Source organism: Leptodactylus fuscus, chromosome 3 (genome assembly GCF_031893055.1).
Source record: "Leptodactylus fuscus isolate aLepFus1 chromosome 3, aLepFus1.hap2, whole genome shotgun sequence".
Taxonomy (NCBI): domain Eukaryota; kingdom Metazoa; phylum Chordata; class Amphibia; order Anura; family Leptodactylidae; genus Leptodactylus; species Leptodactylus fuscus.
Window position 1 is genome coordinate 11,516,909 of NC_134267.1, and position 72,089 is coordinate 11,588,997.

The following is a 72,089-nucleotide window of genomic DNA, read 5'->3' on the forward strand; positions in this document are numbered from 1 at the left end:
AAGGCCAAACGTCTTGAAAAACCTGTGTATGCCCCTGACAGATTGGGTAGTGGTAGCCTATACTTAGTTTGGTGGGGTCTCATACTTGGCATACCCACTCATCTCTTGATATGCGCCCAGTGTCTGGAGCTGGATGGAGATGTTGGCTGTAGTGGTCGTGCTGCTTGGGTGTAATGGTCGTGATGTCCTAATGCAGCTCAGCTCCCATTGATATCCCAGGTAGTTGAGCGTCAGCATTCCAACATTTGGTTCTGGCTCTGTACACTGTACTCCAAATAGCCAATTAATGGGGTTCTCAGGTGTCAGACCCCACAAATCTCATAATGATGACCCATCCCAAGCATAGGTTATCAATATCCAGTCTTCAAGAACCTCTTTAAAAACAAAAAGTTGCAAAGGATCCAAAACCCATACCTCCATTTTCCCAAAACAGCGCCACACCTGTCCACGATTTGCTTTGCGGTATTGCAATTGAGCTCCGTTCACTGGGACACAAAACAAAGGCATTTTTTTTTCCAATCCTGCACAACTGAGGGCATGAAATGCACCGGAGAGGTTAAACCAGCCTGCAGGAAAGTCACCATATGATATGTGTTGACAATAGCGATCCCATGCCAATGAGCTCATATGAGGTGACGCTATCTGTTTGCTTTTAATGTTTGCAAAGTATGGTATGTGATCATAGTCAACATCAGCATGTTCTAAGTAACCTACACGTTACCGGGACTTGAGTCATTCTTGGACCAAGATTGAGTGCAAGGGAATAAACTTTTTGTTTGCAAAACTGTCACGTGGGATGCTCAGATATTATCACAGAGTCAACATATATTATTAAAAATACTGGGAAGTGATGCCACGTCTCCTTATTTTACGAGCGCTGAAGACATTTTTGGAAAAAGACCAGGGCTTAGAGGCTGTTATATAAGAGTCGTGGAATGGCTAAGAGTTAGAACATGGCAGAAAAAGTGGTTATAGGTTCATGCATAGGGGGTCGTGTTATAGGTCTGTGTGCTATGGCACCCATGAATTTCCAAGGGACCAAGCCATACACGTAGAGGTACAGATTCCAAAATAATCCATGTGTTTACATTTTTGCAGCATGTTAATATGTAATATTACAGAGGTAACCTTCTCCTATAAGCATTATTTCTAGGGTAGCGTAGGGTGCCTTATAGACCCATAGGCACCGTATGGTAGCCAATAGAGTGCCAACGGGTCAATAAGGGTAAGTGTATACTGGGGTGAATTTACTCTTACCCACTAGCCACTTTATAAGACACCATATCTGCTTGCTTTTCCAATGACAACAATGTAGCTAGGCCTGTAACCTTCACAAAGGGCATCTTCTATGTCTGGAGGCAAAAAGGTTTTGCCATAGTCATAGGCCGGGCGTCATTACAGTAAGATCGGTGAAACAGTAGAAATGAAAGCTACAGTATGTGGCAATGGCTCATGGCTTCTTCAAGTCCAACAGGGAACTGGATAACTTTTTGAAAGTAAAAATATCACAGGTTACCAGTTTTTGGAATAGGATGCTGATCCAGAGATTTTTCCGAATGTCATACACTGTCTACCAATAAGTATTTGAACACCCAGTAAAGTTCTGCAGAGGTGGAGTTATGGTCTGGGGGTGTTTCTTCTGATATGAATTGGGACCCTTGGTCCCAGTGCATGGTAAACTCAACGCAGACGCCTATTGCACCTATTGTGCTTCCTACATTATGGCGGTTCTATGGGTCGGACCAATGTTGCTTCCAAGATGACAACGCCAGCTGTCATGAGCGAGGTCTACCATGGCTTGGTATAGTGACAATCAGGTTAACCAACTTGTACTGGCCCAGAGCCCAGACTTGAACCCTATCGAGCACCTCTGGGCCGAGTTGGATCACCGAACTAAGGGGTGCAGCAGCCGACCAAAATCGGTAAAAGAACTTACTAATCTTGGAATAAAATACCACTAGACGTCATGCAAGGACTTGTACAAAGCCCTGGAGGGTTGAGGTTGTCATTGCCACTCGTGCCGCTTGGACCACAGGTGTCCAAAAACTTATTGGTAGACAGTGTATTTGGAATTGGGAAGACATTTTGGCAACAAATATGGGGCAACTGGGTTCCGAATCATGTTTTTTTGGCTTTCTCTGGATCAACACGGTCTATAGGCTGAACTTGGTGGACTTGTTTCTTTATGCAATCTTATAAACTATATGACTGTTATTATGTTGCTTCTATGAGTATGAATTATGGTCATAACATTAATATTTTTGCTTTTTTCAAGCAATTCCTCAGCCAAGCACAATTCCTCCCCCCGGAGGACACCAGGGTGATTTTGCAGGCAAGGCACATACAGTACTCAAGTAGAGCAATTCACAAAAAAATACATGTATATTCCTTCTCAAGTCGGAGAAACAATCGAGAGAAATCCTGAGAATAAAGTTCTGAATTGTGCGGCGTTCAATCGGGACTCTGTAGGTGTAAGAAAAGTCTTTCTAATCAGGAAAATTCCGAAAGAAATGTAAAAGGATTCCTGCACACTGCACTTCTCAAAGACATTCAGGAGGGGGTTTTGTGCGGTAGAAAATAGGCTTACAGAATAGGCTTCTTACCGAGGCCAACTTTGACCAATTGTGCTGGATGAGAACTTGTTTGGAAATGTATGTGTGTTCCGAATGAGAAAGCTCAAACAATTCTTTGATCTCCAACTTGCACCACCTGATAGATAGGACGCACTTGGCAATGCATTTCACTTGAACACAATACCCTTTTATCAAACGGAATAAACCAAGAAACAAAGACGTTTTTTATTTTATTATTGTTTTTTTCTTTTTGGCCCAGATTGTTTTACACTCTTGTAAAAATCCTGACGTCTTGGTCGCTCCAGTGAAAAGTTGGAGAACAAAAGCAAAATGTGTTATTTCATGGACACGCATGGTGGTCCGTTACTCTATAGACCTTGGATTTATTTCCCTAGTGAAATTTTTTTTTCCCCCTCTGTTCACCGCCCAAGCTCGTTTCTGCTTCATTCTTCCATATTTAGAGGAGCCATGATGGAGGACGGGGCTCCCACATGATCTTTTTAGCTCTCCTAATGGGCAATGAAGGCGACCATTATGTGGTCTGTACCAAACATACCCACCTATCAATAGACTGGCCGGGCACATCAATGACGCGTGAGTTGCTTTATGTTTCGTGATCTGAGGTTTATTGCAATACTTTATCCTAATTTCATACATAGAGGAGAGAGTCCTATCCATAGTATAACTTAATACTGCGCAGAAGTTCTTACAATAGAATGAAAGTTAGGGTAGAAGGACTTTGAGTTTGGGTTTTCTGTAAGGCTATGTTCACTTCTGTGTTTGAGTCTCTGCTGCAGATTCAGATTCCGAAACCTGGTAAACCCCATTATAGTCTATCGTAACCACTTTTAAGTGGACTCCATCTTTTGGGTCCCCATGTTGACCCAAACGATGGAGACCTGAACCTTAGAGTGAACCTAGCATTAGTTATAGGAGCCACCACCTTCCAAAAATGGCCTCAAGTGGGCAACTGGTTTAGCTCTAAGGTGGGCCTTAGGTGGGAAACTGGTTCCATCCCGGTGCAGGAACGACAGACAGATTTTTGAGGAGGCTGTCCCTACTCCATTCTAATCAGGTGATTTATTAAGGCTGGCATACGATACGCCAGTCTTAATACATATGCCCCATTGCATCTACCTCCTTCTGGTACTTTCTGGAAAGGGGGCAGTGTGATGATTCTCCAAATGGGTGAAACCTAGTTGCGACCATTGGCTGCGTCCATTTGCTACTAATCAATGTATAGTGTTTGCATTCGGTGGAACATCTCTCGTATAAAAGAGAAGGTTTCTGCCTCCCTTGGATCTTACACCTGGACCTCCTTCGCTACCTATCCCATGTTCCATCTGTCTGGTGCAATCCTGGAGCCAAACCTTTTGTTTCTAAAGGGTTGTATTGCTGAATCTGTGGTGTGCTTGAGAACTTGTTACCCTGAGTGTTGGGCACAAACCCCATTGAGAACTGGGCCACGAGAGCCATGTGACACTTGTGGTTGTCTTGCCATGTGGACGGTTGATGTTGATCCTGGCTGTTTCTTACTACTGACGGTAACCTGTGTTGTGCCAGACATCTTCTACTTCAGTAAACGTTGATGACAATGTGTTGGTTGGAGCCACGTGTATTTCTTGGCCAAGTACACCCAAGAAGAGGGAATTCGGCTGCACTGTCCTTGGGTAAGTCAGAGTTGATGGAGGCTTGCCTGGCCCAGATTGACATGTAGTTGTCATAGTGGGCCCCTGACCCCTACACTATATATGGCAGATAATTTTGATCCTATATAGTTCAGAGCTTACCTTCACTAAATCATAGGACGTACTGTAGATCCCAAGTCATGACCCATTGTGCCAGAACCTCCAAGTGCAATGGTCGGTGTCCAAGGAGCATTCTGGGTGCTACTCAATCTGCATATTATTGCTTATATATGGCAAAAGCGTGACATCGGGGAGGGGACTCACCAACAAAGGGCTGATATAAACAAATTGCTTGTAAAGGACAACTAGCCAAAGAATAAACAACAAAAGGCAGAAGATCAAAGCCCTGGTAATGAGGCATGTCTGCTGACCACTGACCGTGAGTGGGGTCAATGGCTCCTACCTGTCACATTAGTCAGGAGGTGTTATATGATGGAAAATCATTTATATAAAGATGTCTGACCCTATAAATTATATTACTTGTGAGTTTTGGGTATTTGACCTATGACCCTCAGTAACTCCATTAGTGGCCAGTCGTTCCCAGTGAATAGTTAATAGAATGCTATATATTATAGCAGCGACCCTTGACTTTTTAGTTTGGGAGTTTAAAGGGAGTCTACCGCCCCCATAAACTCCTGTAAACCACTCATTTGCCGTATGACTTTACGATGTCAAAGTGCAATATTGCTGGAGAGAAAATCGGCTTTTAATCCCCTAATGGTCTCTGAAAATGTGAAGGTGGAACGTCAAGTACCAAGACTGAAGGATCCATCAACTAAAGATATTGCAATGGTGGGAAGTGAGACAACCATCTCTCACCAGAACCCAACATACCACCGCAGCTCTGCAGACAGACAGGCGATGGTTAACTGAATCATACAGTGATTATCCCTTAGGGCCCCTTCACACGGAGTAAACGCGCGTGTATTTTACACGTGTAAAAAAACACATCAAAATACATGTCAAAATACATGTGTAAAATGTCATTGAAGTCAATGGGAGTCTTATTTTTACACGTGTATTTTGCCAAAATACACTCGCATTCACTCCGTGTGAAGAGGCCCTTATTAGAATCGCTGACTCCATTGCAGAGACATCACTTTGTCAATATGCAAATGAGCTTTTTCCTGCTTATCTCTTTGGGGCAATGACAATGCCCTTGTTGCTTTAAAGAGCTCATTTGCATATTGTTGACTAGAATGTCTATAACGAATGGAGACAGTGATTCACACCATGATAACACTATGTGATTCAGGTGACACTAACCTATCTACCTGCTGGGGTTGGGGTAAGATGATTATAATGGTGACAGTAACCTATCTATCTGCAGGGCTGGGGTGACATGCTGGGTCTGGTGACAGTAACCTATCTATCTGCAGGGCTGGGGTGATATGCTGGTTCTGGTGACACTAACCTATCTATCTGCAGGGCTGGGGTGACATGCTGGGTCTGGTGACAGTAACCTATCTATCTGCAGGGCTGGGGTGATATGATGGGTCTGGTGACACTAACCTATCTATCTGCAGGGCTGGGGTGATATGATGGGTCTGGTGACACTAACCTATCTATCTGCAGGGCTGGGGTGATATGCTGGGTCTGGTGACAGTAGCCTATCTATCTGCAGGGCTGGGGTGATATGATGGGTCTGGTGACAGTAGCCTATCTATCTGCAGGGCTGGGGTGATATGCTGGTTCTGGTGACAGTAATCTATCTATCTGCAGGGCTGGGGTGATATGCTGGTTCTGGTGACAGTAATCTATCTATCTGCAGGGCTGGGATGACATGCTGGGTCTGGTGACAGTAACCTATCTATCTGCAGGGCTGGGGTGATATGCTGGTTCTGGTGACAGTAACCTATCTATCTGCAGGGCTGGGGTGATATGCTGGTTCTGGTGACAGTAACCTATCTATCTGCAGTGTGGAGTGATATGCTGGTTCTGGTGACAGTAACCTATCTATCTGCAGGGCTGGGATGACATGCTGGGTCTGGTGACAGTAACCTATCTATCTGCAGGGCTGGGGTGATATGCTGGTTCTGGTGACACTAACCTATCTATCTGCAGGGCTGGGGTGATATGCTGGTTCTGGTGACAGTAACCTATCTATCTGCAGGGCTGGGGTGATATGCTGGTTCTGGTGACAGTAACCTATCTATCTGCAGGGCTGGGGTGATATGCTGGTTCTGGTGACAGTAACCTATCTATCTGCAGTGTGGAGTGATATGCTGGTTCTGGTGACAGTAACCTATCTATCTGCAGGGCTGGGGTGATATGCTGGGTCTGGTGACAGAAACCTATCTATCTGCAGGACTGGGGTGATATGATGGGTCTGGTGTAGAGATGAGCGAACAGTGTTCTATCGAACACATGTTCGATCGGATATCAGGGTGTTCGCCATGTTCGAATCGAATTGAACACCACGTGGTAAAGTGCGCCAAAATTCGATTCCCCTCCCACCTTCCCTGGCGCCTTTTTTGCACCAATAACAGCGCAGGGGAGGTGGGACAGGAACTACGACACTGGGGGCATTGAAAAAAATTGGAAAAAGTCATTGGCTGCCGAAATCAGGTGACCTCCATTTTAGACGAATAGTGGATTTCAAATCCGGGTCATATGAGAATGTGAACTTTGTGACTATGAGACAGGGATAGCTGTACAGGCAGGGATAGCTAGGGATAACCTTTATTTAGGGGGGAATGTTATTAAAAATAACTTTTTGGGGCTCTATCGGGTGTGTAATTGTGATTTTTGTGAGATAAACTTTTTCCCATAGGGATGCATTGGCCAGCGCTGATTGGCCGAATTCCGTACTCTGGCCAATCAGTGCTGGCCAATGCATTCTATTAGCTTGATGAAGCAGAGTGTGCACAAGGGTTCAAGCGCACCCTCGGCTCTGATGTAGCAGAGCCGAGGCTGCACAAGGGTTCAAGCGCACCCTCGGCTCTGATGTAGGAGAGCCGAGGGTGCACTTGAACCCTTGTGCACCCTCAGCTCTGCTACATCAGAGCCGAGGGTGCGCTTGAACCCTTGTGCACACTCTGCTTCATCAAGCTAATAGAATGCATTGGCCAGCGCTGATTGGCCCATGTATTCTATTAGCCTGATGAAGTAGAGCTGAATGTGTGTGCTAAGCACACACATTCAGCTCTACTTCATCGGGCTAATAGAATGCATTGGCCAGCGCTGATTGGCCAGAGTATGGAACTCGACCAATCAGCGCTGGCTCTGCTGGAGGAGGCGGAGTCTAAGATCGCTCCACACCAGTCTCCATTCAGGTCCGACCTTAGACTCCGCCTCCTCCGGCAGAGCCAGCGCTGATTGGCCGAAGGCTGGCCAATGCATTCCTATGAGAATGCAGAGACTTAGCAGTGCTGAGTCAGTTTTGCTCAACTACACATCTGATGCACACTCGGCACTGCTACATCAGATGTAGCAATCTGATGTAGCAGAGCCGAGGGTGCACTAGAACCCCTGTGCAAACTCAGTTCACGCTAATAGAATGCATTGGCCAGCGCTAATTGGCCAATGCATTCTATTAGCCCGATGAAGTAGAGCTGAATGTGTGTGCTAAGCACACACATTCAGCACTGCTTCATCACGCCAATACAATGCATTAGCCAGTGCTGATTGGCCAGAGTACGGAATTCGGCCAATCAGCGCTGGCTCTGCTGGAGGAGGCGGAGTCTAAGATCGCTCCACACCAGTCTCCATTCAGGTCCGACCTTAGACTCCGCCTCCTCCAGCAGAGCCAGCGCTGATTGGCCGAATTCCGTACTCTGGCCAATCAGCGCTGGCTAATGCATTGTATTGGCTTGATGAAGCAGTGCTGAATGTGTGTGCTTAGCACACACATTCAGCTCTACTTCATCGGGCTAATAGAATACATTGGCCAGCGCTGATTGGCCGAATTCCGTACTCTGGCCAATCAGCACTGGCTAATGCATTGTATTGGCTTGATGAAGCAGTGCTGAATGTGTGTGCTTAGCACACACATTCAGCTCTACTTCATCGGGCTAATAGAATGCATTGGCCAATCAGCGCTGGCCAATGCATTCTATTAGCGTGAACTGAGTTTGCACAGGGGTTCTAGTGCACCCTCGGCTCTGCTACATCAGATTGCTACATCTGATGTAGCAGTGCCGAGTGTGCATCAGATGTGTAGTTGAGCAAAACTGACTCAGCACTGCTAAGTCTGCATTCGCATAGGAATGCATTGGCCAGCCTTCGGCCAATCAGCGCTGGCTCTGCCGGAGGAGGCGGAGTCTAAGGTCGGACCTGAATGGAGACTGGTGTGGAGCTATCTTAGACTCCGCCTCCTCCAGCAGAGCCAGCGCTGATTGGTCGAGTTCCGTACTCTGGCCAATCAGCACTGGCCAATGCATTTCTATGGGGAAAAGTTAGCTTGCGAAAATCGCAAACTGACAGGGATTTCCATGAAATAAAGTGACTTTTATGCCCCCAGACATGCTTCCCCTGCTGTCCCAGTGTCATTCCAGGGTGTTGGTATCATTTCCTGGGGTGTCATAGTGGACTTGGTGACCCTCCAGACACGAATTTGGGTTTCCCCCTTAACGAGTTTATGTTCCCCATAGACTATAATGGGGTTCGAAACCCATTCGAACACTCGAACAGTGAGCGGCTGTTCGAATCGAATTTCGAACCTCGAACATTTTAGTGTTCGCTCATCTCTAGTCTGGTGACAGTAACCTATCTATCTGCAGGGCTGGGGTGATATGCTGGTTCTGGTGACAGTAACCTATCTATCTGCAGGGCTGGGGTGATATGCTGCGTCTGGTGACAGTAACCTATCTATCTGCAGGGCTGGGGTGATATGCTGGGTCTGGTGACAGACTCTCTTTAGAGGAATGTTGGCTGAACCTGCTGATTTCTGGAGCAGCCATCATTTCTACATGTAATTTTATTACTCTATATTTTTTACTACCTGTATTCTGGATTTTGTCTATTTTAGAAAGAGCAACAAATAGGATATAGTAAATGTTCTAGCTGAACATGGATTCTAGTTTATCAATGACTTAGAAGGTCCAGTCTCTATTCGCACATGCTCAGTGATACACCATTGCAACATCTAACCATTGTCCCTAGTTAATAGTTAATGTCTCCTCAATCATTAACTTTATTACATAAGGTCAAGTTCATCTCTAGGAAGGATAACTTACTCACTAAAATGACAAATCCAATAAATATACACAGAGACAAACTGGATGCATGCTTATCTCTGCTACAGTCTCTTAACCTGAAACCAAGCACAGCGCCATAAACTGTACAGTGGCTGCGCTTGGTATTGCAGCACAGCCCCATTCCTTAATGTGACCAATGAATGTGACATCACTGACTTGTGAGTACTGCTGCCACTTCAAATAGCTGATTTGCAGAGGTCCTGGGTATCGCACCCCCATTGATTTTAATTTTAATTTAAAAACCAAAGAAAAATTCCTTTAACTCTGACAATAATCACCGAACATTTTTAACCAGTGGCAAAGTAGAAGAAAAGGTAAGATTGATGGAGTTGTCTGCAATACCAGATATAGCCCATGAACAAGAGTGGCACTGTTTCTCAAACAAAGGATTACCAAATAGTACAGTAGTAATATAGAGCTATCTATCTCCTATCTATCTATCTATCTATCTATCTATCTATCTATCTATCTATCTCTCTCTCTCTCTCTCTCTCTCTCTCTATCGATCTATCTATCTATCTATCTATCTATCTCATATTCTATCTATCATCTATCTATCTATCTATCTATCTATCTATCTCCTATCTATCTATCTATCTATCATCTATCTATCTATCTATCTATCTATCTATCATCTATCTATCTATCTATCTATCTATCTCCTATCTATCTATCTATCTATCTATCTATCTATCTATCTATCTATCTCCTATCTATCTATCTATCTATCTATCTATCTATCTCCTATCTATCTATCTATCTATCTATCTATCTATCTATCAATCTATCGTCTATTCAGCTATCTATCTATATTCTATCTATCTATCTATCTATCTATCTCATATTCTATCTATCTATCTATCTATCTATCTATCATCTATCTATCTATCTATCTATCTATCTATCTATCTATCTATCGATCTATCATCTATCTATCTCCTATCTATCTATCTATCTATCTATCTATCTATCTATCTATTATCTATCTATCTATCTATCTATCTATCTATCGATCTATCATCTATCTATCTCCTATCTATCTATCTATCTATCTATCTATCTATCTATCTATCTCCTATCTATCTATCTATCTATCTATCTATCTATCTATCTATCATCTATCTATCATCTATCTATCTATCTATCTATCTCCTATCTATCTATCTATCTATCTATCTATCTATCTATCTATCTCCTATCTATCTATCTATCTATCTATCTATCATCTATCTATCTATCTATCTATCTATCTATCTATCATCTATCTATCTATCTATCTATCTATCTATCTATCATCTATCTATCTATCTATCTATCTATCTATCTATCATCTATCTATCTATCTATCTATCTATCTATCTATCGGTAATATGACAACATTCTCATAGATAAAAGAAGCTTAGTCAGACCTCTTCCCTCCACTCTTGATGTCCATTCCTCTTGACAAGTCCATTATGTACTTTCCCTTCTAACCAGCCATTCCTAATAACGAACATCTTTCTTTCATTTCTACTCAATTATTCCCAACAACAAGCCCGTTTTCCCCCGTCCAGCTGTTTTCCCATCAGTGTTAATGACTTTCACGTCCTGAATCCAGATTTTCCTTGATCTCTTTGAATTTAAGGTTAATGTGATCTATGGATTTTGTCATTCATGTGGTCGCTCGTGACTTGGGGTATCAGTTCCCTTTTGGTTTTTGGAAGTCTTTGGTTCTGAAAGCTTCCATTTACTCGGTGGCTATAGACTTTCTTAGAAGGACTTTGTCTATTTTCTTTCCTCCTTTTAAATTTATTTTGAAGGAAATATCTAATTAGTCCCAAATTCATCCAAGACTTTCAATGTTGGCAGAGGTCTCGAATGTTCCTATCAAGTCTTAGAACGCAGGCTTTGAAACATGAGATTTTTTTCTCTTCTTTAGTTTAGAACCGAGAAGTCAAATTCTAACTAATGTTTGTCACCTGCAAAGTTTCCTGACCTAAAATAAACTGGAGGCCAAAACAGAATAATGTCCTCCAGCTTCATAGCGCTCCCGTGAATCCCTTCGATTGTGCCAAAGTTGTAAGATGGGTCTGGTTAAAGAGTAATGGTTTATTTTTCAGCTGTCAGACGAGCGTTACTTTCCTCTAATATGTCTAAATCTTCTAAATGTTATTCTTTAGTCAATTCCAAATATCAATATACACCAGAACATGGAAAATTTTCTCCATTGGCTTCATACTCTAACTTGACATTTTTGGCCATAAAGTTGAGTTGACTATGGACCTCCTGTCTGGTCAACTATATGTAGGTACGGTCTATGGTGGGTCATGATGGGTGTAGACATGTTGAATAATGCAAAAACTTAGCTGATGGGTGAATTTTGCGTGTGCAAATTTTGTTGTGTCCTTTTGATGGTGGAAGTTCCAACACAAAATTTGAATTAAGTAAATGGACCAAAGATTCCAGCCAATTGTCACAGCTCTGCTCCTCATTGTGGATATTTGTCTCCAGGTCGTCGGCAATCCAATGAAAATTTCCTACACATGACCTGGAGATTATTATATTAACATAGTGTATACTGTTGAATGAAGACTAGGGTTGAGCGATCGGGATCAGGAAGGATCGGATCCCGATCGGCGATCGAGCAAATTTCACTACCGCAATCGGGATCAGCTGGAAGATGATCGGAAATTGGATTTTAAAATCGATCCTCGAATGTCAAGATCAGTTCAACCCTAATGAAGACCCAGGTCCATCAAGTCCAACCAATAACCCTACAGTGTTGGTCCAGAAGATAGTGATAAAAAACCCTCATGATGCTGATGGCAAAAGAAAAAATTCCATCTCTATAAATCCCTGGATCAACTTGTCTTTACCAAAAATTTAAAACCTGTGATATTTTTCTATTCTATGCGCTTTTGGAACTTGAATCCACCATCATTACCTCCGGTGTCAGAGAGTTTCATATCTGAGCTGCTCTTATGGTAAAGAATCCAGGTCTAGGATGTCGGTGAAATGTTCTCTCCCCCAGACATAAGGAACGTCCCCTGGTCACTGACACCATCTTAGGAATAAAAAGATCATTAGAAAGTTCTATGTGCTGCCCCTTCTTGCATTGTACATTGTTATTAGGTCTCTGATGTCTTTGACAGCCGACCCCCAGACCTTATTTAGGACTCATTCACACATTGTGCTCATGACGAGCCTTTTCTTGGATTTTTTTTTTGAGTTGCAGCAAAACCACAATGTTTTTGGAAAGTTGTGGCAAAAACCACAACATGACAGTGACATGTGAATAACCATTGTAGGTATAAACATACACACTTAGATCTGCTATATAAGAAGACACCAGTATTATAAGTGACCCATGATAGCTGGAGGCCATGGCCCATATTTTGCATTGGTACCCAGGAGGCTTAACTTACACCTTGACCATAAATAGGAGTCACCTAGTCCTTTGAGAGCTATGAAGCGTATTTTCATCCTTGATGTCCTATAGAGAGACATCCTTGAAGATGCTATATCTTACGGCCCTGACAAAAGGTTCTGGTGACAGTAACCTATCTATCTGCAGGGCTGGGGTGATATGCTGGGTCTGGTGACAGTAACCTATCTATCTGCAGGGCTGGGGTGATATGCTGGTTCTGGTGACAGTAACCTATCTATCTGCAGGGCTGGGGTGATATGCTGATTCTGGTGACAGTAACCTATCTATCTGCAGGGCTGGGGTAATATGCTGGTTCTGGTGACAGTAACCTATCTATCTGCAGAGCTGGGGTGATATGCTGGTTCTGGTGACAGTAACCTATCTATCTGCAGGGGTGGGGTGATATGCTGGGTCTGGTGACACTAACCTATCTACCTGCAGGGCTGGGGTGATATGATGGTTCTGGTGACACTAACCTATCTATCTGCAGGGCTGGGGTGATATGCTGGTTCTGGTGACACTAACCTATCTATCTGCAGGACTGGGGGTGATATGCTGGGGTCTGGTGACAGTAACCTATCTATCTGCAGGGCTGGGGTGATATGCTGGTTCTGGTGACAGTAACCTATCTATCTGCAGGGCTGGGGTGATATGCTGGTTCTGGTGACAGTAACCTATCTATCTGCAGGGCTGGGGTGATATGCTGGTTCTGGTGACAGTAACCTATCTATCTGCAGGGCTGGGGTGATATGCTGGTTCTGGTGACACTAACCTATCTATCTGAAGGACTGGGGTGATATGCTGGTTCTGGTGACAGTAACCTATCTATCTGCAGGGCTGGGGTGATATGCTGGTTCTGGTGACACTAACCTATCTATCTGAAGGACTGGGGTGATATGCTGGGTCTGGTGACAGTAAGCTATCTATCTGCAGGACTGGGGTGATATGCTGGTTCTGGTGACACTAACCTATCTATCTGCAGGGCTGGGGTGATATGCTGGGTCTGGTGACAGTAACCTATCTATCTGCAGGGCTGGGGTGATATGCTGGTTCTGGTGACAGTAACCTATCTATCTGCAGGGCTGGGGTGATATGCTGGTTCTGGTGACAGTAACCTATCTATCTGCAGGACTGGGGTGATATACTGGTTCTGGTGACAGTAACCTATCTATCTGCAGGGCTGGGGTGATAGGCTGGTTCTGGTGACAGTAACCTATCTATCTGCAGGGCTGGGGTAATATGCTGGGTCTGGTGACAGTAACCTATCTATCTGCAGGGCTGGGGTGATATGCTGGTTCTGGTGACAGTAACCTATCTATCTGCAGGACTGGGGTGATATACTGGTTCTGGTGACAGTAACCTATCTATCTGCAGGGCTGGGGTGATATGCTGGTTCTGGTGACAGTAACCTATCTATCTGCAGGACTGGGGTGATATACTGGTTCTGGTGACAGTAACCTATCTATCTGCAGGGCTGGGGTGATAGGCTGGTTCTGGTGACAGTAACCTATCTATCTGCAGGGCTGGGGTGATATGCTGGTTCTGGTGACACTAACCTATCTATCTGCAGGGCTGGGGTAATATGCTGGGTCTGGTGACAGTAACCTATCTATCTGCAGGGCTGGGGTGATATGCTGGTTCTGGTGACACTAACCTATCTATCTGCAGGACTGGGGTGATATGCTGGTTCTGGTGACAGTAACCTATCTATCTGCAGGGCTGGGGTGATATGCTGGGTCTGGTGACAGTAACCTATCTATCTGCAGGGCTGGGGTGATATGCTGGTTCTGGTGACAGTAACCTATTTATCTGCAGGGCTGGAGTGATATGCTGGTTCTGGTGACAGTAACCTATCTATCTGCAGGACTGGGGTGATATGCTGGTTCTGGTGACACTAACCTATCTATCTGCAGGGCTGGGGTGATATGCTGGGTCTGGTGACAGTAACCTATCTATCTGCAGGGCTGGGGTGATATGCTGGTTCTGGTGACAGTAACCTATCTATCTGTAGGGTTGGGTTGTGGTGTTAGACCTGCTTTAAGGTCACTTTTGGCCATCCAGGACTAAATAACCCTAAATGCTGCAATAATTCTCAGTGAATGGCACCAGGGAACAGTAAAGCTCTCCATGGTCTGACTCATATGGATGTGTACGTATTGCAGGCTTAATTCCCATACACTCCAAGCCAGGAACTTCAAAACAAGCAAATATATCATGGTCCGCTTTGTTTTTGAGGTTTTTTTTTTGAGGTTTTTTTTATTCAACCATGGATGTACATTACAGACTGTAAAAATTTAAGCTGCGGCTTTATATGTTTTTGGTAAAGAGGAAATATTTCAGTAGAACTTCAGTAGATGATTCCGAGCTCCAATAGGAAGACTTGAGCCTTGGCGCTTTGTTCCCCTTTAATCATACGTTCGCTTCTTACCTATGTCGTGGACGGCATCTGTTATTGCACAGAACATAATAAAACCACATTTCTAGGACGCTTTTGATCAGAGTTCCGAACTATATTAAGACATCATTACGTCCTGATCCCGGGCTAATCTAATGTGATTCAGTATACTGACCCCGGGTCATGCTAATCCTCGGCGGTCATGTGGTTGGTTGTGAAAGTCTCCTTGAACAAAACTTTGCTGTAAGCAACCGGGAGAGATGAATTGAAGCTTTTCCAACGACTGAGGATTCTTGGTCAATCGCAACATGTGCCCGAGATTTCTGGTGTTTATTTACTTGTATCAGCCTTCGGTTAGAAGAACCTCTGGTTTTCTAAAATCTCCTTCAAAAGTTCTGTTTTTGCAGTCGTCACTTCTTCCCGGTCTCGGCGCTATTTATAGTCAGAGGTCATAATGAAGTTCTTTGACTGTTTTTCAAAAGGATTTTTACTTTTGTAATGGAAATAAATGGCAAAAAAAAAATCCCCTAAACAAAGATCCCGTGAATCTGCTTTGACTTGGCTCTGCTTAATCTTAATTGGGGGAAATTTGCTTCTGAACGGGGCCGACAATAAGATTTACACGATTTCAGATGGCTGAATACATTGATGCCGGAGGCATATAGCATAAAAGCGGGCAAAGATAGGTAATAGACGTGTATATAGGGGACGACTGATTATACTTGGAGAGTGACTTAGAATTGGGGTCACCAGGGCTATATACCTCCCTATGTGTATTACGGCTGCTGAGAAGTAAATCCACCCCATTTTTATGGAAATGTACTCGCCACCCGGGATTTCAACAGAAGGGAATCATCTTTATGCAATGTTTAGAATTATACATTGTTATTTGGGGAAACAGCGCCACTCCTTTACAGAGGACGTGTCTGGTACTGCAATTCTTTATAATGCCTTGGTACATGGCAATTTATCCATAATCCAGTGGAGGACGGGGTGTATATACGCCTGATACGCATCTATAAGTCACTGCTTTGGCAATTAGATACAAAACTATAGCGGTGCCTATCTACGCATCTGCTGTAGATACATTCCTATAAACAATATTGAGTCATTCGTAACAATAGGGCGGAATTGAAAAATTTGATATTTGCTTCTTACTGATTTTTTGGTAGCGCAAATGTTATAGTCAAGGTGGGATCAAGACGTTTTTGGGCGAGCTTCCTCCACAGTGTACAGTGTCATGTAATATTGGCTAACCTCAGCTAGACAGGATCGTCACCTAATTGTTAACAGACCACGACTATGTCAACAGGACCCAAAAACAATCTAATTCACTGTCTGCCGTTGGGGAAAAACAAGACTTGCCAGGATGAAGTTTACCATACAAGGTCCTCTGTTCAACATGGAGACAAGTTAAGACTGTTTTCCTGTTTACTCTCAATTCTGCTTGATCCAACCCTACCAATGGATAACCATGGCCTAGACATGTTCTATATGGTGTTCCGATCCACCACTTATAGTAGAACCTCTTTGAGATGGCCACCTAGATGACCTTTAGTTAGACCTCTTTGAGTTGACTACAAATTTATCTGAGTGCTGTAGGGTGGGACACAGTCCTCTCTTCAACATCAACAAGTGAAGCCAATGGTTTCTCGAAACTGCTTAGCTTTCTTTCCCTATGGCACCGATATGCATTGCTTACTCGACCTAGCGGTGCACCTAAACTTCTCCAAAAAGACCACTTTTTTAGAAGACCACCCCTATCCAGACCAGATGTCCTGAGACATCAGCTTCACCATATGTCATACCTGTTGGCTGTTTCGTATGAGAAGACCACTCTCTTAGGAGATCACTTTCTAATGTCATTTTGGGTGGTTGTCTCGAAGAGTTTTTCCCATAGATGGTGTATTGAAATGCCATACAAAGTTTGGTGGGGTCGAGAGGGACAGTTGTTCAAGCTGTAGAAGGTATTAGGACAATGACACTGCTAATAGGACCCTAGAGATTGAAAAATACACAGTCCAGTCCTATTAATGTGATCAGCGCCTACTTTCGACGTCAACATTAAATAACCAATGGCAGTAGGCACGTGTCATCAGCCATATGGGTGCACTCATCATGGTGGAAGGCACGATGGATCAGCACCAGTATGCATCTATCCTTGCGGACCATGTTCACCCCTACATGTGAATTGTTTTTCCTCCGGATGATGTCGTCTACCAGCAGGACAATGCGATGTGTCATAAAGCTCACCGTGTACGTGCGTGGTTCGAGGAGCACCAGGATGAGTTTACCACACTCCCTTGGCCAGCAAATTCCCCGGACTTGAACCCAATCGAGAATCTGTGTTAACACCTTGATCGGGTTGTTCACACTATGGATGCTCAACCGCGTAACCTAGCACAGCACTGGAGTCGGCATGGCTCAACATCCCATTGACATCATCACAACATCCCCTCTCTTCCTGCACGTCTCGCACCGGTCCGCCCTGGATTTTGACTGTGCCGATGTACTGCGGATGTAAAGAAGAATATATATTTTATATTTAGTAAAAATTTTTGTCTTATCTCATTGACTACAGGGTCGTGCGTCTAACCCAACCACATGCCTTGATTTTTTGGGGCAATGCAAACTGTCATTTCAACGCTGACACAATTTTTGTCGTGGCGAGGATCTGTGGCTTTCGTAACCGACACAATGTAAATTTTTTCAGATGATGTGACCTTATAAGCTGACAGACGGGAACTGGTGATTGAATAGTTCAATGATTTACAAATATTTATCCCAGCAGTAAAAGATGTTTTAAGTCTTAGGGGTTGAGTAGTCCATGCCGCGTCGTGGTATTTGTTTCCCGCAATGCCATGGTGACGACCCTACTAATAATAGTGTTCTGGATTCGGGCCAGGATGAATCTGCACAAGGATTTTTTTTTTTTATTAGTTTACTGTAATGTAAATGTTTGGCGGATGAGTTCATCCGAAATTGTGAAAGAAAAAGGCCGGTCGGGCTGAAGCTGCCAAATAATTATCCTACGGCTTTCTGCGGATATCGTCTAGGTGTAAATTATTTTATGCGACGTCTGTGCCGAAAGTAGGGACAGCGATGGGTAAGTGCTCTGTTCTAGGACTGGATTTTTGATGTTATTCTACCCCCTGGAAGTTGACGCGAAACATACCGTAACCGTATTCTACGGAGACAATGATTAAACACCCGGCGCCTACTGTCAGCGTTTGCCAGTTCACATTTGCAGTCTGACTCTCATCAACCTATGTTGCTTTTGACATTGTTGATCAGCACGTTTCCAAAGCTCTTCTTTGAGCGCCGCTGCTCTGGACGAGTTTTTTTTTTGCTCTTGTTTTTTTTATTATTGGTACAGTACAATGTCAGAATAATGATCTTACACATACCAGGCATTGCTATTGCTTCTTGTATTGCAATTCTGCAGAAAATGTAAATTGGTATGGATAACGTATGGGAAGGTATAAGCGTGCACTGCGCTAGGTTTAGAGGTTTCCTCATATCGTAGGACCATTGCAAAAAATTACAAAAAGTTGAAGTCTCCAAGTAGCACCCAGTAGGGGGTTTTCTTGAGAATGATTGATGCCCGGCACAGAAGCCCCCTCATATATTATGATTAGTGTTGGTTGAACTTTGCAACATTCCTCTTGTGAATATTTGTAAGCAGTGGTGTAATTAGGAATGGCGGGGCCCCGTGGAGAATCTTTGACATGCCCCCCCCCCCCGACCGATGCTGAAGACCCCAACCAACCCCTCTCCCCCCCGCATTCCTGCGTGCACTATTATGCCCCATAGTTGCCCCTGCACACGGCATTATACCCCATAGTGGCCCCTTCACTCAGTATTATGCCCCATAGTGGCCCCTGCACACAGTATTACCCCCCATAGTGGTCCCTGCACACAGTATTATGCCCCATAGTGGCCCCTGCACACAGTATTACCCCCCATAGTGGTCCCTGCACACAGTATTATGCCCCATAGTGGCCCCTGCACACAGTATTATTCCCCATAGTGGCCCCTGTACACAGTATTATGCCCCATAGTGGCCCCTTCACTCAGTATTATGCCCCATAGTGGCTCCATCACCCAGTATTATCCCCCATAGTGGTCCCTGCACACAGTATTATAGCCCATAGTGGCCCCTGCACACAGTATTATACCCTATAGTGGCCCCTGCACACAATATTATGTCCCATAGTGGCTCCCTCACCCAGTATTATGCCCCATAGTGGCCCCTGCACACAGTATTATACCCCATAGTGGCTCCCTCACCCAGTATTATGTCCCATAGTGGCCCCTGCACACAGTATTATACCCCATAGTGGCCCCTGCACACAGTATTATACCCCATAGTGGCCCCTTCACTCAGTATTATGCCCCATAGTGACCCCATCACCCAGTATTATACCCCATAGTTGCCCCTGCACACAGTATTATACCCCATAGTTGCCCCTGCACACAGTATTATGCCCCATAGTGGCCCCATCGCCCAGTATTATGCCCCATAGTGGCCCCATCACCCAGTATTATGCTCCATTGTGGACACCCATTAACAATTATTATACTCTGGGGTCTTTTCAGACCCCAGAGTATAATAATCGGAGACTGAGAGGGGATACAAACATAAACACTGTTACTTACCTATCCCTGCACTCCCTGTTGTTGGCTATCAGGGGCGTCATGTGACCGGGGGCCTGCGTCGCGACGCATAAGGACGCAGGCCCCGGTCATTTGACGTCTGAGACATCACACAAGTAGGCCCCGAAGCCTTTGCAGAGCGTGGAGAGGTAAGTAACACTGTTTGTTATGTTCGCTTACCTCTCCCGGGCCTCTGATCATTATACTCGGGAGGTCTGAAAAGACCCCTGAGTATAATAATGACTTACCAGGATCGGTAAGTAAGTAGGGCCCGTTACCGGCTGGAGTAACTCCAGCCAGTACCGGCCTATTACATAAAAAAAAAAGTTGCAGCGGTAGCGGCTGTCGCCGGGCCCCCTAATGTCCCGGGCCCTGTGGCAGCCGCCTCTGCTGCATTTTTAGACCCAAGTGGAGTCAAAAACTGAAAACAATCTGCTCACCTCAAACCAGGAGCAAAATGCAGATAAGTCCTTGCAAAAGTCCTCACAAGGAAACAATACTGTGGGTCCAGGGGAGGTTTATAAGCATAACAAACAGTCATACTCACCTCTCCTGGCTTCCATGGCACCGTCTGGTGTGGGTTTCCATCCTATTGTCCACTTCCACTTATGTCTTGCCACTTAGACACAAGTGTTACGATGTCGGTGTGCCCCACATTACATCTGTGGTCCAATCACAGGCCTCATTGGTCCCCAGGTCCATTGACATCATTCAATAGGTTAGAAAAGCCCAAAGAGCATGGGGAAGGGATGCCACAATGGAGCCCAGGAGAGGTGGGTATGATTGTTTACGCATCTTCCCTGGGCTTTGGCTTACTATAGAGTTTGATGAGACCCCAAAGTATAATAGTGCGTGTCAAGCCCCCGAAATGTTTGGAAAATTTGTAAATAACCCTGCTCATTAAGAAATGGTTCGCTCCTTCTTAATTATGTCAGCCCAATACAAATGCACCCTCAGCTCAGTCAAGCATGTATGTTTTCTCAATGGCAAGAAGGGAACAGACTGCAGCTGGTGAATTTGTTTGTTGCTCCCCTGTGGTGAGACCCATTGACCTTAGGCATTGCCCAGGTTACCCAGGGCTGTAATGGATCTTCATGTAAGGATCTGTCCATACCTCTTGGAATGCAGCTTAAGAGGAGGACTGACTTGGTAAAATCCCACATCATTGCAGCAAAGGCCTCTGGGAAGGTTGGGCATGACGTTAAAGGGAGCGCCCGTTAGTGGGTAGCATGACTGAGGCACTGTCTTCCTATTTACATCATGGAAGACAGATTTGCATATTCTTCACTGGAAGCTAGGAAGCTTGTAGGACAGTTAGAGGAGTGGGGCCACCTCATAACCAAAGGGATGCCAGTTGGTTCCCAGAACCATCACATCTTAGAGGGACTTGTGAATAGGAGAGTAGGTAATCCAGAGCATCTTAGAGGCACTCATGAGTAGGAGAGGGGTTCTCCAGAACGGTGTAACCCCCATGATAGCGGAAGTGCGTTGTCCTATGCTGCGGCCTGTTATCTTGCTGTGTTTTCAACAACTACCTCTGTGTGCCCACTGGTGGGCAACTTCTGGTGTCTTTGGGGTTGGTTTCTGTGCAACAACTTAGGAAAGAACAAGCCAGGTCTAGCTAAATTGCCACTGGCCCAGTGCTGGTGACTGCCCACCAGGGCCTGTGCAAGCAAAATATTAGGCATATGAAATCCAACATGCCTGATTCTCCTTTTCCCCAAATCTGCCATTGGGTGAGACCTTCCTGCAAAATTACACTTGTTTGCAAACAATTAAAGCCAAGTAAATCCACAAAAAGTGAATGTTCAATCTAAAAAAGTGATGTTCAATTTAACCCATTAATATTAATTAAAGGGGTTTTCCCATCTGATTGTGTCGGCACTGGAGCAGATCAGATAATATGCAAATGCTTGTACACAATGAACTCTGTTATCTGTGTTTTTACATAGAGAGATAACACGCCTGGCTTTACCAGCACACTCGAATTAGCTGTTTGTCCTGCAGGCAAGAGTAGTCTAATATACGGTAGTCATGTCATTTACCGGGATAAAAAGTAGCCAATGTGTTAATCGAGGTTACAAACTATCTATGTGCCAGATTTCATCCAAACTTTCACATTTATAATATTAGTAGGATAAGGTTTTTATAAGTACTTGGTTACAGAACGGGACAACACTTTACAAATTCTGATATTTTCAACTTTTATTATTTTTTACTAATATAATGGCATTTAGAATAGGATTTATATTTTTGCCCGCTATTGTCTGACGTCTATTGTTATATTTAATTTAATGAAATTTCATCAGGGCTAGACTTTAAGACGCGTTGTCAGGATATAATTAGGGTTTCTTCAACAGTTTATTAGTTTAGTATTACATTATTATTATTATTATTATTATTATTATTATATTATTATTATTATTATTTATTTTATTATTAACCATTTCGCATCTGACCGGAGCCGTCATAACAATCCCAGTACAACAGTCCCGACGACAAGGCTCTGCGGGGTCCTGATCATCACATGACTGATGGGATCGATGTCAGACTCGGACCTACCAGAGAATCCTAGGGTGGGCCAAGGCTCTAATACAATAATTGTCCATACAAATTTGAGGTTACTCTCGTCTATTCCCTAGGGGTTTTTGGAGGGTTTGCCCCCAAAATTGTTTTATCTGATGGGTCCAAAAAAACCACAGTCCAACATAGGACCAATAAATGCATAGGCGATACCTTGTTGAGAGATGTGTGTACGGAAACGGAACCATTAATAATAAGGACAACCATGTACGTGAACTGGGGCAGCATGGTCTCCTGGAGAAGGACCATGGGCCATAGACACAAAGGACTGGAGCAGACCCTATTGATTTTTCTACGCTAATTTTTTTTAGGTATGTGATGTGATCTGTGCACAAATGGCAGTAAATGAAATGCAACATCACCAGTAGGGACTGGTGGATTCTGTCTTAGCTACATGTACATGATAGATCAGTGTGCTGTAAGTGAGGTGACTGCTGCAAAGAAATCTCCTACAGAAAAGAGGAGGTCTCGGCATATTATTTGGCTTTGTGGTCAGGGTCATAACTGCAGGATTTTGAAGAATTTTTTAAAATATAGATACTAACATATCTTTTTTTTCTCCCTAACATGTAGGAATAGCCTTAAGAAAGTCTATTCTTCTCCTACCTTTAAATGTCTTCTCCGCGCTGCCATTCAATAGCAATGCCGGTTTTCTTCAGTATGCAAATGAGTTCTCTTGCAGCCCCAGGGGCAGTCCTCAGCGCTCAAACAGCACTGGAGGCATCCTCAATGCTGCAAGAGAACTCTCCAGCGACGCCTTTATCTTCATCTGGAACGGCCTCTCCCTGAATCTTTTTCCGTCCTGGGTTTCAATCTTCTAGGTCTCGGGCAGAGCCGACTGCGCATGCCCGGGCCACAAGAAAATGACCGATTACACCAGCTTACTGTGTAAGCGGCCACAAGGAAATGGCCGCTCACATCAGCTTACTGTGTAAGTGGTCATTTTCTTGTAGCACGGGCATGAGCAGTTGGCACTGCCCAAGGCCTCGAAGATTGAAACCCAGGACGGAAGAAGACACAAGGAGAGCCCGTTCCTGAAGAAGATGGAGGCGTCACTGGAGAGTTCTCTTGCAGCATTGGGGACGCCCCCAGTGCTGTTTGAGTGCTGAGGACCGCCCCCGGTGCTGCGAGAGAACTCATTTGCATACTGAAGAAAACTGGGATTTCGACTGAACGGCGGCCCAGAGAAGACATCCAAAGGTAGGAGAAGAATAGACTTTCTTAAGGCTATTCCTACGTGTATTGAGTATTTACTAACAGGAAATTGGGAAACTGGTTTCTAAGCCAGACAACCTCCGTAACTCACGGTTATTATTAGATAATCTTGCATACATTTTTGTTGCTCATGTAGTTGGAAGCTTTAAAAAGTTAAAAAATGTTACAGGGAAATTCACAAGCTGAAGAATTTTCTCTCTGCTTCAGTATTTGGGATGGAGACCAAATGTAAGTCCATTGGAGCAGTGCTTGATGTCTTCTGTCAAACATGGTGGAGGTCATGTAATGATTTGGGGCTGGAGCGGGGCTGGTAATGTGGGATGTTTACACAGAATGTGAGGAGTAATGAACCAGAAAGGTCACCACGCTACCTTACTATGTCTCACAATCCCATGTGGTCAGGGCTCTGTGGCTGCTGATTTCCATATGCAGTAGAAAAATAATAACTGGAGAATTTTTCTATTTGATAGTTTTTGAACTTTTTTGTATTTCTGTATAAATGTAACCAAAAACTGCATCAGATTTTGAAATACCGATAAGTTCTAAATACAGATAATGAGAACAAACAAGTGTAAAAAATTAGAATTGACCATTTGTTTATAGAAGAAAATGATCCATTTTTACATATCTTTATGTGAACTTTTTGAATGACAAGCTCATTGGAAGTGGGCGGCCTGTTTTATTTAAGGATCAGGAAGGAACCTATCAAAATCTGATCGTCACAAGACATGTTTATAGCAGTGTATCATGGTAGGAACAAAGGAGATTTCTGAGGACCTCAAAAGAAGAGTTGTTGATTCTGATCCACTAAACCACAAATTGTGTACTAATGGGGGGATATCAAGACCATTATTACCCTCCCCTGGAGTGGCCTACCAACAAATATCATGCCAAGAGCCTGGGCAGGTGAATGAAATAGAGACTAGGTGACTAGGGTTGAGCGATCGGGATCGGGAAAGATCGGATCCCGATCGGTGATTGAGCAAATTTCACGATCATGATCGGAATCGGCTGGAAAATGATCGGAAATCTGATTTTGAAATCTCAAGAACAGCTCAACTCTAAAAGTAACTTGTCCCATAGAGAAGGATTGACTAGGGTTGAGAGATTGGGATCAGGAAAGATTGAGCAAATTTCACGATCATGTTTGGGATCGGCTGGAAAATGATCGGATTTTAAAATCAATCCTGAAATCTCAAGATCGGCTCAACCCTATAGGTGACCTAAAAAAGTTGCCCATGGGAGTCATAATGGCTGACCATAATCGTCAGTGACAGTAGGGCTATGGAACACAAAGCAGACTAAAGAGAGGAGAAGACATTCACACTCGAGTATATGTCATAGAATGAACAAACTCTTGCAGAACTTAAACATAAACACAATGTTAGCTCAGCTATGCGCTCGACTGGTATGTACTGGCAAAAAGACCAGCCTGAGAAAAGTTTTAGATTTACTGATACGACCCACCACCATTGCGATGCTATGCAAAAATTCCAAGGTCTTTGTAAGTGTACGATCCTGTTTCTGTTATCTTTGTGGTTATACTATATTTATACCATAAAAAAATCTCTATAATCTGCAAGTGTGTACATGACCGTGCAAGCAGGCACTTTCTATTGACCCATTTTGTGTCTTCCTTTTAAAAACCACTGAGGCCTGGTTCACATCTGCGTTGGGTGACACTGCACGGAAAACACACAGACCCCATTATAGTCTATGGGGTCCGTGGCGCTAAAGAAGAAAACATAGTGATGAGTATGACATAAATAGGCTGTAACGTATGATATGATACCGTGTCTACACAGCAGCTATATTACTATTGGGCACCGCAGGCAAGTCTTGACCTTTAAAAAAGTTGCCACGTCCAAGAAATACTTGACAGAGATCTCGCCTTAAGTTAGGGAGAAGGCCAAATAACAATAGTTTTATTGAAAAGAGATGATGTCATTGTTTGTAACTCGTGTTGTTGGCTTAGCGAACCCTTGAGGTATCTCAGCACTTTGATATGTGTCTAAAGTAATTCATCACCAAGTGTATCACTGAGGTGTAACAAAGTATAGAACCTCGCAGAAACATTCCGAAGGGGTCAAATGTTGATGGCCTATGTCTAGAGTTGATTGGGGGGTCCAACTCCAAAGACCTCCATCACTCGGTGAAGTATAAGGGTCAGGTACTTCTTGGAGATCTTTGCTAGGTCATTCTACAGAGCCGGACCCTGCTAAACCATCACTGATGGACTCTTCTAAGGAAAGACCATCAATGTTTGTCTCCAGGAAAGACCATTGAAGCCTTTCCTAAATTTGATGTAGATGTATATCACATATCAGGGGGAAATGTATGGAATGGGCTCAGGATATGAATTCGCCTTTGATGTCCGGGATTGCAAGTCCAATCAATTGTAAATATATCAAGTCTTGGAATTTAGGGGCAGTGGGCACGCCATGTTGGTGTTACTATATGGTATATATACTGTATATTAGGTGTATTGATGACAAAGGGGTTCAACTCTTGCTTCGGTGGACCCAATGGGGACGACTTATTAAGAGTGGCTTTTGGTGCACCAGTCATGTCAGTGGGGCTCAGCTCTTGCTTCGGTGGACCCAATGGGGGCAGTTTATTAAGAGTGGCTTTTGGTATATCAGTCATGTCAGTGGGGCTCAGCTCTTGCTTCGGTGGACCCAATGGGGGCAGTTTATTAAGAGTGGCTTTTGGTATATCAGTCATGTCAGTGGGGCTCAGCTCTTGCTTCGGTGGACCCAATGGGGGCAGTTTATTAAGAGTGGCTTTTGGTACACCAGTCATGTCAGTGGGGCTCAGCTCTTGCGTTGGTGGACCCAATGGGGGCAGTTTATTAAGAGTGGCTTTTAGTAGACCAGTCATGTCAGTGGGGCTCAGCTCTTGCATTGGTGGACCCAATGGGGGCAGTTTATTAAGAGTGGCTTTTGGTATATCAGTCATGTCAGTGGGGCTCAGCTCTTGCTTCGGTGGACCCAATGGGGGCGAGTTAGAGTACCTTTTGGTACATCAGTCTTAATGACGTCTCGAATGAGTGTAAGATGGCCTGAAATATTAAGGGGCTCCGACCTCTTCATAATTCAGGCTCACTTCTGTGTACCAGAATTGAAATCTATATCTGTCAAGGACAAGTATGACTTATGCCTGGTGTGAGTTAGAGTAAATATGTCAGGTCAAGGTGCCCTGGCCCCACCCTGAACCTTGATCTCTGCACTTTTCCACCCATGAGCAGGGTGTAAAAGCAACAACATTGCTCCAAGGGGGAAGGGGGGGTGTACATCAAAGATATGCCACCTTTACCCCCAATATGCCAAAAAACTAGATGGGTTAATAAATTCCCCCTAAGTATGCCCATCCTAGACTTTATTCTTAAATCTAAGGGTTGATTTGTTAACATTAACCCCTAATTTGCAGGAATCTTCACTGTAACGGACATGCAAATTTTCTCCCATTACAGAAAATTGGAAAAACGAATTTCTTTGACCTAAGGTTCCAATGGTAGATATCATGGCCAAAAAGTTCCAGTTATTTCACATGTTAGTAAAAGGAAATTAAGTTACCTTTCGGGCATTGCATGAAAGGCGTAACGCCTCTCGGGCCTCCCGAACAGGCTCGGCTGGTTTCAGCTCCTGTGAAACTGGACACCAAAGACATTTCAAGACAGTTTGGACCTCAAATATATCTGTAGCAAATTCTTTGCAAAGGTGTAACAAGGAACGGAGCAAAAAATAATTGCCTTATGTTGAAAACATGTGATCGCCGCGATGATATCTCTTCTCACAAACATGCGGGTAGATGAAATTTTTGCAGTTGTCTGACATTTTTTTTCGTTGAGATATAAACTACAAAAGTATGAACCTGACAGATTCTGCTTTTCATAAAATTTCGGATATACATTGACAAACTTTTTGCTTAACTTTGTAACAACTTTTTACTATTTGTAAGAGAAACAGGAGTTTATGTGAAATATTGGGGCAGGTTTTATTAAGATTGGTCTATTGTACGCCAGTCTTTAGAAAGGACTCGCATGCCCAAGTATCATAATGGAGATCTACACTAGATACAAACTGGTATAGATTGCCATTATAGCGGGCCCCAGCCAAAAAGTGCTGCGGGAAAAATGGTGGCAGCATTTACACCCCATGGGGCCCCAGGCTAAGGGCCCATTCCCACGATGTAACACGGCGCTCATTCTGACACGTAAACATGTGTCAGAGTTAGCGCTTCAAAACAGAATCCCATTGACTTCAATGGGTTCCATCTTACGTGCGCTACACATTGAAGTCAATGGGAGGCTCTGAATGAGCGCCGCGTAACATCGTGGGAACGGACCCTAACTCACTCCAGAGATCTGCCATGAATTATAATGATTATGTTAGGCTGAGACGTCCCCACCATGGCCAGACTAATGTGGCAAGCAAGGTGGAAGGGGCGGTTTGTGCAAGAAAGGGCCTAATGTGCCAAATGTGCGCCACAATTCCTTTTTGTTGGCCATATGGACTTCATAGAGGAGGGTCTCCAGCTTTAGGCCCCCCCACCAATTTAGAGAGTCACTAGGAACAACAACTCAGCTCTGGCACGTCTAGGAACATATCTCATTCTTATTATATAAGTGGCCTCTCCCTCTGGCAATATCATCAGATCACCTTGGGTTGGTGCCAGAGCTGCCTCGATCAGATGATTCCTGGGGCGGCTCCTTCGTACAACTGGGACTTCCTGTTGGTTTGGCATCCAAACTGACAGTGTGCTCGGGTTGTGGGGACACGGTGGGGACAATTTTTTAAATGAGGATTTTTGAAGCCTTTCTAACTTTTTTTTTTTCTATTGTGGCTTTTTGAGAAAAATTGAGCAAAATTTTGAATGCAGTTTCATTTACAAGTGCACACTTGCATAAAAAATTTGCAAAAAAAGTTGCATACTGTGTATTAGGCACGTGCATCTGTGGAAAAAGGCACATTAGGTGCAAAACATAAAAAAAAAAAAAAAAAAAAAAAATCGAGCAAGATTAAAAGAATATCCAGACCAAAGATAGGACATTAATATCAGATTGGTGGTTCAGTGGTCAGCATTGCAGCGCTGGAGTCCTGGGTTCGAGTCCAGCCAGGAACAACATCTGCAATGAGTTTGTATGTTCTCCCTGGGTTTGCATGGATTTCCTCCCATACACCAAAGACATACTGATAGGGAAAAATGTACATTGCGAGCCCTATATGGGGCTCACAATCTACATTAACACACAAAAAAAATTCATAGCACCTCCACTGATCAGCCATTCTCATCAGCTAATATACAGAGAATGGGGGAGGAAGCAGACAGCGCTGTTCTCTGTGTAGTGGCTGAACTGAGTCATTGCAGCTTAGGTTCCATTCCAATGAATAGGAGCTGCAGTACCTGGTCTGTCCACTACATTGAGAACAGCGCTGTCTACTTCATGCTCCATTCTCTGTGTAGGACAATTACTTGATGGGGGTCCCGGGTTTCAGACCTTTTATTGAAAAGCAGCAAAAACTCTCTGCATTTTTTCCCCGCAGCAATACCAAGTATAGCCACTACTCAATGTACGGCGCTGTGCTTAGTCAGTAGTGAAGAGCCCACAGTAATCATTATCACACTCCCACAAAAACCATTTAGGGCTCTCTATCCTGTGTCCCCAGTTTGTTGCAGAATTACAACCCCCAGCATGCTCCGATACCTGCAGACTTGCATCATAGTCTTGCACAAGTTGGGGAAACAATGTTAGTACTAATGTTGTCTCAAATTGATACAAGTAAAGTTAAGCGAATTCTTAAAAATTCCACTCCGCAAAACGAGATTCAGTGCGATTGTGAGATCCTGTCATCTGCCATCACTAATACGGACGGTTATTATAGAAAGAAAACATAGAATTATCCGCAATGATAGTCTTGTCACTTGTGTGGATGCAGAGATTACTCATCATAACTTGACTGATTCTTGGCATTGTGTTCTCGGGGTGGGAATGACTTATCTGTCTTGGAATTTATTTTTCAACATTATGAAGAGAATTGTAAATGAGAACAAGCGGCAACATCTTAAAGGCATCGGATGACAGTAAACAACAGGGCCATTCTTACCTGGCTTGCTCGAGGCTGGAACATAATGCAAGGTAGAACAATTGTAAGCCCGCAGGCTGCTGATCGTGCGGGCCAAGCTTTTCAGAAAAAAAGAGTGAAAAACATACCAGTGCAAATTACACTAATTTTCAGTAATAACTGGCTGGGATAATAATACACATATTACATGGCGGCTCGGTACGGGCGCTCCGAAGCCTTTTATTGCTATAAGGCAAAATGGTCACAAATTACTGGGCGCCGGTTTTGCCTTCGTCCACTAAATAGAATTTTGACCTAAATAGATCAGATTTGGCAGATAATTCTTGAGTTATAAAATTTTTCACCAGTATTTCAGGCTTAAGCGATGAAGATCAGGTCCACGTCTGATTCTTTAGATGGGATTTTTCTCTTTAGGGCCTTTCTAGTGATGGGCAAAGCTTACGAGATTTGTCTAGAGAATGTTTGCGAGATTTGGCAGGAAAATTGGGTTCGGACCAAACTTGTTTGGTTCACGTTGAAAGTGCAGGGTAAAGTTCACTATTATGCATTGTGGTATCTTCAGGCCTCAGGGTACAATAAGTAGAGATCGGGGAACCTTATAGGAGTCATTTTGGGTTTGGGTGGCTCCTAGGAAATTCTACCTAGCTCTCTGGTAGGGTTGAGACGATCGATTTTAAAATCCAAATTCCGATCATTTTCTAGCTGATCTCGATCGTGAAATTTGCTCGATCACCAATTGGGATCCAATCTTTACCGATCCCAATCGCTCAACCCCAATTGTACATTATATAAACAGTAGGGTTGAGCTAATCTTGAGATTTCAGGATCGATTTTAAAATCTGATTTCCGATAATTTTCTAGCCAATCGCGATTGTGAAATTTGCTCAATCCCCGATCGGCATCCGATCTTTTCCGATCCCGATCGCTCAACACTACTCTCGAGCCAAAGTTATCTCACAGTGAAAGTGACTCTTATACTCTGGGGTCCCTGCAAACCCCATAGTATAATTGGAGGAGACCCAAGAAAGGTGGAAAGGTGTTACCACTTTTGGGCCTCCTTGCATCATCCAGCATTCTCTCTTCACCTCTTTGGTGACATCAGGTGCTCAGGGTCACCCTTGAGGAGTGTGATTTGGCCATCAGGGGTCTTGACGCTGTGCATGCCCATGTGACCACTGGTAGCCCAATCACAGGCAGTGACCTATGACATCACCAGGAGACGCTTGGTGTGCCTATGTGACCGTTGATGGTCCAATCAAAGACCTCAGCCATGACCCTGGATGCATGACATCACCAGAAGACCAGGGATGCCACAATGAGGCCCAAAAGAGAAAACAGAATGTGAGTATGAATTTTTTTTAAAATTTTTGTCACCTCCCTGTGCCTCGACCTATTATACTCTGGGGTCTGAAGAGAGTCTGGTGGCGGCCATTTTAGTTTGACTAAGACCAATCTCCATTTATTTGGTTTTGTAAAACACTGGACAATTTGGAACATTTGGGTTGAACCTGGTTCGGTACAAGTTTGCCCATCTCTAATAAGACCAAAGGCGTGCAAAAATAAAAAAAAGTTTACTCACCTTTCCTGGGCTCTGCTGCCCGCTCCTCTGGAGTTCTGCTCCTCTTCCAGAGCCATTCGCCATCTATGACTATGAATTGTTTTTTGATAAAACCCGCAGTGCGTTGAAAAAATTTAGCAAAAATATAAAACTTTCTATGATATTTTTCTGTGTTTAGACTCTACTTATGGTTTTGCCTTAAACTATGTAAGAGTCTAATGAAATGAAATCAGCAATGTGTGACTAGAGCTCAAGAATAAAACCAAAACCAAAAACAAAACCCTTCCTAAAATAAACAGAAAGAAACAGAAAGCAATGAGTTAGAATTGCAAGGAAGTTGCAGAGTGTGATCTGAGTCATTGCCACTGCCAGAGGAGACTCTGGTGTTTACTCCAGGCCTTAAGCCCCTTGTAGCCGGCCATGTGCTAGGTCAGGGTGCTGTCTGGGTATTTCACCGATAGCACACTGACCCACTCACTTCTATGGGCCTGAATGACATGGTCCTGTGTAAAGAAACCCCAGAGTATAAAGTAGAAGACATTTTATGTTTGTCCGAGATTAATGTTGTGGTCAGTGGCGTAAATAAGAATGGTGGGGCCCCGTGGCGAACTTTTGATATGAGGCCCCCCTGACCGACCAACTCACAACGAAGACCCCGACCGACCTACCCCCCTCCTGCATTCCAGCATGCACTATTATGCCCCATAGTGGCCCCTGCCAATGGGATAATGCCCCATAGTGGTCCATACACACATTATTATGCCCCACAGTGGTCCATACACACATTATTATGCCCCATAGTGGCCCCTGCACTCAGTATTTTGCCCCATAGTGCCTCCTGCCAATGGTATGATGCCCCATAGTGGCTCCTGCACTCATTATTATGCCCCATAGTGGCCCCTGCACACAGTATTATGCCCCATTGTGGACACCCATGAACAATTATTATACTCTATGGTCTTTTCAGATCCCAGAGTATAATAATTGGAGACAAAGGGGAGGATACAACATAAACACTGTTACTTACCTCTCCCTGGCTCTGGTGCAGTCCCTTCATCTTCAATGACATACAGGATATCAAGTGAGCCTGCATAAGGACACAAACCCCAGCCTTGTGACGTCAGGGACATCACACAAGTAGGCCTGAAGCCTGCCTGGAGCCAGGAGAGGTAAGTAACACTGTTTTTTTTATGTTTCCTCACCTCCCCTGGGCCTCAGGGGTCTGAAAAGACCCTCCCGAGTATAATAATATCATTTGTGGGGCCCATGGCCTCACTTACCGATCCCTGCTCCTGCTTCTGCCTCTGCAGAAGGGGAAGCGACAGTGGTTGTGAGCAGGAGACAGGATCGGTAAGTAAATAGGGCCTGTTACTACAGCAGGTAATGGCCTATTGAAAAAAACAAAAAACAAATGCAGCGGTAGTGGCTGTCGCCGGGCCCCCTAATGTCCTGGTCCCTGTGGTAGCTGCTACCCCGGTAGTTACACCCCTAGTTATGGTTTATATATTTGGTTCTATAGCTATGACACAACAAGAAGCCTTTGGGCCTAAGACAAGATTCAAAACAGGGCCCTCCGACTATTACAAGTACATGAGGGAACTTTGGGCCTACTCAGGCTCCAGGGCCTAGAACTCAACTGCAACCCCCGTAGGCCCCAACAGTTCCGCCCTGTATATAGCATGGCGTAATGTGATGTCTGCGGCTGTTTCTACCAACATTACTACAGAGAACTAAATACCAATTATAAAATAATACCGTCGCTTCATTTCGCATTTGTACATGGCAGTGTTAAGTAATAATACCACAGTGATTGTCTCGACAAGACGGCTCCAAGAGTTACATAAGTTACGTTATTGTCTATTGTAAGGACATGTGAGAAGGAACTTTTGTTTTTACTATTTTGTTATTACAGAGAACAATACGAGGAGAATGTGACACCGAAGGTCTGAAGAAAAAACTGGATCCGAGTGCATGGCAAGGTCCCTGTCTCCAGTCACGTGTCACCTCCGGAGGATTGTAGAAAGGTCGCTTTATCTTGTATTGCCTGCGGCATCACTACTGTTATTGCAGGGAGGGGATGTTGTGTACAGTGAAATCTCTGTGTACATCACAGGCCCGTACTGTAAGGTGTATAGCATGACAATGGCGCCTTGGAATACACAATGAGATTCATATGAATGTCCTGCACCGAGGGATAGACCTGCTACAATGGGGTGACCCCAGAGTGTAATAGGTGGGGGCACAAGGGAGGTGTAAAAATAAAAAAAACCCATTCATACTCACCTTCCTTTACTACTTTTGGGCCTCCGTGCTCCCTTTTGGCCTCCTCGATGACTTCATGCACCCGGGGAGCCTCAGCGATGACATGGGCACCCCAAGTGACAATGCTATAGGGGAAGAGTTATGAAATTGGCTTTGACGCCCATAGCAAACAGTTACAGGGGTTCTCCAATTTTTTCTGTTTTTGGAGAATATGTGATCGGGGGGGGGGGGGGGGCAACTACTGGCCCCACAAGGTTCAGCAGTTAGCTCCGTTCAATGGTCAGGGCAATGCAGCTTAGCTCCCACTGAAAATACTTAAAGAAGCTACTGTTGGTCCCCAAGGATAGACCGCAAATAAAAAAATAAAAAATCATGGACAACCCCTTATTGTTATACCTGAGGACCGTTACAAGTTAGTGGCTTGAAGTGGCAGCAGTGCTTCACTCTGCAGACCAGTGATGTCACGTTCATTGATTCATTATGTGGCTTGCCTGCAGCTCAGTCCCATTTGGTTGAATGGGGCTGAGCTGCGATACCAAGCACATATAATGAATGGCGCTATACAAGCTCTAAATAATGAATGGCGCTGTGCTTGGTAGTCAGTGAAGAGGCTGCAGCACTAACCTGAATGCTGAAGCCTCCTCAAGCAGTGGATCCGTGCGGGACCCGATATTGATGATGAAATATCCTAAGAAAACCTCTTTAAGGCTTAGGCCCCACAGGCCGTATCCGCCGCGCTTTTAAGAGAAAGTTCACAGTTTTCCTCTGCGGACTTTCTCTTAACATTATATCTACGGGAAAGCCGCCGGCGTTTCTGTAGATATAATTGACATGCTGCGATTTGCAAAGCCGCAACGGCTTTGCAAATTGCAGCGTGTCCGCACTGTGATCTTTTCCGCAAAGTGGGGATGGGATTCGCATGAATCCCACACACTTTGCCTGCACTGTACAATGCCGCGATTTTTCCTGCAGAGTCTCCGCTGCGGGCAAATCACGGCGTTTCTGGTCCGTGGGCCCCACGTTTTGGAAATGCAGTTTTTTTTGTTGCAGATTTTACTGCGGTTTTTTTTTTTGTGTCAAAGCCAAGAATGGCTACAAAAGGAATGGGAAATATACAGTCCTATGAAAAAGTTTGGGCACCCCTATTAATCTTAATCATTTTTTGTTCTAAATATTTTGGTGTTTGCAACAGCAATTTCAGTTTGATATATCTAATAACTGATGGACACAGTAATATTTCAGGATTGAAATGAGGTTTATTGTACTAACAGAAAATGTGCAATATGCATTAAACCAAAATTTGACCGGTGCAAAAGTATGGGCACCCTTATCATTTTATTGATTTGAGTTCCCCTAACTACTTTTTACTGACTTACTGAAGCACAAAATTGGTTTTGTAACCTCAGTGAGCTTTGAACTTCATAGCCAGATGTATCCAATCATAAGAAAAGGTATTTAAGGTGGCCAATTGCAAGTTGATCTCCTATTTGAATCTCCTCTGAAGAGTGGCATCATGGGCTACTCAAAACAACTCTCAAATGATCTGAAAACAAAGATTGTTCAACATAGTTGTTCAGGGGAAGGATACAAAAAGTTGTCTCAGAGATTTAACCTGTCAGTTTCCACTGTGAGGAACATAGTAAGGAAATGGAAGACCACAGGGACAGTTCTTGTTAAGCCCAGAAGTGGCAGGCCAAGAAAAATATCAGAAAGGCAGAGAAGAAGAATGGTGAGAACAGTCAAGGACAATCCACAGATCACCTCCAAAGAGCTGCAGCATCATCTTGCTGCAGATGGTGTCACTGTGCATCGGTCAACTATACAGCGCACTTTGCACAAATAGAAGCTGTATGGGAGAGTGATGAGAAAGAAGCCGTTTCTGCACGTACGCCACAAATAGAGTTGCCTGAGGTATGAAAAAGCACATTTGGACAAGCCAGCTTCATTTTGGAAACAAAAATTGAGTTGTTTGGTTATAAAAAAAGGCGTTATGCATGGCGTCCAAAAAGAAACAGCATTCCAAGAAAAACACTTGCTACCCACTGTAAAATTTGGTGGAGGTTCCATCATGCTTTGGGGCTGTGTGGCCAATGCCGGCATCGGGAATCTTGTTAAAGTTGAGAGTTGCATGGATTCCACTCAGTATCAGCAGATTCTTGAGAATAATGTTCAAGAATCAGTGACGAAGTTGAAGTTACGCCGGGGATGGATATTTCAGCAAGACAATGATCCAAAACACCGCTCCAAATCCTCAGGCATTCATGCAGAGGAACAATTACAATGTTCTGGAATGGCCATCCCAGTCCCCAGACCTGAATATCATTGAACATCTGTGGGATGATTTGAAGCGAGCTGTCCATGCTTGGCGACCATCTAACTTAACTGAACTTGAATTGTTTGTCCAAAATACCTTTATCCAGGATCCAGGAACTGATTAAAAGCTACAGGAAGCGACTAGAGGCTGTTATCTTTGCAAAAGGAGGATCTACTAAATATTAATGTCACTTTTCTGTTGAGGTGCCCATACTTTTGCACCGGTCAAATTTTGGTTTAATGCATATTGCACATTTTCTGTTAGTACAATAAACCTCATTTCAATCCTGAAATATTACTGTGTTCATCAGTTATTAGATATATCAAACTGAAATGGCTGTTATAAACACCAAAATATTTAGAACTAAAAATGATTAAGATTAATAGGGGTGCCCAAACTTTTTCATAGGACTGTATAGAAAGTTCTTATACTTCTCCCTTCTGCTCAATCTACTCCTGGCTTTGACTCAAAAAACTGCAACAAAAAAAGCTGCAAATTCGTTACATGAACCCTCAGCTTAAAATGGGGATGTTTAAGTTCTGACTTTGGACCACCATGGGAATCGGGGAGTGCAATTTTTAGTGGAGGGTTTGTAAGCCAAATTCCTTTTCATATTGGAAATTACCCAATTTTCCGTCCAAAAATTTGGGACAGTCCCTGCAAATTTGGGACACTTTGCAACTATAGTTTAGGAAATTAAAACTGCTCTTGCTTGCTATGGACAACATGACCAGATAAAGCTCTGAGTTATAGGACAGCAGGGTCATAGCAAGGTAGATGCACGGTGACCACTAGCCATGTGGCCCTCCATCATTATCCCGGTTCCCACCGAGTAGCTACATGCTAAATTCTTGACAGTAGCTCAAGGCTGCAATGAATAAGATTCATGTGGAATTTTCCTTCTATTGCAACTTGCGAGGATTTGGCAAATCTGATAATTCAACATGCCACATCTTGCTTGTCAACATTGATAAGGAGACTACAATATTCCACTTGAAGGCTATGTCCACACTGATGTTTTTCTTGGCTGTGCTGACTGCAATAGAGTGTGAACAGCTGAGGAAGGTGATGCAAGCCTCATTGTTCATGCTTGTACATGCTCCAATGTATTCCTACATGTGACTGCAGCACCTGATGTAATGCCAGGGTTCACACACATAAGCCTATCGAGATCAATTCATATAGCCTATACCTAAATAATGTGCCGATATGACTGTTCCAGTATTTTATTTTTGGATTCCTGGCTGTGTGGGGGTTAATCAGCCCTAAATCATCAGGTACTTATAACCCACAAGCACCTCCTGTGGTATTATCTTAAAGGGGTTGTATAGGATTTGGAGCAAACTCAGCAACAACTGGGGTAGGTACAGAGCAAAAAAAGAAGATGCACCCACCTATCTTTGTCTCTCTGTTGTCAAGTCACGTTTAGGGTTGAGTCGATCTTGAGATTTCAGGATCGTTTTCAAAATCCGATTTTCGATAATTTTTCAGCCGATCCCGATCGTGAAATTTGCTCGATCACCGATCGGAATCCGATCTTTACCGATCCCAAATGCTCAACCCTAATGTTAGCTTTTCCCACAATGATTGGCCAGTAGCCAAAAAATGTGGGAACTAACGTGAGACCCGCCTAAAAAGATCAGGATCAGAATTCCGATCGCGATTGTGAAATTTGCTCGATCGCCGATCGAAATCCGATCCTTTCCGATCCTAATCGCTCAACCCTAGTCACGTTCCCTTTTCCCTCCCATACTGGGGCTGAACGCAGCAGAATTGGATAGACTCATATGACCAATAAGAGCAAGTAGTGGTGATGTCGCTAACATATGTCAACGGTTCCGTTCCAGCAGTCGCTGAGGCCACTGATTGGTCTCAATGGTCATATGAGCCTATCTAACGTCACAAATCGTGGCACAGGAGACAAAGAAGACCTGGACTGGACAACAGTGGCAAGGATAGGTCAATTAGTCTTTTTTTTTTGTTTTATACCCGCTCTAGACACCCTTGAGTTTTCTACAAATCCTGGACAACCCCTTTAAAGAGGATCTCTCCCCACCTCCACCAAGTCCAATTCTTTGAATCCTTCCATAGCTGCCAATTCACTGATTCTGGCACAGTTGGAATTTTTTCTCTAGCGCCTATGGTCCCTGAGCAATTGGTCCTGTTATTTTCAGCACCTCATATGGTTCCCTGTAGATGGGCGGTCTCAGACTACCCGCACCATCCCAGGACCTCAAACCTGACAGTAGAGAAGCTAATCTGCATGTTGCGTGTTGAAACTATCAGGGCTTATTGCTCTGGAACGGTATGAGATAGAGAAAAAATTTCAACTGCGCAAGAATTAGTGAAGTGGCAGCTACTGAAGGATGCAAAGAGTTGGACTTGGTGGAGGCGGTTAAAGGTCCCCTTTAAAAGGGGTGTCCAAGGATAGAGAAAAGGATGTGGTTTTTTTTTACTTTGTTTGTCTCCCGAGCTCGTAAACTTCTTCCTGATCAATTAGAACTGCGACAACATAACTCAGGGGTCTTGTGCCCCTAACACTGTAGTGCTACCCTTGGCTATGGTTATATCTAGTATTGCAGCTCAGCCCCTTTTACTTTGGCCATACATTTTCAGAGACTGTTACATGTTAGTCTATCATATCAGTGGTCTCCCATGTAATACACGAGGTGTTGTTCTGCCAGAGAGTTAGACAAAGCGCCTTACATTATGTAGGGGTTGTGCTTGGTGTTGCAGGGCAGCACCACTCGTTTGAATGGGACTGAGCCACAGCATGGGCATGTGAGAATGAAGGTGATGTGACTGGTCTGAGAAATGCAGGAAGAGACCCAGTTAGCGGGTGTTACCACACCTCCCAACCGTCCCGATTTCCCGCGGGACATTCACGATTTCGGTCATGTGTCCCGCGGTCCCGGTTTGAGGGAGGTATGTCCCGATTTCAACTCAGATCTGTGTCCGGAGGACGCAGATCTGAGTTGAATACATACGTGACTAAAGCAAGGAGCTGACACAGGTCAGCTCCTTGCTTTGCCACTGCATTCCGGCTAGTGGCTGTGTAGACGCGATGTGATGACGTCACATCGCACCTACAACTGTGTTAGCGAGACTGCGGAGAGAGCGGCAGGGGAGCGAGGAAAAGGTGAGTTTAATGTGTGTACACATTGAGGTGGAACATGAAACTGGTGGCAGATGAAAGGGGGGACGGCATGACACTGGGGGCAGAGATGGGGGGGACATGAATCTGGGGGCAGAGATGGAGGGACATGAATTTGGGGGCAGAGATGGGGGGACATGAATCTGGGGAAGAGATGGAGGGACATGAATCTGGGGGCAGAGATGGGGGGACATGAATCTGGGGACAGAGATGGGGGGACATGAATCTGGGGCAGAGATGGGGGATATGAATCTGGGGGCAGAGATGGGGGATATGAATCTGGGGACAGAGATGGGGGGACATGAATCTGGGGCTGAGATGGGGGATATGAATCTGGGGGCTGAGATGGGGGGATATGAATCTGGGGCAGAGATGGGGGATATGAATCTGGGGACAGAGATGGGGGGACATGAATCTGGGGCAGAGATGGGGGATATGAATCTGGGGGCAGAGATGGGGGATATGAATCTGGGGCAGAGATGGGGGAATATCAATCTGGGGGCAGAGATGGGGGGACATGAATCTGGGGCAGAGATGGGGGATATGAATCGGGGCAGAGATGGAGGGGACATGAATCTCGGGGCAGAGATGGAGGGGACATGAATCTCGGGGCAGAGATGGAGGGGGACATGAATCTGGGGGCAGAGATGGGGGGACATGAATCTGGGGGCAGAGATGGGGGGATATGAATCTGGGGGCAGAGATGGAGGGACATGAATCTGGGGGCAGAGATGGAGGGGACATGAATCTGGGGGCAGAGATGGGGGGATATGAAACTGGGGCAGAGATGGAGGGGACATGAATCTGGGGGCAGAGATGGGGGGATATGAATCTGGGGGCAGAGATGGGGGGACATGAATCTGGGGGCAGAGATGTGGAGACATGAAACTGGGGGCAGAGATGGAGGAGACATGAATCTGGGGGCAGAGATGGAAGGGACATGAATCTGGGGATAGAGATGGAGGGACATGAATCTGGGGGTAGAGATGGAGGGGACATGAAACTGGGGGCAGAGATAGAGGGGGGACATGAATCTGGGGCAGAGATGGGGGATATGAATCTGGGGGCAGAGATGGGGGATATGAATCTGGGGGCAGAGATGGGGGGACATGAATCTGGGGGCAGAGATGTGGAGACATGAAACTGGGGGCAGAGATGGAGGAGACATGAATCTGGGGGCAGAGATGGAGGGGACATGAAACTGGGGGCAGAGATAGAGGGGGGACATATAATTTACGGGTGACTGTAGGAGGATTATTCTGTGTGGGAGCACGTGAAAAATGAATGAGAATGGGCGGAGTCAGCATAAAAGTGGGCGGAGCCAAATGTGCTGCACATTTTGTCCGTTTCTACTTTTCAAAAGTTGGGAGGTATGGGTGTCACCGTTTTCCTTGTCAATTGGAATGTGTACTTTTTAAAGGACCAGGAGGAACAACAGAGGAACGACAGAGTGCTAAAAGACCTGGTTCATGCATGTGAATGACATTTTTTCTGCGGCACAATTTTATATAGACCCCATTTAAATATATGGAACAGTCATAGTCATGTCTGCAACAAATCTGTCACATGTGAACATTGCCATAAGCAATACCACAGGACTACTGTATTGGAAAGTTGGGTGACATATCTAGATGAAAACATTTCTTGCAATCCAGTTTTTCTAGGAACAGATGGAAGAAGGAACACTTTTTATTAAAGTGACAGATGCGGATGGTGGCATATACATTATATATATCATATATGGTCCCTTATATGTATGTCTACATTCCCTGCCCCCCCCCCTCCATGTGATACGCTGCAGTGTGAGTGTTTCGTCATATGTCTTGTGATTCTCAGTATCCATATGAGAGCACTTAGTGATGGAATTTGGGGCAGTCTATAAAGCATGCATGCTAGGCAGGAGTGCATGTATCCTGCTAAGATCACAGGGCTCCTGCTGGCCAGATAATTCACTCATTATGTGCCATTTGTCCATGAATAATTGATTTGCTGATAGTAAACAAAATGGCCTCAAATCTCCATGGATGACAATTATATTCCAGCACGTGGTGCAAACATTTGTTCCGATAACAGGTTGTATGGAGGCTTGAGAACTGAGCTCCAAACCATCATAGAACATCATGAGAAATATCTTACCCTTCATTCACATCTGCATTGGTATTACGTCCGGGGAAGTCCGCATGGGTACCCCCCGAATGTAATACCGAACGCAACTGCAAGCGCTGTGCAGTGAAAGCACTCGGATCCATAGACTATAATGGGGTCCGTGTGCTTGACGTGCGCTGCCCGCATGAATCATGCAGACAGGAAAGTAGATCGTGAACTACTTTCCTGTTCGCATGATCCCTGCAGAGGTCTGGCGGGCAGCACACGGACCCTATTATAGTCTATGGGGTCCGTGTGCTTTCACTGCACTGTGCTTATAGTTGTGTTCGTTATTCCATTCGGGGGGGTCCTCATGCAGACTCCCCTGGATGGAATACCAACGCAGATGTGAACGAGGGGTTAGATGCTGAAGAACCAGGATCACATCAGCGTTCAGTACTCCGCTTGGGGACCCTCCGATCGGAATACCGAAACGATCAAATACGAAAACACATGGACCCCATAGACTATAATGGAGCCCGTGTGTTTTCCACGCGGTGCCCGCACGAGTCCTACGGAGAAAAATGCTCCCTGACCCATCCCTTTGGTGAGCATTGGACACTTATGGTATATTTTTCTATTTTGTTCATTTATTACTTTTAATTTTCCTTTATTTTTTTCATTCTTATAATAAAGTAAAATTAAAAACACGACAACGACAGCCATTCAAGAAATTTGTATGAAGCTAATGAAATTTCACAAACGTCTCAGTCCCTTGTCTGTTGCCGTTGCTTGTTCTTCTTTCGTCCAAGGGTTACACAGCCGTATATTAATGGGGACGTTATCGCCATTTACTTTATTGGCCGTGTAATGACTTAAAATACGACTTGTAAATTTGCATTGCTGTCTCTTGACCTATGTGTTCACTGACAGTATGGGAACACTTAGACTGTAACCGAAGCCTCCACGGGGAACAAGATGTTTACTGGCTGGAACGTAAATGTCCGTATAAGTAAGTAGAATGGATGAGACGTCGGCATGGACAATGTTTGAACTTCTCAAGACTATATCCAGCGTAGGGTCTGCAACGGCCTCCTTATACCTATGTTACAGTGAAAGATCTATTTAGACTTTTTGGAAATCCAGACAGTTTAGACCAGCTTCACACCCATTTCCAGACAGGACCAAACCCTCGTGTGACAGGTCGTGACATTTTGACCACAAAAATTGTGAGCTAATTGGACATCTGGACTCTAAGTAGGAAAACAGTTATTACAATCAACGTGTTCTACTTGTCTGACCACGAACAGACCGTGTAGATTGTCCTTCTGGAAACTGGAGGACAATTCTTCTCCAGAGGAACAAAAACTGCTTCTCAAACTTTTCCTCTGAAGATTGGTTACAAAAATGTTGCAATCGAACGATCTAAAAAATCCTTTCCATATAACGTCTTGATCCTGTAACATGTGCTTGGACTTCTGCAACTGATCTGCCATATGTCCATGTGCCATTCTCTTGTCTTCTGCTATATTCTTGGAAAGTCAACTAGAAATCCCAGGTAACATACACATGACAGATCCTATCCGCAATCTATGTGGTTCTTCACTATGGTGGCTTTGCAAATGGAGAATGTCTATGTAATATGTTTTGACAGGTCATACATATGTTTTCTGGTTGTGTTCCGTATGCACCCATATGGAGTCAGTGGCATCTAGAGTTGGATGAACCCATAGAAATCTACATGCAATGTCAGTCTGACCCACCAGAGGACCCTCCAATGGGCCAAAGCTCTAACACAATAATGATCCAGCAGAAGTCACCCAAATTTGAAGAGTACTGTTGTGTATTTCCTAGGGATTGTTGGAGAATGGGTTTATTTTCTTTGTTGTACCCAAGGAACCTCAGTCCGATACTATGTGTCATTTTAATTTCTCAACAAACTTTGGAACCTGTACGGTTCCATCATACAGTCACATCCATAAGGCCATAGTTAGGTGTTTCAAAACTAGTAACCCGATGACCATGAACAATCCAATTGGTTTCACCTAAGCTCAACATGTTTTACAAATTTAAGGTGGAATCCAGATTGCTTAAGAAAACTCCTATGATCCTGTATCGTATGATCTTGTAAAGGTCTCGTTCCTTGGTTCCTCACTTTTGTTCTCAAGGGCAGCACAGATCTAGTGATGTTGGCTGGATGGTAACTTCTGTACCCCCCAAAAAAGTCAAGGAGCCTTCATGTTCAGGATCACATTAGGTACATGGTGGCTCCTTCTGATAGGACTGCACTACATCACCAGGTATACAGTCAGCAGGATTGTAGTTGTTGTATATACATCCTTGGCTGCCAAATCGGCAACACAATGTGGACCCATAAATTTCTGCGGTTCCCGTCTTCTATTTGCACAACACCCTCCATAATAACGCAATATGGCCATAAATTGTAGGAGAGATGAAAAGCAGCGAGCACAGCTCCATGATGTTTTTTCATGATGTCTTCCCGTAACCTCCCATGCCCTCAGTACTACCACATTTTCCTAGTAATGTATTCGACTTCCAAGAACTGGCAGTATCCTCGGCGTGTAGGTGACAGACATACAGATCCAAGTGACATTTTCTTTACAGTATCCTCGCTGGATAGTCAGATTGTTGTGGTTGGTAGACAAATGAAAGCGTTATGCAATCGTCTCAATGATTACTTAGTAGCCGAGCCAAATGTAAAGCCAAGTCCATGAGCTCACCAGGAAATGACCGGCCCCCGCTGTTTGCACTTGTGGGGCAGGGAGTAGCAGTAGTTAGAGCTCGATAATATTTGTATTTCCAGTTTGTCGGATTACTGAAGTTTTGAAAGATGTTTGACATGTATAAATATAAAGGGGAAAGTCTATAAAATAGACAAAGGCATATATAGGGGAAATCCAAGCAGGAACGTATTTGGGCTTGTCATGTGGACATGTCGGGACATGGGGGATGCAGTCAGTCTAGAATGAAATAGATGCAAACCATTCAGAATGCTTTGTACAACCTCCGATGGGCATGGAGATATAGCATAACTCATAGAAGTCTATGGTTGGCACAATTCATAAAATGATGCTGGAAACTCAAACACTTGCACAAATGAAAGCTGTGTAACTCTTTTGCTTCTCCGTGTCGGTGGCATATCTGTAGAGAGGGAGTCTCCTTCTCCTCCCATGCATCGTCTCCAGAGGCAAACTTGGAACTTCTCTATAGGTAACATGTACAGAAAGAGCTCATACTTAGTTAACAAATATTCAGTCTTTGCATTCACGATAACGTAATCGGAATCATCTGCAGCAATGTTAGGGTTAACTTGGCGTATTGGCCTCTATAATCACTGCTTACACCCCAAATCCTTTATAATGTTCTAGCACAACAAGGGGGCGCTAACTGTGATGTCTCTGTCCGGACAACTCACAGTGCAAGCTCGCTGCTCTAGGACTTGGCCAATACTTTGGGGCAGGATGGCTTCCCCCTTGCATATGTTATCTCATATCACAGCTTGTGGTTAATCCATCACAATTAAGTATTTAAAGGGATCCTATCATTAGAATCCCTTTTTTTCTGACTAACACGTAGGAATAGCCTTAAGAAAGGCTATTCTTCTCCTACCTTTAGATGTCTTCTCCGCGCCGCCGTTCAGTATAAATCTCGGTTTTCGTTGGTATGCAAATGAGTTCTCTTGCAGCACTGGGGGCGGTCCTCAGCGCTCAAACAGCACTGGGGGCGTCCCTAATGCTGCGAGAGAACTCTCCTGCGCCGCCTCCATCTTCTTCAGGAACCGGCCTCTACGCGTCATCTTCCGGCCTGGCTTTCAATCTTCTATGCATGTGCAATCTGGCAGAGCCGACTGCACCTGCATGCGGCCATTTTTTTGTAGCCGCTTACGCGAGCTCTTGTAGTAAACAGCCACAAAAAATGGCCGCGCGCAGGTGCAGTTGGCTCTGCCCACTGGCAGGGCCGATTGCATATGTGTAAAAGACTGAAAGCTAGGCTGGAAGTTGACGTGAAGATGGAGGCGGCGCTGGAGAGTTCTCTCGCGGCACTGGGGACGCCCCCAGTGCTGTTTGAGTGCTGGGGCCCGCCCCCAGTGCTGCGAGAGAACTCATTTGCATAAAGACGAAAAACGGAATATCTACCGAACGGCAGCGCAGAGAAGACATCTAAAGGTAGGAGAAGAATAGCCTTTCTAAAGGCTATTCCTACGTGATAGTTAGAAAAAAAGGGATTCTAATGATAGGATCCCTTTAACGCACCAAATACGTCCATGTGAAGCCAAAATTACATTCAAAATAGCAGCCAACTGAATGATTATTGGCTTTAAGCAATTCTTCCTGATTCCCAATACACATGCACACCTGGCTCAGCTGAAATGTAGAGGGGAATGAACCCAAGCCAAACTCCTCTGGCAACAGCTTATTTCCACCTGAAATTCAACATCCCCAATCTTATTTGCATTGATATTTGTCATTGGGTGGAGAGTTGGGGAGATCCCGCACATCATTTCCTCTACTGTACATGGGCGCCCACACTGATTTCAATCCTGCGGCTTTGCATTGACATTCGGCGTTACCTGTTGCTTTGGAATTTTCGCCAATTAATGGCTCAGCCTCATTGTGTTTAATTTTGGTTGTTTGCCAAAGTGTTGCAGACTGTGACAAAGGAGGCAGTCAATCCAAACAGATCATCATATTACCAAAAATACAGCGTTTCTGCATGAGCAGCTCCTTTATTTGCCCAGGGTAGTGAGCAGCAATTATGCGGATCACTCTATGACAGGCCTTTCTTCGGGCCACTCCTTAGTTAACCCCCTTTCCTTAGAACATTGTTCATATAATGCCTTTCTTCCATTTACACAAGTAAACAGAAAACAGGTTCGGCGAGTATGACATCTTAGCGCTGGAAGAAGGCGAGCACAAAACAAGGACGTGTAAGGCTGAATCTCAAGCGATCAGGTGTCCTGCTTTGTGTCATTCCATTTGTTGCTGCGATGGGAATGTTGCTGCCGAGAAAGAAATATCAGTTCTTGAGCAGAGGTCATCCAGGAAATCACACACACAATGAGGCAACATAATCCGGCTCTTCGAGCGACACGCTCAGATTGCTGTTATTTTTGCGCTATTCACTGTGCTGCATGAAGATACAGTGACATTAATTTACCAGCAAACAGGGCGAACAATGCCGGAAAGTTCAGACGAATGTTAAACCGCCCACCCCGAATGCTGCCTTCTGTAACACTGCTGTACGTGATTATAGAAAGGGTGTTAAAGGGATTGTCTGCGTCAGGGAACCCATAGCCAAGCACCCCATTAGGAAGTTATTTAAAGGGACAGGGGATAATTATAGTCTACATGTACTGCAAAGAGAGTCTGCGTCACTCTGGAGGACCCGACAAGTCCATACGTTACACAGACAACCCAAGGGTTTTAAAGCCTATATGTGACATTGAGATGTTTGCAGGGTCTTCTTGTTCTAAGACTGTATCATTCTTTATATAGGGTGTCCTATCAGTTTTTCTGCTGCTAATAGTCACATTATGGCTGAATCACATTTTGCATTTGTCTCTGAGGCTATGGATCAGTCTGCCCCCTCCACTATTCATTACTGATGCGGTTTTGCCATTTTGCCAGAAGTAACTGTACAATAGCAAACACATTTCTAAGAAAAGCCAAATTGACCATAATATAGGATTTGCAGGAAGAATGAATTGTAAATATATGGTAAAAATATGCAGGCATGATATAAGAACAGAGCAAACTATGGATTACTGCTTAGGGCGGGTTCACACCTGCGCCCGGTCTCCGCTTTCGGGTTACCGTCTTCTGCCGAGGGAAACTGGACAGGAGACGGAACCCGTGAACGTCTTGTACCTCTCTGCGGCAAAATTGTTTATTTTAACCGGACACAAAGTCCTGAATGTCCGACTTTGTGTTAAAAAAAAATGGTTTCGCCCCGGACAAGAAGAAGACACACATGCGCGGTCACTTTGCAAACCCATTCACGGGAATGGGTTTGAAAACTGACCGCCATGTTTCCGTCTTCTGTCCAATTTCTCTCGGTAGAAGACGGAAACCCGAAATATCAGGGATCGGGCGCAAGTGTGAATGTGCCTTAACTGTCTGTGAATAATATCCCATCTGTAATCACACAAGCAGCCAAAAGGACATCCAAGTACATAGAAGATTGTTCTTACATTGTTGTGAGATTTGGAGAGTCTTCAGACCTTTGCACAGAGCAGTTGGCAGACGTGCTGTGAGGAGAATCAGCCACTCCCATCTGCATTCACTGTGTGAAGAGAGAAAAGAACCTCCCCCTCACTCCCTGTGATCCCATCTTGCTTATCTAATGTATCTATGGACGTACTTCCCTGGTAACAGAGGAGTGAACTGCAAATTAGATAGAAGGCCACATTTTGTTCGAGAATCACATGCTCTATGACATGAAACAAAGTTGTCTAAAAAGTTAGTGACCATTTAGAGGTTTCCATATTCAGGTTGCCAGGATTCTATTGTGGATGAAGCAATGGCTTTTGGGCTGGTTCTGATCCTGGGTCACGTGCTTCACAAAAGGAAGTATCTGACTTTTTAGTGCTACCTAGTAGCTACCCTGTGAGCCTTGAAACATGACTTGAAATATCAATCAAACCAGGACTCTGAGTTGCTTGGTGTTCAAGGCTCCTAAGTTGAGCAGACATTGATCTTAAGGTAGCAGTAGGAAGACAGTTCTCTTCCTTCTGGAGGAATACTAATTTGCATACCTTTTCCTAGGGAGCATCCTCATTAAGACTTCCTATGGCAGCTAGCATTCCTCAAGAAGCCACCATACCCCCATATGGTTATACTAATTGACCCATCTATAAAACTTTTCGTGGAAATGCCCTTCACCGTCGATCCACCTGTGAATCAAAGAGAGTGTATCACCACCTAGATCTCTTATACGCTAAGCTCTAGTGCAACTTTAGTGCACCCTAAACCCCCTATAGGTAATGACATAATGAACATATGTGTCAAAGTATAATCTTGCTGCCAACTTATATGCAAATCATCTGGACCATCCATTTTGGACTGTGGTCACTCACTGCGTATTGGGCCCGGGCAATCTTTAGGATAAGGGTTGTCCATTAAAGATGATAACAGGTGCACCAAACGCCTAATTTGTATATGGATTAAAAGTTGATTTTCAGTAACATTCCACTATAACACAATGAAAGAATCTTCACTATATCCCTAACCAACCCTTACAAGTGGTTGAGAGCGACGGTGGCGGTTGTACACTCCCTTTAAGCTGTCGCAATAAGATAGATGGGCACTTGAAATCTGATACAAGGACTTGCAGAGAAACTCCATGTAATATTAGATAAGACAATAGACAGAGCGTGGTTACGATTTCCTCTCGTACATAGTCTGGCCTCGCTGTATGAAGAATGATCCTGAACTTTTGGTTGCAACATAAGGAAAATGACTTTTTATTTGGGTAACGACCCTCCGTAGGATTCGTATCGCGAAAAATTCCTTTTCATTATTGAGAATGACATCATTTAATAAACAAAATTTGTGATTTTATGTCTTGTTTGGGAGCGTGAGAATTCCCCTTTCACACTCCATGTGCACTATTAAAAACATGTTGTAGAAGTTACGAGGTTTGCTTTCTATCTCTTCTCCCCCGAGACTCGAATTCGTCTTTTATTATCAGGATAACAGCTTTTCAAGAGACAAAGCCACAATCTCCATTGGAAATGACATCATTGGCGGAGACCTGCAGGGACTGGGATTTAGGCCATTGTGATTGAAAATATTCCTTTAATTCGTGTAACGATCGTTAATCAGAACCCCCGATAAACACATGCGGGGTAGAAAGCAAGAAAGTCCCGAATAATCTGCATGGAGGAAGGAAGAAGGGAAAGGTTACGTGAAAGGATCGATGACAAAGTATATCTGCAGTTCTATGAAAGGAACGTGGAGACCAAACACAAAAAAACCCCCAAAACACAATGATTAGAACATGTCTCTTGTGCTAACAGGTGACACAAGAGAAACCCCACATATGCCCAAAGACCAACAATGTCCATACATATGGTGGTCGGAGTCAAGACTGAAAAGTAGCCGCTGCACCGCCATCCTTAACTCCAACCTCTAAGGCAAGATTAAGACTCATCTACAGTTTTAGACTGCGGCTTCTTCTTCACAGGGGTATCGCATGTCTTACAATCTGTGCTTTCCAATAACTATTGGGATTAGTTAAGAAGGTGCGAGGTGTCTACGCAAAGTGCTTTAGTCCAGTTGGTCCCACAGTAATGAAGGCGAGATGGTGCTACATTGTATCCTTGTTTGTTTATTTTCATTCACAGCGATGTCTCTCCGCACCAGATGTCATGTCCTTACACATTAAGTATCAAGTGCTGCACTATACTAACAATGGGAATATCTGGTGTCCTCTCCCCGTAGATGTAGTCTATATGTATCTTACTACACTTGGTGGTATAAACATGTTATAGATTATCTATCTATCTATCTATCTATCTATCTATCTATCTATCTATCTATCTCCTATCTATCTATCTATCTATCTATCTATCTCCTATCTATCTATCTATCTATCTATCTATCTCCTATCTATCTATCTATCTATCTATCTATCTATCTATCTATCTCCTATCTATCTATCTATCTATCTATCTATCTATCTATCTATCTATCTCCTATCTATCTATCTATCTATCTATCTATCTATCTATCTATCTATCTCTCTCTCTCTCCTATCTATCTATCTATCTATCTATCTATCTATCTATCTATCTATCTCTCTCTCTCTCTCCTATCTATCTATCTATCTATCTATCTATCTATCTCCTATCTATCTATCTATCTATCTATCTATCTATCTCCTATCTATCTATCTAATCTGCAAAGTTACATCTTATCTAACCAAAATATAAAAAGTTCAACTAAAGACATTTGCCACCTGAAATGCGTCGGCTGTTGATTTCTGCTATTGGTCAATGGAATTTGAAAAAACTTTGAAGCTCTGTTGTGGCCCTTCATTTTTAGGCCTGGTAACAATCCTGGCATTTGGACCCTTCTCACGATATATAATTGTTTCTGTGATGAAAAACCCCTTTCAATAAAGCTGAAGTGAAGTACCAGGCACAGCCTGTGGTCATGAGTGGCGCTGTTCCTGGAAGTAAAAAAGCAAACCCTTCATACAGTCATATAACCATTATTGCACGCCAGCAGTTCTAACCACATGCAAAACATTATAATCCGTCAAATCTTTCACAACCATTATTTTTATGTGTGCAGTACAGTGCAAATGTTTTAGGCAGGTGCAGAAAAATGCTGCAAAGTAAGAATGCTTTCAAAAATAGAAGGGTTAATAGTTACATTTTGTCAATGAACCAATGAAGTGAATAAAGAAGAGAGAAATGTAAATCCCATCAAGATTTGGTGTGACCTTTGCCCCCACCAGTTCTTTTCGGTACTTGCAGACAGTTTTTGCCAGGAATGGGCAGGGAGGTTGTTCTCGCCGCCATCTTGGAGGACTAAGCACAGATGTTCTGTGGATGTTGCTTGTCCAATCCGTCTGTCTCTTCATGTCATCCCAGACAGACTGGAGGATGGTGAGATCAGGGCTAGATCTGTGGGGGCCGGATCATCACTTCCAGGACTCCTCCTCCAAAGGGCAAATATTGATGGGATCTTATGCAAAAAATAAACTATTAACCCTTCTATGTCTGAAAGTATTGTTACTTTGCGGCATTTTTTTTCCATGCCTTTTTCCACATTGTGTATAGTACTAATCCTTCCACACCACATTATCTGTATGCCTTGGGTAGTCGGTACTTCGAGTACAGCCATATTTACTCATCAGGTCACGATCCAAATATTTGCCTCTCTAACTACAGAAGGTGCTGGAAGATTCGAGGCCCCCGAGCAGACATCTGAGCCGGCCGGAGCCTCCACCCATCTCCTTAAGCGTTTCACTGAGTCATGCATTTCTAACTTCAATCTTCTTCCTTGATTTTAAAGAGTCCACAGAGTCAAAAAAAAAAAAACTTGGGTAAAAACCACTCAACAGGGATTATCCGAGAATTGACTGCATGACCTGCGTTCCATCTCTTAGGTTGACCTTTGACTCTCGGGGTCACGGGTCCCTTCAACCCTTACCTTGTGGTTAAAGAAACCTAAAGGCAAGCAACAAAGGCAGGGTCTCTTTTTTGGAGCTATGTTTTTTTGTGAGGTTGTTGTGACAATTGTGATAATAGTCTTTATTTTTTCAGCTGTTGCGAGAAAAAAAAATTTAGGCGGGGAGGTGGGGGAACAGCAAGGTAAATATTTCGAGAAGGAAGAGAACCATTTCGAAGGGTGGGAATGACTATAGGTCTGAAATTCGGACCTTAGAGTGAAGGGTGTCACTCGAGAACAAGGGACTCCATCAACTTTTTGAACTTGATCTTGACCTTCAGTTTGGAAGATCCTTGGCGAGGAATTCCGTTTAGGTAGTCGGGACACACCAGGATTACAAGTGTTCTGTTCTTATGTTCTTCTGATGGTGTTGACTTCATCCTACAGCCTTGTTCTTGGCCAGTGAATGACAATTCTTTCAGGACACAAATGGTTTATCTCATATTTTTTCCAGGCTTGCGGGATTAGCTATTAGTCAAGAGTACAAAATGTTTTTGTATAGTGACATCACATTGTCGAGGACATAGAACTCCCTCGGTAAAGTGAGTCGTTCTCCCAAACTTTCCATAGATACATCTTCTGTTATGTAAAGAAAGATTTCGTGATGTAAACTTAGGAATGAGACAGCAATTTAATGTTTTTTTTTTTGGCACTTAGTCTTAAGTCTGGTGAAATTCACACTATGACTGTCTGAGATTTCTTAGTGTAAATTGTATCTGAATTGAGATTTCTAAATGTCCTCCAAGTGGGCTAAAATAATGGCGACGACTGCATGAGTGTTTTTGTTTGCCAACTACGGTGGAGTCTACAGGTTGTGGAAAAACGACACTTTTGTTGCAAATTTTGCAGCATTTGTCTTCAATGCCAAAGCCAAGAGTGGAGTGAGCAAAAAGGATAAGTGTGTGTGCTTCTTCTATATCTCCCATTTCTTTTGAAACCACGCTTGGCTTTGGATCAAAAATTGCAGCAAAATTTGCAACAAAAATTTGCTACTTTCATGTGATGTGTGTCCTCAGACTAAGAGAGTTGTCTTTTGGTTAAGCCAGTAAGAAGTAGTCTCAAGCTTGGTAAGACCTAACATAGTCATCTGGTGATCAGTTCTTCAGCCAACCGCCACCCCCATAAACATAGTGTTATAAAATTGCCTCTATAACAATTGCCAAAACTTCAGAAATTGGCAGATATCAGAGAACAAGCTACCTAGATCTCACACTGCCTTGACCGATAGAGTCTAAAGCTACCCTGACATAGTCACCAGAGTCCACAGTGATGCTGGATCGGGACCCAAAAAACAAAATCAGACCAGAAAACACAGCAAAAACAAGCAAGGTCAAACCAGGAAAGCATAGAATATCTAAATATAATAAAACGTGTTGAAGTCAGGGTCAAGTCCGAGAGTTAAAGCCAAATCACTGAGCAAGCGGCTATCCAGTAAATGAGCCAAGGTCATTCACCAAGAGTACGGCAAACAAACAACTATGTACTAAGCATATGAACTTAGCTCAGGGGTCTCAAACTCATTTGGGCAAATGGGCCACATCTCGAAAACGTTAGAAGTTGAAGGAGCGTATTCTTTACAAATTGTGTACAATACAAATTCATTGTTACTCCATCAGTGGCCCTCTACAGTTTAACATCACCCAACAGTGGTCCTGTAGAGTCCCAAAGCTTAATGTCCCAAATCTGTGGTTCCGTAGGATGTGTGGCCCCACATAGTCTAATGTCCCTCCCAGCATCGGCCCCACACATTTTAATGTACCATCAGCAGTGGCCTCTGTACTGATCTCACTTCTCACAGTCGACCTCTCTTCTGCTCTTGCTCGAGGTGCACATACATCACATCAGTGTGCCCGAAACAGGCAATGACTATAGGATGTGTTGGAGAACAGACGGGTAAGTATATACATAGAATCTGCCCCAGGCTTGTTGGCCACAGATTGGTCCCCTACAAGCTCGGGAAGCTCCAAAACCAGGACGGGGGATTTTTTCCCCTGGTTCTGCAGATCCAGATTTTGTGGACCTATTAGAGGAAAGAATTTTGAAAGCCCACCCTCCATCCAAAGAGAACATTTGACATCCACTTTAATAGATTGTATTGTAATCTATATGCTAACAAGTTTTCTTGTATGTTTATACATAAGAAATAGCCCCCTAATGGAAAATCAACTCCACTTTTAGTTGTCTTCTGTGGGACCTTTTGTAAGGGGAACCCTTATTTCACCAAGATGGTCTACCAAAGAACAGGGCAGCTGAGTCCTTCTTCTCTAGGTTTTTGAAGTTCCACCGTGGGTCAAACCTGACAGAAGCTCCTTAGATCACCTTGAAGCAATAGATCTTACACTTTGGGATCCATTATGGTGTCACATTCTGGGTCCACCAGAAGATGTTACAACTGAGTTGGGCACATCCAACCCTGACCAAGAAAGGAGAAACCTCAAAATGTAACATCACAATATCATGATCTAAGAGAACTTGCATTGACATAGCAGAGGGGTTGGTGTGACCAGCCCAGTATCCCCGCACGGTTCTCTTTTCCTTGTTTGACAGGTCCCGTCCGATGTTGATACTAAAGTGGATCAATGACCAGCTAAAATACTTCAATGTATATCTAAAGTGACATCGCATCTGCCCGAAATATGGAATCTAACCAACCACTCGTCAACAGTTTATAAACTATAATGATACATAATAAAGCAGTCAAAGTATAAAGCAGAAATAAAATACAGATTAGTTCATCTCGGGATAGCAAAAAAAACAAAAAAACAACTTTTAATAAGTCACATATTTAGTATGTTGATAGCGGTTGCATATTTTGTGTGTTAGGAGTCTTTTCAATGTTTGTACTTTATCCAAATTGGCATATGAAAGGCAACGCCGTCCAATAGGATGAAGAAAGTTTCCCATAAATCATGAGTACAACTGGAGAGCTATTAATGGACCTACATGAGGAATTGTGGGGTGGATTGGACAGTTCCTCTACCACCCAAATAGACGTAGCCAGCCTGACGTCTTAATGCTAACATCTTGTTTTTCTTGTGTTATGGTGTAATTGACTCAGATGAACTGAGTTATAATATTTATAAGATGGAGAAAACCTTAAGGGACAACTAACTGAACACCATAAAGGTTAGAACTCATGTATAATACCAATAGGACTATAGGTCCAAAAATCTCCACCATGGGCTCTTAAGATGGACCTCCTCCATGATCATAGATTCCTTGTGGTGAGAAGATACAATGGAAGGACCTCAGTGTCTCACAAAATCCTGTGTCCCTCTAGCCCCAAATAGCGTCTCCATACAATGTATGTGTTATGGAATTGCTACCCAAAAAGAAATGGAATTGCTATGTAAGGAGTTTCCCATTACATAGTGGGTAACTGATAGGACTAACAGGGAACAAATAAACCTAGTCTGGTCTACACAATCTAAGATCACTCTGGGGTATTCATCACAGACAGCCTCAAGGCAGGCCAGGCTTTGCAGCTCAGAACCTAGGTTGCAACCCCAGAACAAGGCGCTAGGAAATAGCTAAGGACCCGACCAGAAACCAGGAGAGTAGTGGAAAAGCCGACACAAAAGCAGAGGAATATCAGTCGTCCAAGCCACGGTCTAGTCAAGAAGGTCAAAGACAAAACTGAATCAGCAAGAGAAAGGTAAATCAGGAGATCAGCAGAAAACAGGGAAATTGATTGTACAGTAGGGCCCAAGAGCTTCATGTTATACCTCGATATACACTATGTGATCAAAAGTATCCGGACACCTGGCTGAAAATGACTTACAAGTTGGTGGAGCCCTCCATCGGTAATGCTGGAATTCAATATGGTGTTGGCTCACCCTTAGCCTTGATGACGGCTTCCACTCTCACAGACAGACGTTCAATCAGGTGCTGGAAGGTTTCTTGGGGAATGGCCGCCCATTCTTCACAGAGTGCTGCACTGAGGAGAGGTATCGCTGTAGGTCGGTGAGGCCTGGCACCAAGTCGGCGTTCCAAAACATCCCAAAGGTGTTCTATAGGATACAAGTCAGGACTCTGTGCAGGCCAGTCCATTACAGAGATGTTATTGTGGTGTAACCACTCCGCCTCAGGCCGTGCAGTATGAACAGGTGCTCCATCGTGTTGTAAGATACAATCGCCATCCCCGAATTGCTCTTCAACAGTGGGAAACAAGAAGGTGTTTAAAACATCAATGTGGGCCTGTGCTGTGATAGTGCCACGCAAAACAACAAGGGGTGCAAGCCCCCTCCATGAAAAACACCACCACACCATAACACCACCACCTCCGAATTTTACTGTTGGCACTACACACGCTGGCAGATGACGTTCACCTGGCATTCGCCATACCCACACCCTGCCATCGGATCGCCATATTGTGTACCGTGATTCGTCACTCCACACAACGTTTTTCCACTGTTTTCCATTCTGCTCTCTCACCATGTCTAATGTCTACTGAGGTCGCTGATATGGAGGACCTGGCAGTAGGGGGCAGCACAATGCACCTAATATGAAAAACGTATGTTTTTGGGGGTGTCTGGATGATATAGATGATATTCAATTTACTACAAGTACGTCTTGGTCTCTGATTGAAGTTGACTGCTCTTGACAACAAAAAAAAAGTTTAGACTGGAGGTACAAGGAGACTGCCAAGATTTTTGCATGCAGTTTTAAGACATTGGAAGGACTTTAGTTACAGTTCTGGAAGAAAATTCTATGTCTAATTTGTTTTGTCTTTGCCACAGGAAACTTCCAATAGTAACATGCTGCTTAGATTTTGTGATTTCCAGAGACAGTTGGCTCGTTCCAAGGTAGACAATTGTTTATTGCCAAATCATTAACCCCTAAATTTTAAAGGAATAGATGACCACATGTCCTATGTCACCAGTATGGAGAGTCCCCTTTAAAAGTATACAGAACTCAACATGCCAATGTATTAGGTGACCATAGACATTAGATGAATGTTGGCGGAATTCAGCAATTTTGCTGGAACCAACCAACCAACCATCTCGCGATGACAGATTTCAATATGTTCAATCTTTTTGTTCTCAGCATCTTATTGCTTATTGCCAAGTTGAGCATCTACATAAGGTCTACAAGACATTAGTTTACCTGGCCTAAAATAGCAAGGGTCTTTAGAATTAGTCATGGAGCAGCCTCAGGTGTCGAGAAACTTCTTCTAGGCTCTACTATTTAGCCAATGAGAATAAAGAGATATAAGAGGCAACCAAGAGATCTGATAGGCTGCTATGAGGTCCAGGGATCCTTTTAATGTAAAAAGTAGCAGTACAGTCTTTCAACAGAATCCAGCATATCCACCCAACCCCGCAGATAGATCGGTTAGGGTTACCTGAATCAAATTGTGTTTTCCTATCTGTTGCCGAAATGTTTCCATTTTTGCCATTACTCTGTTGACAAAACAGTAATAACTTGGTAATAGAGGCACCAATTCACAAACACAAAACACCATTTGGTTTGGGTGATGCTATCCTATCTATCTGCAGGGCTGGGGTGATATGCTGGTTCTGGTGACACTAACCTATCTATCTGCAGGGCTGGGGTGATATGCTGGTTCTGGTAACACTAACCTATCTATCTGCAGGGCTGGGGGGATATGCTGGTTCTGGTGACAGTAACCTATCTATCTGCAGGACCGGGGTGATATGTTAGTTCTGGTGACAGTAACCTATCTATCTGCAGGACTGGGGTAATATCATGGCTCTGGTGATACTAACCTATCTATCTGCAGGGCTGGGGTGATATGCTGGTTCTGGTGACACTAACCTATCTATCTGCAGGGCTGGGGTGATATGCTGGTTCTGGTGACACTAACCTATCTATCTGCAGGGCTGGGGTGATATGCTGGTTCTGGTGACACTAACCTATCTATCTGCAGGGCTGGGGTGATATGCTGGTTCTGGTGACACTAACCTATCTATCTGCAGGGCTGGGGTGATATGCTGGTTCTGGTGACAGTAACCTATCTATCTGCAGGGCTGGGGTGATATGCTGGTTCTGGTGACAGTAACCTATCTATCTGCAGGGCTGGGGTGATATGCTGGTTCTGGTGACAGTAACCTATCTATCTGCAGGGCTGGGGGGATATGTTGGTTCTGGTGACAGTAACCTATCTATCTGCAGGGCTGGGGTGATATGCTGGGTCTGGTGACAGTAACCTATCTATCTGCAGGGCTGGGGTGATATGCTGGTTCTGGTGACACTAACCTATCTATCTGCAGGGCTGGAGTGATATGCTGGTTCTGGTGACAGTAACCTATCTATCTGCAGGTTTGGCGTGATATGCTGGTTCTGGTGACACTAACCTATCTATCTGCAGGGCTGGAGTGATATGCTGGTTCTGGTGACACTAACCTATCTATCTGCAGGGCTGGGGTGATATACTGGTTCTGGTGACAGTAACCTATCTATCTGCTGGGTTGGATTGATATGCTGGCTCTGGTCACAGACTACAGGAGAGCTAATCTTCTTACCTTTTCCCAGAGGGCATTGTGCTTGCTAGGTCAAGCTAGGGGTCTCCACAATAAATAATGAATCCCCCCACCCAGAGATTCTCCACTTGTATGATATTGTGTTGCTGATTGACTTTCTATAACAATCCAATAAGGAGGATATTCCCAATCAATTAGAAGGGGCACAAACCATTATATCAAGGGCTTTATTCATACATTTTTAACCCCATCCTGACATGTCTTTTGTTGGACTATATTATCCGGTAACCATCCTGCCAAAGTCAACCGTGGACAATAACGGGCTCAGGTGGGAGATTCGATGTTCTCAACGGAAAATAGGGGCCAATAAATGTAAATGAGCTTTGCCTTTAAATGTACAGTGGGGCTGAATCACGCCCCGTTTAGCTGCATTCATACAACGTTAGGACGCTTCATGCCTTTTAACCTCAATTTAATGCCAAAATGACCCTAATACTAAGGTCCCTTTAGGGTTTTATGAACATCAAATTTTCCAGTCGATCAGATGTCACTCGCTTAACATTGGCAGACTGCTCGTTCAGTGACATGGCCTTATACAGGATTCCTGCTTACCCCCTGCTGAATAAGTCCCAAGGTCACTACTGCCTGGACTCCTTGATCTCTCTACAGATTTGGGTACGGTTGATTGCCCTCATCTCCTGCTTATTGTTCTTCGCTTTAAGACAAATCTCCATTCTAGTTCTGTTCCAGTTGTCCTTTTAATCTGCTTTGGCCACTAGTATCCCCCAGGCCCAGGAAATCAGCTTTAGAAATTCTCCTTCTCTTGTCTGTTTGCAATTAACAGCATAACATAAACCACAATGTTCTATTCTAGAGCCGAGAACATCAAATCGTGATCAAGGCTCTAAGTGTGTGAACCCTGGAACTGCAGAGTAACGCTGCCGCTGTAGGAGCTACGGAGGGCGATAATTATACCTTGATATTGGCTTCAATAATGACCTTGGTGACATATTACACACAGTATGTTACAAATGATCATACATGCTATTATGGAACTTAAAAATAACAATGATTTGCCTTAAATTTTGGTGGAATTTTTTTGGAATATGTGGCAAAATTGTTAATGCATTTTAAAGCATTAGTATAACTATTAACCACCTTGCCACCAAACAAAACACATACATTGGGGGAATTTATCAAAATGTTATTGCCAATTTTTGATCACAAAAGTGGCCCATTGCCTTCAACCCCACCATCCCCACCACCTCCACTACTTGGCACCATAGCACCACAAAAAAGGGCACATTTTTGGTTAATATCAGCATAAAAACGCCCCACTGGCCATGAGGGCATATACGGTCTGTGTGCAGAAGAGGCCCCAGAGTGGTGACCTTGGAGTACTTGAGTTTGCTTGGGTGGAATCCTACTGAGATCCCGGCACATTTGCACGTACTTTTTCTTTTATAGCTTGCAAACACACATATATTTGCCATTTGTTTCTTCATAGGGATGCAGATGACTTTCTATGACTCTCTCCAGGGTTTGCGGGACCAGTAGTAGGACCATGTAGGTTCCCTCTTTCCGGACCCCACCTTCTTATGAACCAGTTGTCTTCTTCTTGGTGGATAATGGAGTAAAACTTCAGCAAGAAGTAAGCTATAGCGAGGAGGGACTATGGTCCTTGGCTCTCTTAGGACCTACTGACTTGGAGGGCCTTTTTCTTCTAGGAGAGGGTTTGTGATAGACTGCATCCTTTTGTGCTTTTTTTGTGGCACCCCCTAATTTTTTTTGCACATGGCTGATAGAAAGGACAATGAGGTTGTGTTTAGATTTCTCCAAGCCCAAGGTTTACCTAAAGTACCATCATAAAGGATATTAAGAATGCCCAGGTTGGAGTGGCAAAAACAGGGCACAGGCAAATGTGCAAGATATGTGTATGGCTCCATCATGGGTGAGGGGGGTACCTTCTTATGTGGATTATAACCCACTAGCCATTGTTATTTTCTTTGATGGTGTTGGACCCCTTTGCCTACAGGACCCCTATGTAGTTGCACAAAGTATCATCAACCCTGCCATAATGGACAGCGGATTGACCCACTGTGCTACTAAACTGTTTGGCTCGTGGCCACCTGTAAGGGTAATTGTCCAAGGTTATTCCTTGGTTTCCACCTTTTAACCCACATATGTGAATCTTGACTTTGCGGTGGGTAGTCTGCCAGGTTGATGGTCCCGGATTTGGTGGCAGCTGACTATACAGGTCAGGACTTTGATGCGGAGAACCACAGAAACAGATAGAACTCACAATGAGAACCCGGGCAAATAATATATTTACACAGGGCCCTATGGCAACAGGGGCTCCCTTGGGACAGTGGATAGTCCTGCATTTCTATCACTGAAGGGGCATTATCATTTGTGGTCAGGTATCTCAAAGTGGTGGTGATCGTGGGAGCCCAATTATGAAATTATTGCACTGGGCCCACCAATGTGTTAACATTGCCAAAGCCAACAGGTAACAAGATATTGCAGGAGCTAGAGGTCACAGGTGACAAATATTGAAGACAAGCTAGGACACAGTTCAGACATGGCACATGGAAGAATATATACTGCTACACGGCAGCAGAGATGCAAGCAAGGCAGAAGGAATAGACAGAAATAACAGAAGGACGATGTGTCCACGTGGCAGCAGATGGATACATGGCAGAAGCCAAAAGGCCAGTGATCCAGAACAGAAGGACAAATGCCCAAACATGACAAACAGAGTCCAGGACTTAGTTCAGACAAGGTAAACAGAAGAAGTTGAGTCCAAGCCAGACAGAGTCTAGGACATACTTCAGGTAGGCAGAGACTAGGGCAACAGAACATGAGCAGGAAACTGAACTCATTGCTCAGCCAAAGTGTGGTTTGTGAAGTAGACTTATATACACAGGTACACAGAGGTTGGCAGAAGAAAGTTTAGCAGGTGAGAACACTAATTCTTAAAGAGACAGGAACACAATTCAAGATAGCAGGGCAACTGGGTCTGCTGGGAAAGGCAGTACCCTGGCAAGTGTGGAGCGCCATCATAACAGTAAGGAAGTATTGGGTATTACCATTGAATCACTTGGAATGTCAACAGCCCAAAGACTATTTCTTTGTTATGTTTCTGCATTTCTCCCCTGTGCAGGATCACGGGTTATTTCAAGCATCTATTCACATAGAACATCATACATCTCCTTTCACAAGACACACAGCACAAACCAAAGGATAAGTGAGGCCCTGATATCAGTTTTACAGAAAAATATGTAAATCAGTGACATCCTGCTGGGTATTTGCCTCCAGTAGAACATAGTGATCTCTCTTTGGTGGTTTATACTTTGGATGTTTTTTGGAAGAGTAGCCCGAAGGCTCGTAAGTAGCAACACCACTGACCTGTAATAAACTGCAAGGCTTGTCTATGACATTGACCTGAACCCAGATTTCTGTGCAGAAGTGAAATAACCTTCAGCCAATTGTACTTAGTTGAGAAAGAGTTATTGCTTTATTTGCACTATGCTTTATGTTAGTATGATTAGTAATGTTACATTTACTGAATGTTGTGTACAATTTTAAATTTCAGTTATTGACTCAAAACAAGGAACATTTTATTGATGGGAGTCTGTCACCAAAATACAGTCCTGCAGATAGATAGGTTACTGTCACCAGACCCAGCATATCACCCCAGCCCTGCAGATAGATAGGTAACTGTCACCAGAACCAGCATATCACCCCAGCCCTGCAGATAGATAGGTTAGTGTCACCAGAACCAGTATATCACCCCAGCCCTGCAGATAGATAGGTTACTGTCACCAGACCCAGCATATCACCCCAGCCCTGCAGATAGATAGGTTACTGTCACCAGACCCAGCATATCACCCCAGCCCTGCAGATAGATAGGTTACTGTCACCAGATCCAGCATATCACCCCAGTCCTGCAGATAGATAGGTTACTGTCACCAGAACCAGCATATCACCCCAGCCCTGCAGATAGATAGGTTACTGTCACCAGATCCAGCATATCACCCCAGTCCTGCAGATAGATAGGTTACTGTCACCAGAACCAGCATATCACCCCAGCCCTGCAGATAGATAGGTTACTGTCACCAGAACCAGCATATCACCCCAGCCCTGCAGATAGATAGGTTACTGTCACCAGTACCAGGATATCACCATAGTCCTGCAGATAGATAGGTTACTGTCACCAGACCCAGCATATCACCCCAGCCCTGCAGATAGATAGGTTACTGTCACCAGTACCAGCATATCACCCCAGCCCTGCAGATAGGTAGGTTACTGTCATCAGACCCAGCATATCACCCCAGCCCTGCAGATAGATAGGTTACTGTCACCAGACCCAGCATATCACCCCAGCCCTGCAGATAGATAGGTTACTGTCACCAGAACCAGCATATCACCCCAGTCCTGCAGATAGATAGGTTAGTGTCACCAGAAACAGAATATCACCCCAGCCCTGCAGATAGATAGGTTACTGTCACCAGAACCAGCATATCACCCCAGCCCTGCAGATAGATAGGTTACTGTCACCAGAACCAGCATATCACCCCAGTCCTGCAGTTAGATAGGTTACTGTCACCAGAACCAGCATATCACCCCAGCCCTGCAGATAGATAGGTTACTGTCACCAGACCCAGCATATCACCCCAGTTCTGCAGATAGATAGGTTACTGTCACCAGAACCAGTATATCACCCCAGCCTGCAGATAGATAGGTTAGTGTCACCAGAACCAGCATATCACCCCAGCCCTGCAGATAGATAGGTTAGTGTCACCAGACCCAGCATATCACCCCAGCCCTGCAGATAGATAGGTTACTGTCACCAGAACCAGTATATCACCCTAGCCCTGCAGATAGATAGGTTACTGTCACCAGAACCAGTATATCACCCCAGCCCTGCAGATAGATAGGTTACTGTCACCAGAACCAGCATATCACCCCAGTCCTGCAGATAGATAGGTTAGTGTCACCAGAAACAGAATATCACCCCAGCCCTGCAGATAGATAGGTTACTGTCACCAGAACCAGTATATCACCCTAGCCCTGCAGATAGATAGGTTACTGTCACCAGAACCAGTATATCACCCCAGCCCTGCAGATAGATAGGTTACTGTCACCAGAACCAGCATATCACCCCAGTCCTGCAGATAGATAGGTTAGTGTCACCAGAAACAGAATATCACCCCAGCCCTGCAGATAGATAGGTTACTGTCACCAGAACCAGCATATCACCCCAGCCCTGCAGATAGATAGGTTACTGTCACCAGAACCAGCATATCACCCCAGTCCTGCAGTTAGATAGGTTACTGTCACCAGACCCAGCATATCACCCCAGCTCTGCAGATAGATAGGTTAGTGTCACCAGACCCAGCATATCACCCCAGACCTGCAGATAGATAGGTTAGTGTCACCAGACCCAGCATATCACCCCAGCCCTGCAGATAGATAGGTTACTGTCACCAGAACCAGCATATCACCCCAGCCCTGCAGATAGATAGGTTACTGTCACCAGATCCAGCATATCACCCCAGTCCTGCAGATAGATAGGTTACTGTCACCAGAACCAGCATATCACCCCAGCCCTGCAGATAGATAGGTTACTGTCACCAGATCCAGCATATCACCCCAGTCCTGCAGATAGATAGGTTACTGTCACCAGAACCAGCATATCACCCCAGCCCTGCAGATAGATAGGTTACTGTCACCAGAACCAGAATATCACCCCAGCCCTGCAGATAGATAGGTTACTGTCACCAGTACCAGGATATCACCATAGTCCTGCAGATAGATAGGTTACTGTCACCAGACCCAGCATATCACCCCAGCCCTGCAGATAGATAGGTTACTGTCACCAGTACCAGCATATCACCCCAGCCCTGCAGATAGATAGGTTACTGTCACCAGTACCAGCATATCACCCCAGCCCTGCAGATAGGTAGGTTACTGTCATCAGACCCAGCATATCACCCCAGCCCTGCAGATAGATAGGTTACTGTCACCAGACCCAGCATATCACCCCAGCCCTGCAGATAGATAGGTTACTGTCACCAGAACCAGCATATCACCCCAGTCCTGCAGATAGATAGGTTAGTGTCACCAGAAACAGAATATCACCCCAGCCCTGCAGATAGATAGGTTACTGTCACCAGAACCAGCATATCACCCCAGCCCTGCAGATAGATAGGTTACTGTCACCAGAACCAGCATATCACCCCAGTCCTGCAGTTAGATAGGTTACTGTCACCAGAACCAGCATATCACCCCAGCCCTGCAGATAGATAGGTTACTGTCACCAGACCCAGCATATCACCCCAGTTCTGCAGATAGATAGGTTACTGTCACCAGAACCAGTATATCACCCCAGCCTGCAGATAGATAGGTTAGTGTCACCAGAACCAGCATATCACCCCAGCCCTGCAGATAGATAGGTTAGTGTCACCAGACCCAGCATATCACCCCAGCCCTGCAGATAGATAGGTTACTGTCACCAGAACCAGTATATCACCCTAGCCCTGCAGATAGATAGGTTACTGTCACCAGAACCAGTATATCACCCCAGCCCTGCAGATAGATAGGTTACTGTCACCAGAACCAGCATATCACCCCAGCCCTGCAGATAGATAGGTTACTGTCACCAGACCCAGCATATCACCCCAGCTCTGCAGATAGATAGGTTAGTGTCACCAGACCCAGCATATCACCCCAGACCTGCAGATAGATAGGTTAGTGTCACCAGACCCAGCATATCACCCCAGCCCTGCAGATAGATAGGTTACTGTCACCAGACCCAGCATATCACCCCAGCCCTGCAGATAGATAGGTTACTGTCACCAGAACCAGCATATCACCCCAGCCCTGCAGATAGATAGGTTACTGTCACCAGAACCAGCATATCACCCCAGCCCTGCAGATAGATAGGTTACTGTCACCAGAACCAGCATATCACCCCAGCTCTGCAGATAGATAGGTTATGGTTACCTGAATCGAATTGTGTTTTCCCCTTGTGAATTGCTGCCTCCCTTGCTGAGATTCCCCTTTTTTTTCAATATGCAAATTAGCTTTTTGGAGCAATAATAGCGTTGATACTTAACTCATTGGAACAACGACAACAATCTCACCTATGTCTCTTCCCCTAACCTATCTATCTATTGATTTATCTATCCGGGTTGATGTGCTGCTTCTGGTGACACTCCCTTTAAGGACATAATTTCCCCCATCCTAGAAAAAATAAGAGTCCTATTCTTTATTTATGGCATTGTCCTACTCCATTGTATCAAACCATTGGGGAAAGTAGAATCTAATAATAATGATAGGGGCAGTCAAGACATGTGCAATGCCTTGGGTTTCATAAGTGCTTAGATACACAACTGTATTACAGCTCGGTATAGCCTGCACCTTCTGTAGAATTGTACCCGTAGACTTTCATTGTTGGCACACCGTGTCTTGGCGCCATGTTGACTCCATGTGAATGAAGCCTAAATACAGCCATATTTAACATGATTTGCATGCTTCTTTTCTTCTGCTGCCTTGTCCTTGTCTTATCTATTAGTAGATTCTCCGTGGTTGAGCTCCTTCCAACCAATGGCCAGTCATATATGATCTCATCTTCATGCATTACTTCTTTGCCCTTAACCTGAGTTACACCGTTCGGGAATTGCGTCCCCCCATTCTGCTTGAAAAATGTGGAGAGAAAAGTTCTGCAAGTCTATGAAATTTACGGGTTTCTGCGCAGACCCGAAGAACGGGAACCCGAGCGCAGGTGCGAACCTAGCCTAAGTATAATGTTTTTTTTTTTGAGACGAAGCCATTGGACGTCTTGTTGGTTTCGTTCCCATAATTTAGGCGTCAGGTTCCTTTTACCTACATGACCTATAGCTATATACTCCCGTATGCTTAGGCGCCATTTTATCTTCTTGGTACAGACATCTGGTGACATTTAGCCCCATTATTTTTGTCACATGATGACGACGACGCGTCTGTTTTTCAGTGCCCGCCATGCACTCTGCGCTACATAATGGCGACTGGGTGGATAATATTTCATGGCACGAAATTTGACTTTCCCCCTCGTGTTTATTTTACTGTAAAGAGTAAAAAAAAACAAAAAAAAAAACTTTGCGGGTTTTCCTTACACTGTATTTACATTACAAAAAATGAAAAGCGGCGAGGTTATTTTATACGCTGACCTCTGAAGATTAAAGCCCCGGCGAGCAGAAGGTGCTGATCTGCGGGTAGTTAAAGTGGAACATGATCTATAGTCAGATCAGAAAATCCCTTTCACGTATTGAGTCCTTTTCCCGGCAGCGCCTATCAGATTCCAGCGGGGAAATTCTCACTTATTCGCAGCGAGTGAAGGGCAGAGAAAATAGTTTTCCTTTCAATTTAAGTCTAAGACGCGATTGTTTACCCGATAGAAAGACGTTTTATTTGTTAGAGGATTACGGCAACCTCCGCGGCCACCAGAACTAACAAGATTAGAGGAATGACTCTACAGTTCATGGAAGATTCTTTTTTTATTATTTTTTTTAAGCTGGTTTTTATAATTTTTTTTTTTGACCTGAGTGCGTGGGGCCATAATTAATTTATATCACTTGTAGGAACAAGTAGGAGAGAGAAGGAGACGGGGCAGGCAGGGAAGCGAACCTTAAGGAATAGAGATGAGCGAACAGTAAAATGTTCGAGGTTCGATATTCGTTTCGAGTAGCCCCTCAATATTCGACTACTCGAATCGAATATCGAACCCTATTATAGTCTATGGGGGGAAAATGCTCGTTTCAGGGGTAGGCAACGTTCGATCAAATTATACTTACCATGTCCAAGAGTGAGGGTCGGGCTGGATCCTCCGAGAAGTCTTCTCCTTGCAGCGTCCCTGCGGCATCTTCCGGCTCTTCATTCACTCTGCCAGGCATCGGGCCTGGGCAGAGCCGACTGCGCATGCCCGCACTACAAGCGGACATGCGCAGTCGGCTCTGCCCAGGCCCGATGCCTGGCAGAGTGAATGAAGAGTCGGAAGACGCCGCGGGGAAGCTGCACGGAGATGACTTCTAAAGGTAGGAGAAGAACCAGCGTTGATTGGCCGACTGTATAGCATTCAGCCAATCAATGCTGGTTCTGCATCGAACTTTTACATTTGAACAGCGAGTGGTACTCGATCAAGTACGAGTATTTCGAATACCGTAGTATACAATCAAATACCTACTCGATAGAATACTACTCGCTCATCTCTATTAAGGAACATCAAAGGCGTTTGTAAGATTCTGCAGAATAAGATATTACAGGGAAACAATATTAATAGTTATATTTACAATAATCTGGCGTAGGGAACGTGTATTTGCGAACCGAATGTGCCAAAAACACAGGATAGCCAAGGGCCGAGATCATCGTCATTAGAGATGAGCGAGTACTATGAGCTGTTTCGAATAGCATGCTCCCATAGGAATGAATGGACTCAGCCAGCACGCAGTCTGTGCTGGTGTCCGGCTGCTTAACCCCCTGCGCGCCGGCTGCATCCATTCATTCCTATTCGAAATGGGTGAACCTCTCAAGATTCGTTTCGAGAGACTCAGGTTCCTGATTAGTTTTGGGGTTGCAAAAAAATCTTCAGGGTACTGGACCAATCAGGTGGGGAGGATCCCGGGTGAAGCGCGCACAAATCCAACAGGAGTCTTTCTCAGAAATGTTTCAGTTTTTGGGGGCAACACATTGGCTCAGTGGTTAGCACTGTAGCCAGTGGCGTAACTACCACCATAGCAGCGGTAGCAGCTGCCACAGGGCCCGGGACATCAGGGGCCCGGTGACAGCTGCTACTGCTGCTATCATTATTCTCGGAGGTCTTTTCGGACACCCGAGTATAATGATCGGGGCCCCCTGTTGGTGGAATACTTTCCACCAACAGAGGGCCCCGAAGCTGCAGCAACGGCTGAGACACAGGAGCTGCAGCTCTGGCTCCTGTCAGCGCTTCAGGACGCTCCCCCTCTCTCCCCCCTCCCTTTCTCTGCTGTCCTCTGCCCACCAATGAGAGGAGGAGGCGGGGCTTATCCCTGCCGAGCTCCTGCCGTCCTGCACTGGAGGAAGAAAGGAAGAAGGAAAATGAAACTAAAGCTACACAGGTACGTACTGGGGTTACTTATTAATGTCAGGCATTTGGGGGGATTACTTGTGTTTTAGTAACTCCATGTGCCTCATATTAATAGCAGTTAACCCTATCATCTCCCTCACATTAACCCCTGTGTGCCTCACCATAAGAGTTACTGATATGTGAGACATATGGGGGTAATAGTAATGAAGATACTTTATTATTACCTCCATGTCTCTCACATATCAGTAACTCTTATGTGAGGTACACAAGGGTTAATGTGAGGGACATGATGGGGTTAACTGCTATTAATATGAGGCACATGGAGTTACCAAATTGTAATGCACATGACCAGATTTTTTTATCCACAATTTGTCCTGGTATAGCGGTCAGCGGGTGACGTGACAGTATTTAGTCCTGTAGGGGCCACTAAGGGACATAATACTGTGTGCAAGGGCCACTATTGGGTATAATACTGTGTGCAGGGGCCACTAAGGGACATAATACTGTGTGCAGGGGCCACTATTGAGTATAATACTGTGTGCAGGGGCCACTATGGGACATAATACTGTGTGCAGGGGCCACTATGGGACATAATACTGTGTGCAGGGGCCACTATGGGAAATAATACTGTGTGCAGGGGCCACTATTGGGTATAATACTGTGTGCAGGGGCCACTATGGGACATAATAGAGCGCGCAGGAATGCGTAGGAGGGACTCGGTCGAGATCTTCGGTGTCAGGGGGGCCCCATGTCAAAAGTTCGCCATGGGGCCCCGCCATTCCTAGTTACGCCACTGACTGTAGCCTTGCAGTGCTGGAGTCTTGGGTTTGAATCCTGCCAGGAACATCATCGGCAAGGAGTTTGTATGTTCTCCCCGTGTTTGTGTGGATTTCCTCCCATTCTACAAAGACATACTGATAGGAAAAAAATGTACATTGTGATCCCTATATATATATCCCTATAGGGGGCTCACAATCTACATTAAAAAAATAAAATTCTTCATTTACTTTATTATGTAACAGGCACTACGCGTTTCAGGCCGGGCCCTTTCTCAAGTGCAATTAAAAACTGGCCGGTAGCCTCCGCAATGAGTTGTATTTTGTATTTTAGTTTTGGGGTTGAACAGGGTCAGATAGAATGGAAGTGAAATTATTTTCCTCCGATGTGTCCTCAGACCCTGAAGTATAATAGGTGAAGGCTCTTCTGTTACTTCTTTTGGGATTCCTATTGGTGTATGACGCTTTCCTGGCGCTCTACTACGGCTCAGAGTCACCGCTAAGGCCTGTAAATTTGCCACCAGTGGTCACATGATGCTCATGTCAAATCTGAGGCCTAATCATAGGCCTAAGTGGTGAGCCTGGGCCAATGACATAACAGAAGGGCGCCGGACGTCACCAGGAGAACACTGGGCCCAAAAGAAGCAAAGGAAGGGGAGTAAGAATGTTTTTTTTTTTGTTTTTTTCACCTCCCCTGGGCCTTCACCTATTAAAATCTGAGGTCTGAAGAGACGCCGGAGTATATTGCAGTGGCCATTTTATTTTGGCATTTCAATGAATCTCCATTGGAATATCGGGGTCGAACTTAGCTTGGTATGAACCAATTCCTCATCTCTATTGCCCAGTCTTGCTTGGTCCCATGCCCTTTGTGATAGTATGGTAAGAACCGGGGCAGATCGGATGACATGGCTGCCAGTGCCAATACACATGAGATTGTTATAAAACCCTTTCAAAAGTGTCAAGATTTGTTAAAAATTTGTATGTCTCCGTTTTTACTTGGAAAGTGACCAAAAGTAACATCTAGAACCATTTTGGCCACTTTGACTTCCTCCTACCTGCTAAAATGTTGCCCCTAAAAAAGTTGGTATCATCTCATACAACCCCTTATCACAGACAGTCAACCAATTGCCGTGCCCCTGGCTAGCAAGTCTCTTCCCACAAACAGATGAAAAGATCCTGCCAGTACTGAGCCAAGATTTTAGGCAGATGTAGGAAAATGACTATATGTACCAAATTTTTTCAGAAATAGAAGGGTTAATAGTTATTTTTGTCAATAAATCCCATCAATATTCGGTGTGACCTTTGCCCTTTGGAGGAGGAGTCCTGGAAGGGATGATCCGGCCCCCACAGATAGAGCCCTGATCTCATCATCATCCAGTCTGTCTGGGATAACATGGAGAGACAAGACGGATTGGACAAGCCTACGTCTAGATCTGGGCTTAGTTCTCCAAGATGGCGGCGGGAACAACCTCCCTGCCGGGTTCTGCCAAAAACTGACTGCAAGTATTGAGAACTGATGGCAAAGGCAAAGGTCACACCGAATATCCATGGGATTTTCTCCATTCACATAACACTATTTTTTAAAGAATTTTTACGACCCAATATTTTTTCCCTACAGCTGCCTGAAACTTTTGCACAGCACTGTGTATGTTGCTGCTTTTCACTAATGTATACAGCCAATGCATTTTGATGCGCAGTGCGCCTTGCAAACAACAATGTGAATTCTCAGCAACCCAAAAAAGCGCGGACTAGGCCTTTAAATCTACTTTTCTTTGCAGGATCTTCTTTCTCCACCCCTTTGTATCTCCTGACCTTTCCATTTTTACGCTAACCTCATTCTTCTTGAAAGTTGACTGCTCAGGAGGAGAATGGGACCCGACCCTCTGGTGACTATACGTCTTAAAGCTGCTCTGGCAGGGTGCCCAGAAGGAGGGTCGTCATTGTATGCAGGGGTGATGAGCTCAAAATGGGAAGCAGATGTGCCTGCAGTCTGGGGCTTTAATAAAGCAAAGGCACTTGGGGGTTTCCTAAAACCACAACAGGCTTTTATTCACACTGTAGCTTCACATCAATACAAGGAAGAAGTCAAAGCAATCCAGGTGTTCCCTGCATCCTCATGCATAGTATGAAAGGATTACAGGGATTTCCTACGGGCACAGTGACTTTCACGGTTTCGCTTGCTGGGGCCTGTCTTTGCTTCCAACTTGTTTGCCTGAATGCACAATACAAGCCACCAATTGGCTTCCTCCGGCAGCTTTAAGAAACCCCCTCCTTGTCCTTCTCCTCCTTCACATTGCTTGAAGTCAATCTGTTTTCTTTAACTATTTAAGAGTTTATTGTTTTAGCATTTCATACAATGACATATCTGACGGCATCTCTCAAAATAGACCGCTGGATGAGAACAGGTCGCCGTGACAGAATATGCTGGGAATGTACAAGAATGAGTGAAATTCTCAGGGGTTACAGCGTGTTCTTGTATTAGTAGAAGCTCCATAGTATCTCAGTGACTCACAGAACTGACTTTTGCTTCTAGTTTTTAGCAATAGCCTGGATTTATGTAATAGAAAATGTATAACTCGAAAAAACTCATCCGTTTCAAGCCTGTTTCCGGGTACTAGGGGTGAAAAAATATTCTCGAAAGTTGTAATAAAAACTGTAAAAATGTTGTAAAATAATAAAAGAATTAATACTTTAAGGGGATCCTATCATGTAAACACTTTTTTTTCTAGTTAACATATCAGAATAGCCTTAAGAAAGGCTATTCGTCTCCTACCTTCTATGGAGAACAGGAGCGTACTGCGCATGCGCGCGTAAGCGCCCTCCAAAAAATGGCCGCCGGCTGGCCTGTGCAATCAGGCAGAGCCGACTGTGCTGGTGCACAAGTCTGACCCCAGCCAGAAGAAGAAGATGAAGAGGCGGTTGATTCAGAAGATGGAGGCTTCGCTGGAGAGAGTTCTCTCGCATCATTGTGGACGCCGCCAGTGCTGTTTGAGTGTTGTGGCCCGCCCCCAGTGCTGCAAGAGAACTCATTTGCATACCGGCAAAAAAACGGATTTTTCACCAAACAGCGGGCCGGAGACGACTTATAAAGGTAGGAGACAAATAACCTTTCTTAAGGCTATTCCGACGTGTCAACTAGAAAAAAAAGTGTTTAAATGATTGGATCCCTTTAAAACCGATCTCCCACAGCTCCCATTCCAGCACTTCTTGGTATACCGCCAGTGTTTTTGGCCATTCTGACCTCCAATGATGATGGCCTGACATATACATAGAACACTGTCAGGGCTCCTAGGAACCCACCTATAAAACATAGTGTATGACACTGTCAGGGCTCCTAGGAACCTATCTATAAAACATAGTGTATGACACTGTCAGGTCTCCTAGGAACCTATC